The 71547-nt window shown below is 41.9% G+C and overlaps 3 protein-coding genes across 4 annotated transcripts; 1 reads left to right on the forward strand and 2 right to left on the reverse strand.

Annotated features, from left to right (window-relative positions):
* The first annotated feature begins 961 nt into the window (after positions 1 to 961).
* On the forward strand, positions 962 to 18776 carry CCND1 (cyclin D1). Its single transcript, XM_062607283.1, has 6 exons — positions 962 to 1108; positions 2024 to 2401; positions 3988 to 4203; positions 4810 to 4969; positions 9858 to 10006; positions 15321 to 18776. The coding sequence occupies exons 2-6, from the start codon at positions 2204 to 2206 to the stop codon at positions 15474 to 15476; spliced, it is 879 nt and encodes a 292-aa protein (XP_062463267.1). The 5' UTR covers positions 962 to 1108; positions 2024 to 2203; the 3' UTR covers positions 15477 to 18776.
* LTO1 (LTO1 maturation factor of ABCE1) lies at positions 11318 to 34794 on the reverse strand. Of its 2 annotated transcripts, none has more exons than XM_062607287.1 (5): positions 34652 to 34794; positions 33195 to 33300; positions 31289 to 31359; positions 30175 to 30292; positions 11318 to 11440 (listed from the first exon to the last, which is right to left on the reverse strand). In XM_062607287.1, the coding sequence occupies exons 1-5, from the start codon at positions 34708 to 34710 to the stop codon at positions 11411 to 11413; spliced, it is 384 nt and encodes a 127-aa protein (XP_062463271.1). In that variant the 5' UTR covers positions 34711 to 34794; the 3' UTR covers positions 11318 to 11410. The 2 variants fall into 2 exon arrangements, with proteins under 2 accessions (XP_062463271.1, XP_062463270.1); XM_062607286.1 differs by lacking the exon at positions 11318 to 11440 and adding an exon at positions 29288 to 29829.
* Positions 34795 to 39360: 4566 nt separating this feature from the next.
* FGF19 (fibroblast growth factor 19) lies at positions 39361 to 45467 on the reverse strand. The gene is made up of 3 exons (XM_062607265.1): positions 44548 to 45467; positions 44364 to 44467; positions 39361 to 41196 (listed from the first exon to the last, which is right to left on the reverse strand). Exons 1-3 carry the CDS (start codon positions 44768 to 44770, stop codon positions 40864 to 40866), a joined length of 660 nt encoding a protein of 219 aa, XP_062463249.1. The 5' UTR covers positions 44771 to 45467; the 3' UTR covers positions 39361 to 40863.
* Between the last annotated feature and the right edge of the window lie 26080 nt (positions 45468 to 71547).

The raw sequence follows: 71547 nt of genomic DNA on the forward strand, positions 1-71547 counted from the left end.
CGTCCGCCGGAGGCTCCCCGGGCCAGCGCCGCTCCCCGCCGCCGGCACCTCCCGCTGCTGCCCAACGCGACGCCGGCCTCCTGCTGGAAGGGACCCGCGGCGGAGCCCACCCCAACCGGGAGGACGAGGATACTCTGCGGGGCTGGGAGAGGGGATTCCGAGCTCCTGGTCTGCCCGGGCAGCTCGGCAATGTGGCCGGGAGACAAAACGCTGTTATGCAGTGGAGTGGGACTGGCACCCCCAAACCAGCTGCTCCCCAGAGAGGTGCTGGGGGTCAGTTTGGGGAAGTTCATTAAACAAGATACCTGGTCTGGCCAAATGCCAGGACTGCAGGGTTGTGGCATGTTTCTTCATTAAAAATTAAAACCTCCCTGGCCAGCTGACGCGAGGACAGCAGTGTGTGTCCTTGTGTGTCAAGCAGAAGGACACAAGCAGGGGATGGAGAAACCGTCCAGATTTGCATGAGGGCAGCCGAGATCCTCCAGCCTGTGATGTCCTCCTGACAGAGGAAGACAAAATGGAGACAAATGATCAAGTGAGCGGGTAAACTAGGAGAGATGAGCACATATCTCACACAAAGAAATTACGTAGACACACAACTGTGATCCCTTTGGCATTGCTTTCGCCACAGGTCATGCAGGAGAGATGCTGGAAGTGTTCAAGGCCAGGCTGGACGGGGCTTGGAGCAACCTGGTCTAGTGGAAGGTGTCCGTGCCCATGGCAGGGAGTTGGAACTGGATGAGCTTTAAGGTCCCTTCCAACCCAAACCATTCTGTGACTCTATGATGACTCCATGGTATGTCCACTATGGCATGTCACAGCCTCCCCGTCCAGGAGACATTTCCAATGCTTTGAGTGCCCACATGATGCTGAAGCAGGGAGGCCAAGGTGAAGCCAAGTGCTTGGGTCTGGAGGGGCAGGCTGGCAGTGCATATCCCAGGCTGTGGCCTTCTACCTCAGTGTAGGACAAGTTGTTTCTCCCATGCTTTGGTGCATTGACCTTAGCTCCAGTATCCCTCCGCAGACCCCTGTCAGACCCTTGGAAAGTAACGAGTTCAGAAGAGACTCATTGTTTCACTGGAAACAAGGCAAAGCAAAGTGTTTCCAGGTATGGGCAGCTCTGGTGGGGAACAGGAGTTATTTAAGGCGGGGTGCTGCTCTTGCATGTCACATGTGGACATGTTGTTGGATGAGGCCCCAGCAGGCTCTGGTGGCTACTTGGCACCTCCCTCCCTCCTTCCCTCCTTGGTTCATCTCCCTCCAGGGGCCAGAGGAAGCTCTGGCTACCGTTTTGCTGCTCTGATGGGGCCTTTTCTCTGAGCAGTGGTAGAGGTTGGGTGCTGTGTGTGGCCTGCTGGGATCAGCTGGTGCCCCATCCCCTGCCACCTCTGTGCGTACACCTTATGCAGGATAAAACCTTTAAAGTGAAAAAGACTTTAAAAAATAAGATAAGAAAAAGCATCATTTTAATGGGGAGGGGGAGACCCCAATAATTCCTTTACAATTCTGGCATGCAGCAAAACCATCCAGGCTGGGAAAAAATAGGGGCTGAGGAAACGGGAGCAAGCTTTTTCCCTTGAGATCAACTGCTAAGGCTGGGAGTTAAGGTTAGCGTGCAGGTATGTGTCAATGACAATAATATAATAATAATAGGCTATAAGGGACAGGGTGCTGCCCGGCTCCCCCTGCCTGGTACCCCCAGTAATATCCTAAGCAGGTCTCCTTGTATCCACATCCCTGCGTGCCTGTGTGTGGCCTGGCCCCATTCATCATCTGGCTCCCGCTGCAGAACCCGCTCCGTTTTTAAAGTTATGCATGATACACTGAAGAGACAATTTGGGTTTCCCCCACCTCTCCCTCGCCCTTGAAGCGAGCAAGCCCTCGCTTCATTTGCATCGAACCCTGCTCGCTATAAGCGAAGCAAAGGGGGAGGACTTGAAGCCCATGGGATGGCTTTAGGGCTCTGCCCCTTGCTTTTGGCTCTCTCATTCTCTCCCGTGCTTTGATCTCTGCTTAACAACAGTAACGTCACGGGGACCATACTAGAGTTTTGTTGGAAGTTAGAAAGTTTTGCAGCCTCCAGAGGGCTGTAGCGGCAGTAGCAGAAGCAGCATCCAAGGGAGCTCCTGGAAGGGAAGAGCGAGCGAGGAGCGCCTGCCTCAGCCCTGCTGCAGAGAGCTGATTCGGGACGACGGAGGCGGCCATGGAACATCAGCTGCTGTGCTGCGAGGTGGAGACCATCCGACGAGCCTACCACGATGCCAACCTCCTCAATGACAGGGTGCTGCAGACGATGCTGAAGGCGGAGGAGACCTGCTCGCCCTCCGTCTCCTACTTCAAGTGCGTGCAGAAAGAAATCTTGCCATATATGAGGAAAATAGTTGCCACTTGGATGTTAGAGGTTTGTATCTTGCGGGGATTTCCCTTTGCAAACTTCGGCACCCAGATGAATTAAACCGGAGAGCTGCTCCCCCATCTCCTTGCCTTCACCCCCATAACCATTAATCCCCCCCCCCCCCCCCCCCCGATTAGTTCCCCGGCTTCGGAGCGGCCGCTATTGCCGGTTCTTTATCCCTGCCGCGGAGGAGCGGCGGACGCCCCCCCTAACTCCACGCTACACCGGGCCGGGAGTCGGGGGTACCCCGGGACCTTTTCCAGCCGTCGGGGAGAGGCAGTCCCGGCGTGGGGGATCGCCGGGAACGGCCGGGCCTGCGGCACCCCTGGCCTTGGTGCCCCCGGGGGACCTTTTGCCAGCTCCTTTTTATTGGGGGGGGGGGATATATTTTATTTTAAATTAATATCCTTGTACACGTATGCAAGTGGCTGTCCGTGCCAGTATTATGCGCCATCTTTGTTCTTTTATTTGGAAAGCAAAAGTGTTTATTAATCGAAAAAGAAACCCAACCCTCACCCCGAAGAAAGTCTCGGGGGAGACCGAGCCAAGAGTGGGAGCTGCGGGGGACAGCGGGGACAGGGGACCCCGCTGGGGCTGCGGGCACCGGGAGCGGCCGAGGGGCTCCGGCGGTGCTTTGGGGGGAGCTGCAGGGTGAAAGTTTCTTTGTTCAGCACGAAGAGCGGCTGTGAAGCTGCAGTCACCCCTCAAAGACACGCTTGTGCCGCGGCGTCCGGGCTGCAGGGTCGCAGGGGAAAAGCGAGTTGGAAAAGACCCCGTCCTGTGGTGCGAGGCCCCCGAGGGGTGTCCCTTCGGGAGCCCTAGGAGCTGGGCTACATTTTCGTGCCTTTTCGGAAGCTCTGCGAGCCCGGGATCTATTTTTAATTAATTTTTGAAAGCGCAGCACCCTGCCTTTGAGCTGGGAAATGTCGCGCCCGGCTGTGCTGCAGGGCGAGGGAGGGAGGCGGTGGGTTTCACTTCGGCGGGGCTTCGTGGAGCCCCCCAGCAGCACCCCGTCCCCGGGGCTCGGTAAAGGAGCCCCGCCGCTTCATTTTCATCTTTTTTCGAGAGCTCGAATTATTTTTTAAATATTTTTAAATATTTTTTGAAAAGATGACGTCTGGGGAAATGAGGCTGGACGCCACCTTTGTGTCTCGACCCGAGAGGGGGGAAATCAGCAGCACAACGGCAAAGCAGATGACAAAAATAAAAGCGAAATAAGTCACTCCTGGGGAGCAGGGCCCGGCTCTGCACCCCATTCCCGCGTTTTCCGCTGCTTTTTCTTACTTTTTTCAAACTGGGTTGTAGGGGTTGGAAATATGGGGACAGACCTTCCCCTCTTCGACACCCCCCTCCCTTTCATAATACCACGAATCGCCTGCGGATTTCTAACGCCGCATTTCTCCCCAGTTTGTCACTCGTGACTTTTTCTTTGATGCCTCTGTTTCTCTCTTCTTTACCCGTTTCCCCCCAGCTGCATTCCCCCCTCTAATCTCCTTCAGCCTTGCCCTGTAAAGTCTGGGGGGTGAGGGGAGGGGAAGCCTGCTTCGCCTCTATTAAAATTATTCCTAAACGATTTCTCTCTCTCCTTCCAGGTTTGTGAGGAGCAGAAGTGCGAAGAGGAGGTTTTCCCCTTGGCTATGAATTATTTGGACAGATTTTTGTCGTTTGAACCCCTCAAGAAAAGTCGGTTGCAATTGCTCGGAGCTACCTGCATGTTTGTGGCTTCAAAAATGAAGGAAACTATTCCTCTGACTGCGGAAAAACTGTGCATTTATACAGATAATTCCATCAGGCCGGACGAATTACTGGTAATTTCACGTTTAATCATCTCAGGAAAGAAAAAAAAAGGGAAATAATAAAACAAAAACACGTAAAAAAAACCCAAATCGAAGTCGCCGATTGGGAACCCCCTGCCCCCGGAGAGGGTGGTCTCCCTGGAACGGGGCTGCCGGCAGTGGGCGGGAGCTGCTCCCCGCGCCCTCGGAAGCTGTAGCCCCTTAAAGGGCGCGGGGCCAGGCCCGGGATCGGGATGGAGATCGGAACGGGGATCGGGACGGACCCGGCGCTCCCCGGCCGCGGGCCCCGGCCGGCTGCGGCTGGGCGGAGCTCTGGCGCCCCCTGGCGGCCCCGCGGTGTTGCAGCGGCAGGAGCGTCCTGGTGCCCTCCCCCCAGCGCCTGCGCCCCCTGCCCGAGCAGGGGCTCCCCACAATGGGTTCCCCTCAGTCCCGCCGTAGTCCCGTCGTTCCCCCAACCATTCCGCTGTCTCCCAGCCGCCGGGAAAGCGGGCTCGGCCTAGAGCCGGGGCCCAGCCGCGAGTAATGCTCGGCCGGGTGCGTGTGAGCAGAGCTAACCACGTTTTCCCCTCTTCTCCTTCCTCTTCTTCCCCACCTCATCCCTCCTTCTTTTCTTTGCAGCAAATGGAGCTGCTTCTGGTGAATAAGCTGAAATGGAATCTGGCTGCAATGACCCCCCACGATTTCATTGAACATTTCCTTACTAAAATGCCTCTCGCAGAGGACACCAAGCAGATCATCCGTAAACATGCTCAGACTTTTGTGGCTCTGTGCGCTACAGGTATGAGCCCTGCAAGTTAAGCAAACCATGTTGCTTTCTCCAACATGCACCCTACCCCCTGGTTTGTACAGCTTCTTGTAGCTGTGACCTAAAAGTGAGCTGTGGGGAGGTAGTTTAAGCCCCGGTTATTGCCCTTTGCTTGTAGAACGTGGATTACTTTGCAGAGGTAAGTTTGCTTTCGAGAAGATACTTGGCTTCTGAGCACCGTGTATGTTGCTATTGAGGCGTCCCTCAAGGGAAGTCCCCCCCCCCCCCGTGGATTATCTGTGGAGTTCTGGCAGGATTCCTTTGCCTCTGTGTGTGGGAGCTGCACAGCGAATCACTCCCTGCATAGGTTTATTCTTAAGATGAAGTTTTAAAAGCAGAGGGAGATTTTATGCTTGTGAATAGCTCTACATGGAGGAGGGGAGGGTGGGGGGGTGGTGTAAAACTTCCCTCTTCAAGATGCCTCTTGGCCCTCCTGTCCTCCTCCTTGGTGGCTGGTCGGTTGGAGGAAGGCCATGCAGCACTAAGGCTTTGCTGGCACAGCACTGAGCCACTGCAGTCTGCACCCTGCTGACCACGTGCTGCACTGAAGCCATGTGCAGGCCTCCAGAGATGCTGAGTAGGGAGGTATCCACACTTGATAACCTCGGTGGGATGTGTGTAATGGCATGGCTTAATGTCGCGTAGTTTTATTTTCCAGAGGTAGATTTGGTATATAAAAAGATGGAAGAAAGATTGCAGGCACTCAGAAGAAAAGTTTTTATTGCACAGAATCAGCTCTACTGCAACGCCTAAAGATAGAACGATTGAGTTATAAACAAGAAATACATAAACACTGGCATTGCTCTTCATCTTGGGGCTAACACCAGCCCAGCAGGCAGTCTGTAAGTTAAGACTGCTTGGAATAACACTTGGTGTTGGGAGCACCACAGCCTTCAGAGAGCTTCACACTAACAGCAACGGCATTTTTGGAATATCAGACCTAACTCTCTGTGCCAGATCCCACTGAAGCTTCCTCTGCTGTTAGCTAAAAAGAGCAGCTACCCAGACTCCCCTTTGGCTGTGGGGATGTTTAACCTAGGTTGTTCTGCTGGCAATGACAGGGATGAAAACAAGAGTAGTTCAAAGGTTAGAGACTTGCTAAGAGTCCAGTACTTTGATCTACTGTCGGTGTTGTTATGTTTCTTTTAGGAAGCACATCCAGAGCCTTTATTTAACACTGCTACACACCACAGCTGGAGAATGGATCAGCAAATGAGAACCATGTTCTGGGATTTTTACATAGCTTCTTAAACAGCCCCACAGTGCTGAGCTCAACAGAACTGGGGCCCTCTTGAGTTCCCTACAGAAGCTCGGATATTGCCTGGGGAAAAAGCACTCAAGAAGGCTACCACTAGGCTCTGTGTTTTTATTGTCCTTTCTGGATGTCGGGATTTTCTTGCGCCTTTTGCTTTCCCCATGGCTTCATTGTTGGCTAGTGAAGATCACTTGTGGCTTAAGTAGCACCTGGACTTTGCTTTGCCATTACTGGGTTGTGTTGTATTTCCCCTTGCCAAAATGAACCTAGATGGACTGTAAACTGCCTGGATGCTGTGGGGCCCGATCCAAAGTCCACTAGAAACACACTCACTTAAGTGGCCTCAGGGGCAAGTACAGTATATACTTTGCATGAAGTTCAGCCTGTGTCCTCTGCTGTAAATGAGAGGGTCTCCTAAGAAGAGCTGGCAAAATAATGCTTGCTTAGAAAATGAAAGTTGGCTTCACAGGGTGAAGGTTATGGAAGTGTTGCTAGATGTGCGTATATGTGTTTGCTCCAGAAAGAGAAGGTTATGCTGAAAGGTGAAGTTAAAGAGGAATTCCTTCTAAGCTCCCTCTTCAGTTGTCTGGCTGGTAGAAGTATATTTGTTTAATTTGGTTTAGTTGTGAAAAAAAAAAAAAAGAAAAAACATTTTCACCAAAGGATGTCTTTGTGCTGTGGTAGGTTCGGGCAAAAAAGCAAAGGGAAGAAGAAGAAAAAAAATTACCAGGGGTTGTTTGAAGTTAACACATAATTGAGCTTAATGAATGGGGCTTTGGCATGGCGGAGGAAGGCAGGGAGAGCTCAAAAGGAAGCAGGCCTCTTTTGGCCCAAGTTAAGACCAGTGTTGAGGGAGAACTGCAGTTCTACACAAGCATAACAATGAATGGCAACAAATATTGGAGCTTCAGCATTTCATTATGTTCCTCTGGTTATCAAAACATACTAGGTTCCTTTTATACTACTATTATTGCTATTATTATTGTTGTTGCTTTCCTCCTCTGGGATGGAGAAAGAAAGATCCCTCCTTTGAAACGAAAGTGTTACAATTCCCCTGTTTGCTGGCCTTAATAAAATTGGAAGGCTCAAGGTATGTGACCAGTTGGAACCTGTTGCATCTTGCAGCAAGTGATTTATGTTCGCAGTTTTGATTTGCCTCAATGAAAAGATTTTCATTCATAGCCCCCAGCTCTCCAGACGGATGGAATTGCTGCTCCATTTAAAAAGGAAAAGGGGTGACTCGCCTTGTTAGGAATTTTTCTTAAAGCACTGCAGTGCCTATATGCTTGCTTTGTCCTCCCTTCAGGGTGGCTGGCATTCTTCTCTCTCCTCCCCCTCCTCTCTCTCTCCCTCTCTCTCTTTTTAACAACGCTGAAGTTGTTTATTCTTTTTGGATGAAGTCTCAGATAGGCTACTGGGGATGTGTGCTTCAATTGATGGGGCCCCCTACCCCATTGTGGCTGTGTCAGGTCTAATTCATCTCACCGAAGCCCCCTTGTTCCTGAGCGTTCAATAGCGCAAGATGAGGCGATGAAGGCTGACAATGATGCCACACTCTTCACTTGGGGGCATCCAATTACAGGCGAGAGGGGCCCCCTGATTAATATGCTGAAATTAGTGGCCTCTGCCACAAATAATTCCTTGTTGAGCTGCAACAAAAAGGCAGTCCATGCTGCTTGTCTGGAGTGGTTATAGGGACAGACACAAACTGGTCATTTAAACTTCATTATCACTTTTCCACCTTGGAAAGGATGAGGGTGTGACTATGAATTCATGTTCTTGTTTACTGCTCCATTTAAAAGAAGGATGCAAATATAAACAGGATCCTGTCAGGACAGACTGATTAAACCGACACATTTTGGTCACGTTCTGTTTGTGGAGCTCAGTAAATAAGTGTCATGAACACTCTGCAACCCTACTACCCACAGGAGCAGCCCAAGCTTAGTGGAATTCATGCTTGCCTACTGAAATCCCTTATGTCTGAGGCCTACCTGCAACTGTGTATTGTATTTCAGTGAGGGGACTGGCTTTGCAATGTGTGTAGTGTCAGTAAGTAGTCTGGACTTCCTTAGATTTTTGGGAGTGACGGAAGGTTGCTAGAAGATGGGTCTATTTAATATCCTCCTGGCAATGGACAGATTAGGAAAAGAGGATAAATTAAATTCATTTCAAGCACAAATGAGGCTATTTCAGATCAAGTTTCCCTTTCTGCTGGCAGGGCATCTCATAAGTTTGGTGACAGTTCATCATACCAGTTTAATTTTGAAAGTTTGCAGCATGCAGGGTAAAATGCCCCTTTGAAGGTAGGTGTTGGTCAGTGCTACAATGGAGTGTCAGAGGTATCTGAATAGTTTCAGAAAGGGGACTTTCACGGAGTCCCAAAATCTGTAGTTTCACTGTTAAAATATGTACACAAAAGTTATTTTATCATAATAAAGGAGATGCATGATTTAATGCTTAAACTGTTGAGCCCTCTAAGCTGTCTGTTCCTTTGATTTCATTCAAGGGTTTGACAGACGGTTTATATTTTTTCAACCCAGAGGAAGCTGTATCCTGATGAAAGCTGAAGGAATGTGTCTCAGGTTCTGGTGTACAATGTGGCATTTCCTTTTCATCCTCAAAATTAGACATTCACTTGTGCCACTTGCCTCCTTTGTTTCTGATTCTCCTCCAAGGTGTACACTGCCCCAGATGAAATGCACTCATGTTCGTCAGAAGGAGTCTTGGCATTAAAATGTGAATTATTCTTACTAAAAAAAAACAACCAACCAACACCAAACTAACAAAGCAAAGCAGAAACCCATATGAAAAACATGCTAAATGGCAGAGGTAGCCCCTTAAGGAATCATGGGAGTGGCTTTGTGGAGAGACCTACAGCAATGCAGTCTGGAAGGGGGCCCAGCCTCTTGTCAGCATGGTGTCACATCAGAATGTAACTGATTGTCTGCCAATTCTTGGGACCCCCATCACTTAGTTATGCCACATTTACATTAAATCCCTGTTGCCAGGATGGATGGCAGCCACTGACAAGAGACTAGCTTGAGACAAAGCATTTTGAAGATGAAACCTTAAATATGGATTATCTGCCTCCTGACAGGGTTAAGCGGTCTTTCTCTTCCTTTTTGTGGATGTTTTTCATTAAAGCTATATTCCTTTGACTGTCAGTGCAAAGTTTTCTGTTTTAAAAGGCCTGAGCACTTAACTAGAGTTCACCTAAGATCCCATCACGCACAAATGCAAACAGGTTTTCTTGGATGTCTAGTGCCACTGACCGTAGTGGCATTATTCACATGAGCAAAGTATTTTAACATTTGAAGAACAGGGGCCCTGCTTATGATAAAAGTCCCTTGGAGTGATGAATGGCCTCCCAGGCTCAGTGCTAGAAAGGGCTATTTGCTGAAGTACAGTTGCTCTTGTGGATAAGTGTTTACAGGTTTGGACCTGTAACAGTTTAGAGCGGGAGGCACTTTTCTGCTCCCACTTTTCCTTACCTTCTTGGATGCAATACTTGGCAGCTGAAGCCCTGCTGGTAGCAGGGTGTATGTGTATGGGCAGGCTTCTAAAGCAATCATTTCAGTCTTTTTTTTTTTTTTTTTCTCCATACAGATATTAAATTTATTTCAAACCCACCTTCCATGATTGCAGCTGGCAGTGTGGTAGCAGCAGTGCAAGGCCTGCATCTGGGGAACACTAACACTTTCCTCTCCTATCAATGCCTCACACACTTCCTATCACAAGTTATCAGATGTGATCCGGTAAGTAATTCTTCCTCTCAGTTGATCTCCTGCCTTAGAGTTTAAGAATGAATATAGTAGCATCTGACATAAATCTTGATCAAAGTCAAGATTGTTGAACATGTTCTCTTGTGTCCATCCTAGTTATTTAGCTGTCATTTATAGCCATTAATAATCTGGTTCACTGATAGGAATGTCATATCCAGTTCAGATGTTTGTAAGAGAGGTGTAAAGGACTAAGCAAAGAAAAAACTGTATGCATTTAGGACATTGCAGAGGCTGGGTTTGGTTGCAGGTAATTAAACCAGGAGTCTGTGTAAAACAAAACTTTGAAAGCAAGACCAGGAGAAATAGTGAGACCTCGAGGTATCTCTGACCTTATCTTTGACAATTCTTGAGGCCTTTTATTGTGCCAAGTGGTGTGAAAAAGCCCTTCTTGAAAGAGTTCTAATGATCTAATTTGGTTTATTATATGCTAGACCTGCACAGTAGCTGGCATTGAATTCTTTTTTCGAAACAAATGGCTTGTCCCACGACTTTCTGACAAGGTAGATGGTCCTCACAGGACTCGTTTTGCCCTGCAGCTTCCAGGAGATGCACATCAGTAACTAGTGAGCAATAAACCTTTCATGAGTGAATGGGCCAGGAAGGGAGCCTACAAGGAAGACCTAAAGTCAATGATCCATGTCATAATGGTGTGTGAAGTTGGGGCAGAGTTGAGCTTTGTTTTGTAACAATGCGGAAGACCAATAAATAGATGCTTTAAAAAGGTTCTTGTGAGGTCTCCCAAGCACTGGACAATGAGTCAAAATAAAGACAAATCTGTGGTTAGCAGCAGAATCTTTGAGATGCTCTTCAATTATTTTACAAGTTAATAATCTGAATGCATAGAGAACTGTACTAGTCCAGACACTGCAAAATGAGGTTTGTATAACTCTGTTGACAGGATTGAGTGATTTCTAGAAAGATCAATAATAATTAATGACTCACAAAAGAATATTTAACTTTTGATAGAAAGTATGAAACAGTTGCTGACAAACATGATTTCTCAGCATATTGAGATTGATCACCTTAACAGTGCCTCGGTATTGAGGGTGTTATTTTTGCCATTTATCTTACTGCAGCTAAAGTAATATGGATGCAGTGCTGAAATATTAAAATACTGTAAGAACTGCAAATGCTGCAATAAAACGTTGCTCTGTTTGGTATTATATGTGTAATGCATAATGCTTCTAGTCAGTCTGTAGATATTTCAATGTATGGTTGGCTACTGTCCAGCACCAGATATCTAAAGCAGGTACTGAGGAAAAATGCTAGGCTCACTATCTGTCCTGACAGTATCAATTCAAATAATTTTCTTTAATCATTCCTGATTCAGAGCATTGAAGTAGATTCTCTCACATCTTGGAGAAAAACAGCGTGTCCTTATGTGGCTTGACTTAGTTGACGACAGAGCTCTTTTAAAAGAAAACAAAGTATTTTTAGCAAGAAATGAGAATTTATTATTTTTTCTCTTCATTGTCCACTCATTGCAAGGCCACAATCTGTATAACCCGAACTTAAAGTTAACAGCATGAAAAGGAAGTAACTCACCTCCGTCTTCCATAGCCAAATGTGTAACAGCAGATGGAGTTAGAAGTGTTTTTATAGATTGCTACAGAAAATAAGCATCATTAAAAGATATGTATGTATCACTGTGCTTGTAACTGAATAAGGGAACAGCTTCTTTAACTACCATGGCTTTGAACAGAGAAATCTGCTTGGTTTCACACATAGCATGAGTTGCCTGAATAGAGAATTTTCCATAAGATGTGCCTGTGTAATCCATGGTATCAAATGCTATTCCCATTATTTTACTTCAGTAGCATGTAGATGAAGTTTGTTACTCTATTGTGATGGTTCTCCTTGTGCAAACTAAGAGGCTTTATATTGAACTGTCGTGAAATATTAAAGGCATGCATTATAAGATGGCTAACATTCTCTCTGATTATGTGTTAGCTAAGGCAGCTGGATTTCATGTTGTGAAATTACACTTTTTTTTACCTTTAGTTTCAAAGACAGCAGAATCTGAAGTAAAATGAGTATCACTTGATTGGAATTCCTTTATGGTTCATGTTTATGTTGGTAGGAGTCCAGTTTCCCATTTTGCCTTTGATCAGGGGTAATTAGAAGTCAGATAATCACAATTAGAAGTCTTGGGCTGTCTTCCATCATTCTGTTCTTGACCCCATCATCCAAAGAGATTAAATTTTACCTGACATTCATTTCCAGGCCAGAAATTTACTAAACTAGATTAGATTGGGTTTCCATGCTGTCTGTTAGTACGCTGGAATTCGTCTCCTGCCTGCCTCTACTCAGAGGCACCTTCAACCATGTGCTTGTTTCCAGAGCAGGTCAGGGAGTAACAAAGGATTACCAAGCAGCTCCTTTGTTGTTGTTGTTTGTTTCCTTTACTATCTGGCCCTGGAGTCTGATCATGGCTTCTGTGTGCGTTAAAGGTATTTGACCACATCAGTTAAGCTAGTAAGCCTCCTTATTTTTCACAGGGGAGTTTAATTAATCCAGGAAGGGTTTATGACTTTGAACAAACTGTGGGCATTGAGAATTTGGGTAGCGAAGTAGAAAAGTTGTTGGGAGAAGTTACCAGAGTAATTCACAAGGTTTGGATTTGCTTTCCAGTGTTCAGAAGTACTGAGAATGCAAAAAAGCTTTGGTGAGACTGTTCACAGGGAATTTATATTTTTCTGCTGTTTTTGCTAGCTCTAATACATTCCTATAGTCAAACTATTCATCATAGAATCATAGAATGGTTGGGGTTGGAACGGACTGTAAGATATCTAGTCATCTGAATAAGAAATGAACAGAAGTGCCTAAAACAAAATAATTGTAGAATTATGTTTTAAAATACTACATTTCCAACATGCTGTACTCTGAGAATCTCACAGGAAAAAAAAAAAAAGGAAGGTAAAAAAATACCTTTAAGTTACACAGTCTTGAGTAATTATCCACGACTGGAATCCAGAGGGAGAATAATTTCTAGAAATGCTTTTGAATGGTTTCAGTTTTCAGAGCTCAAACACACTATATACAAATGGTTAAGATTAAAAAAACCCATCCAAACACAAAACCCCCACCAAACAATACATGCCCCCTTCCCCTCCAAAAAAAAGCCTACAGGCGTAGGTGTTGCTCTGAATATATAAATTGGCTTTCAATTTGGAACGCTGAACATGCCACCTTGTTAAAACAGAATTACCCTTGAAAGTGCCTCGATCTGTAAACCCCAGAATACGTAAACCTCCTGTACTATTTAATACGTCTGATTCCAAGTGTGACTGAGGTGTGTGGTACAGGACATGCAAGGAGGAGCTTTACAGTCAGGATTGATCCGTCATACCTTGAGAAGGGGGGAAAGGACTTCATGGAGATCTTATTGTGAAGGCCAGAGGTATGTAGGAGCCAAAGGCATGATGGCTTTAGGATATGAGGCGTTTCTTTTTGTCATTTAAAACACTCTGTGTCTCTGTCAAGAGGAAATATTACACTAGGGTTTAAACCAGAAAAGGTCACAGGTTATGTGTTTTCAGTGAGCTGTAACGGATGGTCTGATCTGCTTAGAGGTAGGATTAACCTCCCTCTCTCAGAAAGGACTTGCAGAGAATTGTTCGCTTGGGTTTCTAATCTTATTTTACCCCAAATGCCATGTGCCCCTATTGGTGGCAGGGGAGATTTCTGTGGTAGTGGAATCAGTGAAAAGCTGGTAGATCACACAAGAAGCCTCTGAATGAAGGCAGAATTGAAACTGCGAAATAAAGAAAACAGCAGGCAGGTCACCCTCTCAGGAAAACAACATTCATTCTCAGTCATGCACATCCTAACACTTTTGACGGCAATTTATCATGGAAGACTGGGTTCACTGCAAGGGCTAACACAAGTCATAGGTTAAAGCAGAAAAGGCAATCCTGAAAGGAAACTTCGAAGTCCTTAATACACAGAGCTAAATTTGTTGGGAAAAAGCTCATGATGTTTGTTACAAAGACAGAAGTAAACAGCATGCTGAAGGCATTCTGGCAAAAGGTCTTGTGATTTGCCTATTTAAGGCACCATTTCCTTGTCATTGCAACGGATGTGCACGGCTCTGAAGAATGCAACCAGAACTTGCAGAAGGTTGCGATAGGTTGAGCTAACAGGCCTTCTCCAATTGTAACTGCTGTGGATTGTTAAGTAGAATTGGGTATAAATACTCATGGTATTACTTAATGCCTGGGGGAAGTTGCTTTTTCCCACCTTAGTGCTTGTCCTGATTCTGTATGCTTTTAATTCACACTGATGTCTGTGTGAGTGGCGAGGGTCTTGGACCCTCCCGAACACTCATTAAGACTGTGGGTACATTCTGTTCAGAGAAAATGCTTGTGAAGCAAGGGAAGGAGACCTCACCCTGGCTGAGATTTCAAGGTGAATGCAGTAGCAAACTGAAAGCTTGGCAGCACTTTGTAATGCATGGTTAGGAAGGTGTGTTTAGTGATGCTTCTGATAAATTTCCCCAGTCTGGGGTTGAACAGTCCAGGATGTTTTTGGGTTCAGACGCTTTCTGAGTTAGAAATCAGGTTGCTAGCTTGAGCTGCCCACTACTGGACACAGCAGCAGTTGGCAGGCAACTTTGGTGGGCATGTATATCTAAATACATGTATTTCTTAGAACCTCTAGGTAAGAACTTTGTATTTTCAGAACTCAGCCTGGAAAATTCACTGTTTATGACCATCACTTCTAATAGACTGTACTGCAGAAATGTTTCTGTGGCCCAGCTCAGTCTCATGTCTTTGCAGTGCTACTCATTTAATTTTGATTGATTCACACTGCTGTCCAGTCAGACTGTTCCCCTTTTTTCAAAAGGTATAAAAACCAGTGAGGTAAAAGATACTATGAATGGGCCTTTACAGGACTGCTGTGTTAGCAGTGCAGGCACGGTCCTGCCTGGGTTAGTTACTACATGTGTCACTAGTGGAGCATGCAAAACATTCAGCTGTAGACCAGTGGTTGAGACTAACAACAGAAGGGCAGAGGACCGTGTATGGAGATGCTTGCCTAGGCCATTAAATAAGAGAGGGCAAGAGTTAGTTGATGAAGATCCAGGCTAGCGTCCTGCAGAAAATGGGTGGCTTGCCCAGTCCTTTTGCTAATCTTGTTCTTCACAGACTCCTTTCAGTCTGCTGCCCTCCCAGATAACTTGGGATATGTTTCTCTTGCTTTTTCAAGAAACGGTATTTGTTCTGTGATCTTACTGTTTTTCTAAAGGACTCTGGATCTTTTTCTGCTTCCATTTAATCTTCTGTAGGATTGTTTACGAGCCTGCCAAGAACAGATTGAGTCCCTCCTTGAATCCAGTCTACGTCAGGCACAGCAGCACAACGTATCTTCAGAAACAAAGACTGTAGAGGATGAAGCAGACCTTTCCTGCACACCTACTGATGTGCGAGATGTGAACATTTAAGAGGACTTCTAAAGGGTTTGCTTGGCCAGAAAAAGCAGACAAAGAAAGGGCATCTGAGAAGGAATCAGCATCAGGATCTCCCCCCCCCAGAAACCCTTTTCTTCAGGACATTTTTATACCAGAAGGGAAAATCAGTCTTGTTATATTTTTTCTTGCTCTGTCTCCCTTCCATCTGTGACTTCAAACAAACAAATAAACAAAAAATACCCCCAAAACTGTCTTTAAAAAAAAAAAAAAAAGAAAAAAAATAGTATTCGCATTACCCACAGGGGTTTGTGCTACAAAAATAGAGGATTTTATACAATAATAATCAACTAGTTTTTATATTAAAGTGTTCTTGTCTGTATGTTGTAAAAATAGGCATTAACACACAAAATGTCTCCAGGGGAGGTATTAGATTTGATTTCTTACATATAAAACAAACCAGCCAACCATTTTTAAAGTAGAAGAGGGTTGTTTTTTTTTTTCTTCTCTGATAGTAAATGAAACACTTTTTTTTTTCTTTAAAAAACATAGCTTTAACGCAGTTCTAGGCTTTTCTGTATCTTGCTTGCTTATGCATTTAGTCACTTTATGATTCATTTGTAAATGTTTATTTCCTTAGGTTGTTTTTTTTTTTATCATCCTCTTCACCTTACAAATGGTTCACATAACCCATAAGTTAGTATATGGTAGTATGCAGCATTGTTTTATGTTAATCTTTTTTTTTTTTTAGTGCCTGTGGATTGCCTGTGCATAAGGCATTTATAGGGTTCCAGCTTAGCATTGTTGGAAAAGGCCAATGTACTACTCATACAGTACTCTAGAGAGTAAGAGAAACCGAAATAGTGACATAATATATTCTATTTTTGTAATTTCCTATTTTTGTAGTTACCTATGTAAAAATGCTGGTCTGACCCCACAGATACTCAGCCTATTGATGTTCAGGTTCAATCCACAGTTCAGTCTTTTATTTTGTTGTTTGTTTGTAATATTCTAAACCCATTCCATTCAAAGCACTTTCAGTCCATTAGATATAGGAAATTCTTTTATTGTGTGGGAAATATTTTTTTTCTTTTTTTAATGGAATGGTTTGGAAATATATAAGTGCTTGTTCGCAAACTTGGAATTGCAAAGCAAGTGCATTTAACTATGGTGTTAGAGGAGAGGTGATATTTTCTTTCTGAAGGTTGTGTTCCAGTAAGAGAAATTGCATTCACAAATTGCCAGGAGATATCTTCCTATCCTTTTCTATAGAAAAGTTGAAGTTTAGAATCCTTTGGTGCCAACTCATCTTTATAAAATTAGGGGGCCTTAAAGGTTCACATATAGGACACATAGTTTTAAGGACTGTCACTAGATGTTTTACAGCTGAAGGTTTTTAAACACTAAAATATATAATTTATAATTAACGCTAAAAAGAAGAATATTTATTGCAGAGGATGTTCATTAAGGCCAGTATGATTTGTAAATTAATGCAATCGCCCCTTTTTGTTTTTGAAAGAATCTTTCTCCCCTTGACTTTGCAGTTTTAACAGAGCTTATTAAAGAAGAAAGGACATGCTTCAAAGCGCAAACCCAAAACAAAGCAGTCTGCTCGGCCCCTTCCTATCCATGTTCAAAAGCAGTCTAACCACACAACAAAACGCCATAGTCAAGAGATATGAGAATTGGAGTACTTGAAAGAAGGTTTTTACTCCAGTATATATGCCCCTTTTTATTTAGCTACAAATAGAAAATTTGCACATCTTGGGCTATGTATCATTTTATTATTATTTTAGAAAGTAGCTGAAGGGACGTGGACATAGCTGTTGAAGTTGATGCTCGAGGAGAATGTGATGGTGAAATGTATGTGAGAAAACTGCCGCTAAGGTGTTGATTGTAAGAAAACAACCCAACAAAATGACAAAAAAAAGGAAAAAAAAAAAAAAAGGAAAAAAAAACCCCTTAAACATTAAAACAAACAAAAAAAAAAAGGAGTGGATGCTCCATTTTTATTGAGCTGCTATGGATAAATTCCCAGCATGGTTTGAAAAAAAAAAAATTAACATTGCTTTTCTGTATCATTGTCATTGTGTTTTGCTGCTATTCTGTGGATCAGTTTGGTTTTTTTTTGTTATACAATGTCATATACTGCCATGTTATAGGTTTTAATTTTCTCATAGAAAATTATATTATTGACATCACTTTTTTTTGGTAGGTTTTTTATGTGATCAATTTTTACTTAATGTGATTACTGCTCTATTCCAAAAAAGGTTCCTGTTTCACAATACCTCATACTTCAGTTAACCATGTCTAGACCAGGTTTTAATGTTTGTACACAGTGCCTCATAGTTCTACTGCAGACGGAAATGCATCGAATGGGTCTCGCAATTTGCAACTAGGTTGCGTTAACTTAAAACCAGCAGACATTTCAGAACATCAAGTAATGTCATGTTGTTTTAATGCATTTTATAAAGCTGGATTCTTTTTGTCTGACCTGGGTTTTATTATAGTAGTTTGAAGCTGTGTTATTAGCCACATTGATATATGAAAGGTGCATTATAATGTAACTCTTGGATGCCACCTGATGTGGTTTCCCAGCAGTTGGAACACATCATTTGGTATGACAGGTTATCTTCTGGAACTCTTAAGTATTGTGTTTAATCTGTTATGATATACTAGGGTTTTGTTTTTGTTGTTATTTTTTTTTTTAATTATAGTGTAATGCTAATTTAAAAGGCCTGTAAATCTCATAAATAAGCCAGCTAACAGAGTTGTATGCTGAAGAATAATCTAGCTGTTGCCTGTATGCTGCTAAACCAAAACAGAATTAGAACTCATTCTGAGGCAAATGCAGTTAAGATCCTACATAGTGCATAAATAAAGCATTGCAATGCTACTAGCAGTCGCAGGACCCAGGAGGACTGGATACATTCTGTCCAAATTTCAGGAACATTTCTAACTGCTTACCTCATGAAACACTTCTGTTTGTGGCATCTCTGTGTCTCTGAACCAAACATGATTATTGAGTTAGTGCTTGTTGGTTATAATTACATGTTACACTGAGTGGCAGTGTGTACTGCAAACTTCTTTAATAAAATATTGTATGTACTAAAAGGCCAAATCCAGATTAAGTGGGTTCATGCGCCAACAGAGATGCTTTATTTGTCACATTATTATAACAATCTGTAGTAAGCAAGCAATTCAGATTTGTACATTTTTATATTGTACTTATTGGCATCACTGGTCTGAAATGCACATTTTCACCAACAGACCTAAAACAGACAAGTTTCCAGTGGAAAAAACCTAAAATCTAGAAATAAAATTGGTAAAACCCAATGATGGCTTTTTATTTTTATTAATTTATTTTACTTTTACATTGCCTTCACGAATGCTGAAAGGCAGTAACCACCTGATGCAGTGAGTAAACCACGTGACATTCTTTGGTTTTGACTCTATGCTTTAATAGTTGCAATGCTGAAGACCTTTTGTTATTTTAGGAAACCACAGGGGTTTTTGGCCATGGGTAGCTGACTGCTTGTCACAGTGATGTTTTTGCTGAAGACTTTATTTTAAACATAAAGTAAAATAGCACTTGGTGGTTCTTGTCACTAAAAGGTAAAATAGAGTAGGTGTAGGATAATACAGAATACTTATTTGCATTTATTTAACAGCATAAGGTTTTGTGTCTTAGATACCTTTACAGAAGATTGCAGCAGTGAGGTTAACCTGCCTTTTCTATCCCTTCTCCTCATGCACAGCTTTTGTATCTTGCTGTTTTATGACTAAGATAACAGGGAATAAGCCTGAAAATGTAAAACCCTACTAAAAATACATAAAGAAGAAATGGACCTAGAAGGGCAGAAATTAATGTATAAAATCATAGAATCAACCAGGTTGGAAAGACCTTTAAGATCATCAAGTCCAACCATTCCCCCAGCACTGCCAAGTCCACCACTAAACCATGTCACTGAAAAATAACCCATCTCTATTCACATTCCAAAATATCTCTGAAAACTGGGGATTATCAATTATCAATTATTACCAAAGCAGGACACAGCAGAAACAGCTTATACTTAGTAGAGATGGTCAGGCTTATAACCTATGGATTTGACTATTTACCCTGTATTTCTGCCTTAAAAAACACCAAAAATCTATGCAAAGCATCAAATGTTGTGTGCCCTAAGAAAAATTAGTAATCTAGTATCTGCCTTCTGAGTTTCCCACTGACTAAACTTCACATTCTTTGCAGTAAGTACACAAAAGGAAATGAAACTCTTGAGCTAACACCTAATGTTAATCACAGCCCAGTGGAAAATAAGTCTCAGTGCAGTTACCAATAGATGAGAAACCACCTGCATCAGAAGAATCCTGGCTGAACTTTTATTAGACTGACAGTTCCCAGTCATTTCAGACAGAAACCTGAAAAATGCGGCCTGCTGTGAAATCACAGATTGGCTAAGTAAAGTAATACCAGTACGTAGTGGAAGCTGCTTTTTTTTCCATTCAAAAGGGGTAAAGTGCCTCAATACGGGCAAATTATACTGGTAGGCCACTGAGGAAGACCTGTATAGCACTGAAAGATGATCTGAACTATATTCGAAGTAATTTTAAATACAGATCACGCCAAAGCTTGAACTGGACCCTGTCAAAACCAACTAATTTTTTCCACACAGATCCTTTATCAGTTTTCTGCAAAATTTCAGCCTATTTCAAAGAAGACAAAAAAAAGGGCTCACTTCTGTATCACTGATGGCTAACTCTTCTGATTTTAAATGCTTGAAAATTGAGGGTTTTGTCCATTTAGGACAAAAAACATTTTGCTGATAAAAACCAGTATGATTCAGTGAGAAATTTAAACCTGCATTTTGTTGAACATACTAAATGGGTCTTGCCTTTCTTATCCATTTTATAAACTCCATTAAAGCAACTGAAGTGTTCTGTGAGTTCAGAAGGTTTAAGCCCACATAGTCACCTCCGTTATTTACATTTTCTGTGTCCCAAACATCATCTCTAAATGCAACTACTAAATTTGAATGTTGAGTGAACTATGCCAGTATTACATTGCAAAGGGCAGGAAGACAAGAATGCAGCAAAAAAAAAACCAATTTACTGTAGGCTGTAAAAAAATACGCATGTTCAGCTAGGCTATATTGTAGCTTATTAAAGGGAAAACTACCGTCTTTTCTTACATCAGATTGAGATGTGTGCACAGAAAAACCTCAGAAAGCCCTCCCCAAAACCTCCTCAATTCCATTGCTGAATTCCAACAAGCTTGGACCTTTCTGAACACTTCAATTCACATACTCTTTATTAAAATAAAAAGAATAAGATCTGTTAAATGCAAAAACTTGGAACCCACTTACAGTCAAGTGTATCTGGCATTTTAAGTGATAGAAAACTCTAGAAGATAGAGGAGAAAGTGAAGCTTTGAGCTATTATTTCAAAGAAGTTATAAGAATGACCCAGGCATGTGGGTTAGATACTCTGGTAAAGATTCCTGGCAACGTCACTGAAAAGCTACAATGGGACAAATGCAGTAAAGCTGCAAATGATGACATTTTAATGAATTCCTGCCAGCATCATTTTATGAGAAATGTATCTCTTTAGACAAACATGGTATTTTTACGATCCCACAAATGTAACTGATAATAGCAATTGTATTGGCATGGCAAACATGGATTCACATACGGCTTTTGACTGAGTTCCACCCAATATTCCAATCAGACAATAAGAAAGGGGCTGCAAATTAGTCACCTGGATTGCACTCATAATGTGAGACTTGGTAGACTTCTCATTTTGTTCTTTAAGGTCAAGAAGCACAAATTTAGGAGCAAGGCACAAGTTACCCTTTTGTTTCGTTAATGTGATAGCCATTTAAGAGGGAAAATGGAAATAGGTTCTTGATCCTATCAGCATCTGCAGAACCTCACTTAGATCTGTCATACTTTATGCCTGCATGAAGACCATATATTAAAATGTCTCATTTTTCAGGGAAGTCACTGAGGATTCACAGCTATCTTTTTCTTGAGGATTCTTACCTAAAGAGGGTATTACTAGCAGAAAAACTGTGCTTACAGCAAAGGAGGAATAAGGAACACGGGCAGCATATCTTTACTCTGCAGGGGCCCTGTTGATGCAGGACAACCATTCACAGTGTGTGGCAAACAGATCTGCTCCTGGGGTACATACCACCACTTCTACTAAACTCCTGAAGATGTTTTTAATGTGGTCTTCAGAGCATCCATTCCTTCACAGAACAGCCCCAAGCTTTTAGGAAACAGTCACTACCAAACACACACAGACAAAGGTTAAAGCAGCTTTTTACTTGTCTCGAATTGCGTTTCTGGACACAGGAGGCTGTGTTTAGTAGCTGTTAGATGTCTTCCCTCTAACACAGAATGAAAAAAAAAAAATTCGTGTGGTTTTCATCTCTCACTTTAATTACAGCTTATGTTACTTCTTTGTAATAATATCACTGAAGAACTACAACAATTAGTGTTTATTTCAATTAAAATAAAACCCCCATGTAGTGATCCATCTCAAAAGCAGAATACCAGTCTGTCCTCTCCCATGTTAGTGGCCAGTCACAATACAATCTTCCCTGCCAACATGTCTGTCAAGGGGTGAAGCCTATCTGAAAGTTAAAGACTGCCTGGTCAAGTAAGACCTTGACTACATCTGGTCAGCTCTGGCTAATGTGGCATGAACTGGGAAACAAAGAAGTAAAGAACCTCATTAGGCAACTGTTGCTAAATTCACACTCCATAACACATTTGGAGTGGGTGAACACAGGGCAATAGGAACCTCCTCCCCACCAGTAACTGGCCTTGGATATGTAAAAAAAGAGAACGGCCTGGGACTGCTTGTAAATATATAAAGCAGTAATTGGTTAAAAGGGTGCTACCCTCAGGGTTGGAGAGAGCTCCAGGTACAGGTATCTAATATAATCATAGAACCACAGAATCAACTGGGTCAGAAAAGACCTTTAAGATCATCAAATCCAACTGTTCCCCCCAGCACTGCCAAGGCCACCACTAAACGATGTCACTAATCAAAACAACACCACATGCACAGGACAGGACCTGACATGCTGACTAGTCGGATCAAGAGTCCTCCTGGGTTCATGGGACTAAGGTCTAGGGCTTTGACTTGTGCATTTAGTGTGTGGATTACAGAATGTAAATTGGTATCCACTCACCATTTCCAACCTGCTAAATTAATCAATTTTAGATTATATGTTGCCAAATGGTGTGGTTTTGTTACTCCATCCATCCCACCCGAGCATGCTGTGACACTTGTCTTAATCCACCATCAAGGTATATTCCATTAAAAGCCTGGTCTCCTATGACAGCTAACATGCAACCCACCATAAGGATGTTATCTGTAACTTAAGCACCAGTCTTCAAGGAACTGGGTTGAGATGGGCAAGTTATTTAACAAGGATGGCTAAACTACCACTAGAGCATTACAACAATGCACTTGAGCCAGCATAGAACAAGTGACCCAGTGTCCCAAGTCACTACTCTGATGGCAAACTGTCTGAAACGGACAATTGAGCTTTTTGATGTTTTAGTTCTCCTTTTATTAGATTTTATCACTATAGTTTGTTTGAATACAGGGTATTATTTTTTAAGAGCTTTTTGCTCTTCGAACACCTGCAGGCCATAGTTCTTTACATTTGGCTGCTTTAAATACGAAAACAACATCTTCAGGAAATGTATATTGTTATATATAGCCATGTTCTTTTTGTATGCACAGGAATAACACTGCCCAAGATTTCCAGAAGGCATCAGCAATTATTTACTCAAAAGTAAACATTATTTCTTGCAAACATAACGCATTTATTTCATAGTTTTGACTCAATAGCTATTTCTGTCATTCACTATGACCACTTCGTTCCTTTGAGACAACAAATCTACCAGCTACATATTAATTCAGGTTTCCCTTTTTATGGAGACCCTTGGACTGCAAAGGATCAGGAAGGTTCCTTTCTTATGGACAATACCTTTTCAATGTAAGTGAAAGACGTCACCTTTCTTCACTTGTGCATGATAGTACTCAACAGAGGTGCAGAGTCAAGTATATGCAAAGCCTCATGTTTGTGGAAAGACAAAGGTGCTCTCATCCTCAAAACAACCTTCTAATCTACCTAAATACAGCCCTCCTTGTAAACCTGCTTAAAGTGCCTTCAGGGATCTCCTTCCACTTCTCCTATGTTTCTGCTGAAGGAGAATTTCAAGCAAATCACAAGCCAAAGCTCCTTGAACAGTCTTCTCCACATTTTTCCCATAACACAATTTGTTTCTTTCTCAGGACTTTGAGAAATTAAGATGCTACTGGATTTTTGTGAACTTGACCTCATTTCACTGCGTAAAACTTAAAAGAAGAGCAAGACATACAACATCATGAGCCAGATCCTCATCTCAACATGTGGTTCTAACAAGCTACCTATGGTGAAGCAGGTTTATGAACTCCTAAACTATGCTCAAATCATTCTCCGTTTTATTCAGGTGTTCTGGATGTGACACATAAAATGGTGCCCAAAGTCCATGCAGTTTTAGGTTTACAGTGCACTTGACTAACTGCACCATGACCAAGGTTTCCTCAAGAAGCAAATACACTGAAGATGTAACCTCCAGCTCTGTTCCAAAGTGACATTCTATTCTATCAGTTCTTAGTTTCAAATAATAATTTGGGGTTTTACTTGGATTTCAGAAACCATTAAGTGCTTATTAACAATAACCTCTGTATGTGTGAAAGGCAAAAGGGTCTCAAAACTTCAATGTCTGCACATACATTGAAAAGAGAAAAAAAAAAACGAAGCCAGTTTAGAGAACAATGTAGGCATGTGTTTTTAAACTACTGTGCATGCAGTCTGGTCAGGACTGTGTGACACAGTATACAGTGTTTTGTCATCCAAGGAATGTCTTTGATCAAATGTTTATGCAAGAAGGAAAAAAAAGCCATGAAACCCTAATCCGTTCCCACAGTCCAGTAAACATGAGCTGGACAAACAGTGGACAATAGAAGTAAAGCTTGCTGCTGGAACAATAGCTGCAACTAAAAAAATTAAAGGACTGCTGACTCATAGTTCCTACTATCAAGAAAGATACCATGCAGTGTTGTTCAGAATACTGAAGATGCTAAATGTTAAGAATTGTAATTACTATTATGTCAAGATAAAGCAGCAAAATATGCTGCTAAACAATAAAATAAAAAAAAATGAAAGAAAGTAACAAATACTGATGTTGATTCCATCTAGTGCAGAGCTGGGATGAGAACTGAATAATCAACGTTTCTGCCTAAGCATTTTGCTAAAATAAACACTGATTTTATTATAAACAAGCATCAATTAAATCCATTCAGTCAGTGTGCCATTATTTCAGATGCCACCCATCCAAATTCGGCATGACTACAATCAATCCTTCTAACTTTTTTTAAGGCAAAGCTGTATCCTGTTTCTTATTCAGAAATCTGTAGGCAATTTTGCCATGCCAAAACCAGGTACACAGAGTACTGTATTACTGGTCAATTACATGTTGATACGGAATATAATAACTAAAAAGAACAATTAATAATACTAGAAAAATTAAAAAACTGCATAGCAAGTCCCTTGAGAATCAACTGGCACTTACTATAGCTGATTACCTTTGAAGGGGGACTTAATACTTTGTCTTAATAAAGACTTCCAAAGTCTCCTATGTTGGCTATGTTTTGGATAATCTTAGTGATTGCGATTCCTTCCACACAGTATTACATCATTTGGTAGAGCTATCTGTGTTTTCAGAAGTTGCACAGTACTTGAACTTCAGGATGAAAAATGCTGCAAGTATGTAATGATTACACTTGGGGAATAAATACTCTTGTGATTAATGTAAGAATATTCACAGTGTGATGCCAAAGAGAGATTCAAGTTCGCTACAAGTGAACTAACTGGATATTTAACAGCATTGTACATTACCTATATCCGTACTTTGGCTAATAGTATCCCTATTAACATAGGGATACTCTTTCTGCTGCATTAAGATAGGTTTAATTTTAGCACAGATATTACCCCACTGCATAGTGTAGTCTAGACAATCCCAAAGAATCCAAGAGCTCCAAGATCTCTTCTTGTCTCTGCTACAGAAACCATTACTTTTCAAGTCTGAGTGCATGGATTTATATACTTAGAAGACTGCTTTCAAAATGAAGCACAAAGCTTTGTTAATATTAACAGCAACAGGAAGTGAGCTGCTTCTACAACTCCAAACACTGGGACACACTGAAACACTTCAGTACCAGATTGCTCTACCTGGCCTTTATATGTTGTACTAGACACCAAAATACGCAACTGGGAAATTGCTGAACTCATTTCACATCTCCCAGACCTCCATTTTCTCTGGTGATATATACATTTGTGTGGTAATGTGTACTGTCATAACTTTAGCCATTTAAAAAAACCAACTCTGGCAGACTAAAATGAGAATCATGGTTACTTGCCAAAAGATGAAAGCTGATTTTTTTTAGGCTGTAATTAGATAGAACCCATTACCATAACAAGCTGCAAAGAGCAGTATTCAAAAGGCACTTTCATACTGAGTAGTACCAAAAATATAAACAACAGCAGAAATATTACAACTTTTGTTTCAAACCAAAGCCTTTCTCTGTAAGATGAAGATGAGATATAGCATCACACACACATTGCTCTGTCTGCCTGATCAAGCTTTGTTATAACCTTCTCTGGAGTGTCCTGCACAAAATCCCATCAGAAATCAACATTCTAATCCAGGACTTCAGATAATTCTAATATACCAGCAGATTTTGAACTGTATCCCTCAGATCATTAGGCACACCAACACCAGCACTTTGTCAATAAATACGTAGTGCTTCCCACTGCTATCACTGCAGAAACTGTTTAAGAAAGCAATTACCCAGAGGAGTCTTATCCTTACCTTGCCCACACCTTTAGCTCCAGAAAATGACATTCCTTAATATCATCAGCATTCCCTTTCCGCATGCAACACTGCTGAGTAACTACAGGACATTATAAAAAAACCCAAACACAAATGTTCAAACAAGCCACCCACTTTCATTTGAGAGCAAAACTAGAAAAGAATCTAAGATTACTAAATCAGATCTTGAAAAAGAAGGCTGTATCTAATAAAATACACAGCTTTGGCAGACTTCTGACAGATGGATCTCCCGCTGTTCCAATATAAGAAGTTGTATTTACAGTCAAAGCACAAATAAGCATTCATAGATACATCATAGGGCTTAAACTCTCTCTTCCATCTCCTGAAAAGCCAAAACCTACATAAATTTTAGAACAAATCTACTGAAAAATTGAACCTCCTAATTTTGTCTCAACAGAATCTGTTTAAAAATAATCAATAAAAATGTGCTACCTTTCTAGAACTTCTAAGTACACGGACCAAAACATGTACTATACTAGCCAAAAATAATCCTGCTTACCCAGAGTATTTAAACCAGTCTATATTTTTCTTTCTTTAAATGGCATTTATCCATAAAGCTAGCAATATGAGTTGGCACAGGTTCTATGTGCATACTAGAACACACATATTTCATACCTCAACAGCAATTCTTCGGGACTGCAATGACTTCAGTACCCCAGCAGTAATCAGTCTTGTACCCATCTTTTAATACAATTCTGTATTTCCCGCTTTCAGATGAGAGAATTACGATCATGAAGAAACAAAACAAGCCAGAACACAGCCCAGGCAAGAAATGTTCAACGTTTCAAACATTCCTCCCTACCTACTGAGCAGTATCTAGAGGTGGTAAACACAGTGACAGATATTTAAGTCTTAGCAACTTTCAGAACATTTTAACTGTTCTTAACAGATCAAGTACTTCTGCACAATTCCAAACTTGTTTGATGACTTAGCACAAAGCAACAATCCCTATGTCCTATTTTATTAATAACCAATATTATAATCTACAAGATTGCACTATTTCCCTTTTCCACCCAGTCTTTAAATCAATACTTAAGCTGCACAGCTGAGCATTCAAACCAGGAAAAGTCTGAATGACTGTGGTCCACAGCTTTATTCAGCCTCTCTGTGCACAGATCTTCTGATAGGGTCTTTAATTACTTAAAGTAATTAAAGATTAAAGATTCCAGCAGAGTCCCCAGCACTCAAGAGGATGGGTATGCAGGGCGTGGAACTACCAAAGCCATTTGTAAGAATCTGTTTCATTTGTTACAGATTTTAGGAAGATGTTGACAAAGAAGGACAGAAATGATATCATAAGCTTCTATCTCACAAAACTGAACACTGGGTTTTGAAATTTTGATGGAATTTTTTATTTCTCCATTAGCATTCTAGCTGGCTTAAGCACATCCCTTTCACAGGTGTTTGCTAACTACTGTTCCTCATTTTCTAGGTGAGTGGTCTGAGAAACACAGGCAAAAAATACCAACATGCAAAAAAGCTCAGTACTCGGCCACTCTTGATACTGGCGAGAAGCGCGTTCTGAAGTATTCAACTACTTAAAATGCAAAATTACTTGGAATGAGCCACAGTAGACACTTCACATTGGTTAAGGCAAATCAACAGTCTTGACATAACCTGGGCTTTACAGCTTTACAGCTGTAAATAAGGTATAAAAATACCCCTCCAGTATGCTATGAAAACTCCACTGCTACAGCCTGGACAGCACAGAAAACCCCAAAATTGGTTGCACCAATTGGTGTTTTAAAAATTGGCACCAAAGTACACAACTACATACCCAACATAAATTTTAACCATACCTCCTTAATAAACACCTTCAGGCCCATACAAGACATGAAACACAAGATACTCAGGAAATAGACTTGTGGAAGAAGAGACTCCATCAGTATGGACACACATACGGAGCCAAATTAAAGACATCATAGGCAACCCTAAACCTGGCTCATCCCAGTTTGAAATCCTGGTTGCTACAATCTTTATAGTTAAATATGTGTATCTAAATATATATTTAGATAATAATTTATTCTAATAATTTGCTATAAATAAAATTAAATGAGAGATTTTCCATCAAACCCATTTTCAAAGGAACTGTCATTGACTGCTTGGTTATTAAGAAAAGTCACTAAGGAAATGGCTTACTTACATAGGCAACAGACAAAAACCAACAGATTGTTTTGACATAAGTTGACACAAATGCACACAACTCCCTTCTTACATTCATCAGAATTATCTTCGAAGTCCAAAATCAAAAACTTTTAGCAGAATGGATGTGCTTTACATCCCAGATGTGACTACACAGTGACAATCTAAAAATTCAAGTTATTTTCTTGTATAATAAAGCTGTACAAGTAAACCAGAGCTGAAGTCTAGATGGCACACAGCAGTGCTGGTCAAGGATATAGCTATATTAAAACATTCCCTTCACCTGAGATACTTTACCCTGCATGCAGCTTCTGACAGCCATAGGACTCAAATCTGTCTTTATGAACCTACACTACACTGTGTGGACTTAGCCAGCATAAGTAACAACTGATGAAAGGTCTTCTAGAACTCATCATATCTTGCAAATGGTATGCAAAGACATCCAGCAACCTAAATTATCTTTTAAATAAAGATAAAGTAAGTGACTGTGCTGCTCTTCAACATAGCATCCTCTTTTTTTTTTTTTTTTAGTAAGACTAACAAGTACATATTCAAGACTGGAAAATAAGATTCTATTCCTTGATAAATGGTACTGATACATATAGAAAATCAGTATCAACTCTTCTATAGTCGTGTTTCTCTCACTGATCATTATATTGTTTGCTGTTTGAGTTTGGGGGGGTTTGGTAGGTTTTTTTCAGGTTCTGAGCTGCAGCTACTTTATGAGCAGGTATCTTAATCTTTCTCCTCCCCATTCTGACTTCCTTTGTCATTCTATCCTTTACTCACAATGATTCCTACTGCAAAGTTTACAGGCAACTAATTATATTTTACTTCACCTACAATACCTACACATTGTGTAAACTGCATGATCTGCATACACAGATTTTTAACTAACATACACTCTTTAAATAAGAAAACATTGCAAATGTGTACATTTTCCTTTTGAGGAATTAAATCTTTCAGTGCAAGGCTAGTTAAATCAAATATTTCTATTTAACAGTGTTTCAGTGCTCTCAAGTAAAACTTGGAGATAATAAATGTTAAGTGACATACAAGAAGTACTCTGGCAAGCTTAATGGTTTTCTCTTTCCCCTTTAATACTTAGCACTCCTTCACTACTGTGATTTTGTTTAAAGTAAGAATAGATAAATGCTTCTCCAGTTATCTGTTCTTTTAATGTTTCTTCTTTGGTCATCCATGTTTACCTTCATCTGTTATATTCAAAATGTTAGGGAAGAGCTTTCAGTACTGATTCTAAAATCAGACTGAACATTTAACATTGTACAAACCTAAAAAAGAATACACAAAAGTGTTTCAAAGAGTCTCTTTTCCAACAAAATTCCCAGTTTCTCCATTTCTCTTCTTCTGGTCCCACTTGCAATTCATTGTCAAATAACATTTACAACTTTTCCCTTTCAAACACATCTTTTTCTTTTATTTTGCATTTGCTATCAGTTTGGGAATTTTCAACTATCAAGTATGTTCATTTAATTCACTTAAAGTGTTTTACTATGACTGCAAAAGGAGAACAAGAACTGCTCTGTGCTAATACTGTGGCTTTGAGCAGGCTTAGAGACTAAAAATTTCCAGAAATTAATACCACTGTTCTAAAATAACAACTTAATCCTACAAACCTGTTTAAATTTTCCTCTGATTTTTTCCAGATCTTCTTGCAGCTTATCGTAAGTAGGATCTTCATATGGGGATTTCTGAATCATCCTTATTAAGGAATCCAGAGCCCTTATCTTTTTGCTATAAAACATCAAAACAGAAAATAAAATGAGCCTACTGCAGAAAATCTTCCAATCTATCAATATGAAAATTATACCAATACTTATATATAATTCAGTGTGTAGGACCCAGCCCTCCATCCTTCTTTACTTCAACTTCCATCCTTCCCTACTTCAGCTTCTCCCATTTAGCTCACTGAGAGTGTGTATTTGATAGATATTTAAGCCGTAATCAGAAATTCAGCTGTAGCACAACTGACAAAGTCAAAGTTTCCCTTTTAACTTAACTGCTAAAAGTTGAGAAATATTCAAGAATCTTCAGAAATACTGATTAGATGACAGAGCAAACTAAGGAAACCAATAAAAAAGCTCACCAGAACACATCAAAACAGCTGACATATGGTGGCAATTCTGTCAGATAAATTAATCAACAGTGGATAGGAAAAAATATACAAAGAAAAGAATGAAAGTAATACAAAAATGTAGGTTGAAAGGGACAGCTGAAGCCATCTCGTCCACCTCCTACAGAAGCTGGCCCAACTTCAAAGCTAGGTAAGGCTGCTCAGGGCAGATTCAGAATCCAAGCAGATTCTGAAAAGCTACAAAGATGAGGCTTCTAGAGTCTCTTTGGACAACTTGTCCCCGTGCTCAGCTGCTTGCATTGGAAAGGGACTTCTCCTTATGCCCCATGAGAACTTGTTTCAAATGGTAAAAGTTGCCTATGGTCCTTTTACTGTACAATTCCGCAAGGAACATGCCTCCACCTTACCTAGAATTTCCTCTTTTGTGGTACCACTAGGTATCTCCCTTACCTTCTTTTCTGCAGGCTGACGAAACCAAGGTCCCTTATCCTCTTTCCAGTATCACATGCTTCAGCATATTATACCACCCTAGGGCCCTCTGCTCACCTTTCTTCTAGTTTTTCAGTATTTCTTTTGTACTGAGCAAGAAGCAAAAGTGGACACCATAATTTGAAACAGTATTAAAGACCAGTAAATTTTTTTTTTTTTAACCTTACCTGTTCTTTTCATCTGTGCATTTCTGGAGCAGACACTGCCATGTCCGTGCAAACCCAAGGTAGTAGCCAATCTGAATGTCGGGGGGGAAATATACGTATGTGGTATAAACAGTGTATATATATATACAGTATATATAGTCAAACAGAAATAAAGCACTACATTGTAACCCTTTCTTCAGGAAACAAATCACTGGATACACTGGATTAGTGTTTCTATGCTAGGAAGTTCAATAAATTAGGGTGGAATAAATGAAGGCTACCTGTGTTACAGACACTGAAAACTTCTTGTAAGGATCTGCTCGGTAACAAAGGATAATAAATGATAAACTTGGTAGTGTTCAATAATCCCTGGCAGTGTTCAGGGCCAGGTTGGATAGAGCTTGGAGCAACCTGGTCTAGTGGAAGGTGTCCCTGCCTATCACAGTATCACAGTATGCTAGAGATTGGAAGGGACCTCGAAAGATCATCTAGTCCAATCCCCCTGCGGGAGCAGGAACACCTAGATAGTGTTACACAGGAATGTGTCCAGGCGGGTTTTGAATGTCTCCAGGGAAGGAGACTCCACAACCTCCCTGGGCAGCCTGTTCCAGTGTTCCGTCACCCTCACTGAGAAGAAGTTTCTTCTCAAGTTTAACTGGAACCTCTTGTGTTCCAGTTTGTACCCATTACCCCTTGTCCTATCATTGTTTGCCACTGAGTAGAGCCTGGCTCCATCCTCGTGACACTCCCCCTTTATATATTTATAGACACTTATAAGGTCACCCCTCAGTCTCCTCTTCTCCAAACTATAGAGACCCAGCTCCCTCAGTCTTTCCTCATAAGGGAGATGCTCCACTCCCTTAATCATCTTAGTTGCCCTGCGCTGGACTCTCTCCAGCAGCTCCCTGTCCTTCTTGAACTGAGGGGCCCAGAACTGGACACAATATTCCAGATGGGGTCTCACCAGGGCAGAGTAGAGGGGAAGGAGGACCTCTCTCGACCTACTAACCACCCCCCTTCTAATACACCCCAGGATGCCATTGGCCTTCTTAGCCACAAGGGCACAGTGTTGGCTCATGGTCATCCTGTCGTCCATTAGGACCCCCAGGTCCCTCTCCCCTACACTGCTCTCTAACAGGTCGTTTCCCAACCTATACTGGAACCTGGGGTTGTTCCTGCCCAGATGCAGGACTCTACACTTTCCCTTGTTATATTTCATCAAGTTATTATATAGCAGGGGGTTGGAACTGGATGAGCTTGAAGATCCCTTCCAACCCAAACCAGCCTGTGATTCTGTGAAACCTGAACATACAAGACAGGTTAAGGTTGTTCAACAGCACTCTCCAGTCCTTTCATTTCTAGGAAGGCTTACCGATTCAGTGTGTGTGCCAACACACAGGACTGACTCCCATGTTCTAAACAATAACAGTGCCTCAACTAATCAACTCTCCCACTATTAGAAATAACAAAAAGTGTAACAGAGACATCAGAACTGCCCCTTGATGGTTCTCCATCCAACATTCCATGTTTTTCTCTAATGCTGAGCCACAGGAGACAGTACAGGAGCACCTTCAGCCACAGTTTTGGGTTACAGAAATAATTGTATAGTCCATCCTAATTTTTTTCTGAGCAAGCTTGTTTGAATTGGTTTCTTCTTTATCCTCGCTCTCAAAACAAAACACAATCAAAATCCCATCTAGAAAATAAGTTCAGGAAACATAAACTCACCTATTTAACTGTTCAGATCAAAACACCACTTCAAACTAGCCTTATGGGGCCTCTTAGACACATACATAGCAATATGACATAGCAGGTGTCAGGCTACCAAAATATGGAACTTTATCTAACAGTTTCTGCAGTACAGTAATTTTCTAATGACAAAAACATTGTGATTCTCATTGTGATTCTGAAGTATTTTCCCATTTACCTCAGACCCAATCTTGGCACCATGGAGTGATCCATATCTCCTTCCCTCAAAAACTCCAACATAACTGCCTTCAGCATACCCCTCCTGATACCCTTCACCATGAAACCTGTGAAGACAGAAAGATAACTTTTTTGTCAGCCACTTTCATATCAGTCACACTGCATACAAGCAAGTTCCAGGAATAAAACCATGCAAAAAAAAAAAAAAAAAAACCACAAAAGAAAAAAACAAAAACCACCTCCAAAATGCAACTACCCATATTCAGATACATAATATTGGTTTAAATTAAGATTCAATTACACATTCTGTGTTCTTTCCAAACATGTTTATAACAATTTGCCAAGAACAATAAACTCCACAGTGCAATCAACACTTTCACCAAAATAACACTACAAACTACAAGCTCTCAACTCTGGTTCAGGTTTCCACATGGTGGAAGAGCCCAGATTGCACAGGTCGGTCACTCAGCAACAGCAAAGAGGAGAATTTTGGCCTAGGAATACAGGTAGTAGGGATGTGATGGCACTGAAATGCCACACACCTGTGGGGAGCTCAGCTTCTACCCCTTGATACTGAACAGGCTCCACATGCAAATGCAGAACCAGGGGGCTGGTTGAGCTTGATGATCATGAAGGTCTTTTCCAACCCAGCTGATTCTATGATTTTAATTTCCCCCACTCTTCTCCTTCCTCACCCCCTCCCTGGACTCATTATGGAATCACAGAATCAAACAGGTTGGAAAGGACCTTTAAGATCACCAAGTCCAACCGTTCCCCAGCACTACCAACGCCATCACTAAACTATGACACTGAGGGCTTCGTCTACACGGTCTGTGTACACTCCCAGGGATGGTGACTCCACTACTGCCCTGGGCAGCCTGTTCCAATGCCTGAACACCCTCTGGGGAAGAAACTATTCCTAATCTCCAGTCTAAACCTCTCCTGGCACAGCTAAAGGCCATTTCCTCTTGTCCTGTCACTTGTTCCTGGGAGAAGAGACCAGCCCCCTCCTGGCTCCATCCTCCTTTCAGCTAATTGTAGAGAGTGATAAGGCCCCCCCTGAGCCTTCTCTTCTCCAGACTAAACCCCCCAGTTCCCTCAGCGGTTCCTCATCACACTTGTGCTCCAGGCCCTTCACCAGCTCCGTTGCCCTTCTCTGGACCTGCTCCAGGACCTCAATGTCTCTCTTGCAGTGAGGAGCCCAGAACCAACAAAGGATTCGAGGTGCAGCCTCACCAGTGCCGAGCTAAAGCCCTGACCTCACTCCTTTTACCCCCCTTCACCCCTCATTTTTCTCTTCTCAACTCCTACCGCGGACTGCAGACGTCCAGGACTAGGCCCAAGGCTAAACCTGGGGGTCCCCTCCCTTTCTCCCGCTCCGCCGACCATCACCCACAGCAGCTCCGCCGGCCCCACAACGTCCCTGGGCTCCAGCCAGGGCACCCCGACCCACCGCACCTCTCTTCGGCCATCACGATCTCCTCAAACATGTCATGGCCCACCGTCACAGCCGCCATCACACCGCCACCAATCGCAGCCTCTGGGCATGCCGGGAAACGACGGCGAGCCGGAGGGGCGACGGCTGCTCCAGTGCGCCAGTGCGCAAGGGGGGGAGCTGCTGGTGCTGGAGGGGTTGCGCTTCCATCTACCCCTGCGGCTCCTGCACAAGCCGGTGTGGCGTTGTTTGGAAGTGGTTCTGAGCTTCAAGTCGTGTATTTTTGATGTATATACCCCAAAACGCATGATGTAAATACCTGACTCAAGCTTCATCGTGCTTTCTAGACGGCTTTGTTACACGTATTTGGTGTTATCGATCCACACTGGTAACAGGAAGAGTTTATACTCATTTATAAGCATATATTTTCATGTTAACTCACTGTTGTATTACATTCTTTAGTGAAAATGTGGCTTTAGGCACACAGAAGCCAATCCCAGTAGGGGTACAGCAGGTCTGTTACCCTCCAAACCAAGCACAGGAGAGAAGAGGATTTGAAAACACAGCTTTAAAATCCAGAGGAGGGTCTAAAGAGAAAAACTACATTAGAGTGAAAGTAAAGTCGTGCTGCTAAAGGCTTAGATAACTAGATACAACAATCACAGGATCCCAGACTGATTTGGATTGAAGTTCATCTAGTTCCAATCTCCTGCCACAGGCAGGGACACCTTCCACTGGACTGGGTTGCTCTAAGCCCCATCCAACCTGGCTTTGAGCACTGCCAGGGATGTGGAAGCCACAGCTGTTCTGGGCAACCTGTGCCAGCACCTCACCACCCTCACGGGAAAGAACTTCTTCCTTATATCTAACCTGAACTTCCCCTGTTTCAGTTTAAACCCATTACCCCTTGTCCTGTCAATCCCAGTCCATTAAAAATGCTCCACCACAGCAGGCTGTCCTGATTTATCTTGAGTGACTGTAGTGAGCTGGCCAGTGTGTTTTCTGCATTAATTTAAAGTGTAGATATCACTGTATCTCACATAAAAACACTGAAGATTTGTTAGGTGTGAATACCAATCTGCTTTACAACCACACAATCACAAAGATATACTGTTCAATGAGGTCAGTGGGAATATCAGGTGTCCCAAAGGTTTCCTCTAAGCTAATAGCTACAGCTTAAATCTTGCTTTGGATGTTAATGGAATGGTTCTTTGATCTCAGTAGACCATGGGATTGATGGAAAATCCTGAAAATATGCCTTATGCTTCCCAAAAGGAGGGTTGGTTTCCATAACATTTTTGGGAAAAGAAAGTGTAGTTCTTTCATTTGTTGTTCTCTGTCCATATACAAAGTACTCTGTCAGGGTAGAAAGAGTACTCCCAAATTTTCCATGAACATCATTTCAGTGCTTTCAGCAGAGGTAAAGTTGATATTATGGCTCTTGAATAAAGGATTTATAGCTTTTTACACTTCTTCAATGTGGAAATGAAGATGCCCAGAATCTCCTTTCCTACAGTCTTCCCGCTATTTTAACACCTTGTATTTGCACATCATAGCTTCTAACTGAGACTTCACAAGGGGACAGTTGACACCTGATCTTTAAAAACCTTTTCAGGCTGTAAAAATGTACTGTTGCAAATGAAAGCACTGCAATTGTCCTGCTGGCTTTGAGAAATGATGATCAGCTGGGAGGTATATGGTGAAAGGTGGAGGTGGTGTTTACATTCCCACAGAACCAAAGGCAGCGGTGTGTCGAGGTTTTGCACAGCAAGTGCCTGACCAAGTCAGGTGCCTGACGGTAGGGAAAGCATTTTCCAGTAATCCTTCCAACTCAAGCTGTGACCATTCCAGATTTTATAAACAAAGCAGCCAGGTTTAGTCAGAACTTGGATGAGAAATCTCCAAGGAAAATTAACGCGTTCCAGGAAGCGGTGTGGGTAATTTAGCTCCTGGCACCTTCCCTCTGTCTGAATAAATATTGAACCAACCTCTAACTATCCTGTTGCAGTAAGAAATGTATTTCTGCAAGAAGATGCAAATCCAGAGTTCTCAGCAGAGTCACTGGAGAGCTCAAGATGCTGTTTAAAAATGTAAGGTCACTCATCTTTGTGCTCTTGAGCAATATCCATGAACAACGATGTTACATCTACTGAAAAGATCTCTTTCTGGTTAAATTAAACAGTTTACCCTCTATTTGCTGTGTTTCACATTAAAACTGTTTGGTTTCTTTTTAGCAGAAAATTAAAAGTAAATCTTTGCTGACCAAACATTAAAAGCACATATTTATTTTGTTTTCTGATTTTTGCTTCTTAAAAAAAAAAAAAAGTCTTGAAAGGTATCTAATATTCAAAGACAATACAGTGCCTGATCAAAACTGGGAATGAAAACCAGAAACTAGAATGTTCCAGGCCTGAAAACTTCTGGAATTAACCAACTTGCATGTGGCTGGATGGCTGCATGCAAAGAGTTGTGGTCAATGACTCAATGTCCAGCTGGAGACCAGTAACGGGTGGTGTTCCTCTGGGATCGGTGCTGGGACCTGTTCAACATCTTTCTCGCTGACATGGACAGTGGGATTGAGTGTGCCCTCAGCCAGTTTGCTGATGATGCCAAACTGTGTGGTTTGATTGATACGCTGGAGGGAAGTAATGCTATCCAGAGGGACCTTGACACCCTTGTGAGATGGGCTGATGCCAACCTTATGGAGTTTAACCATGCCAAGTGCAAGGTCCTACTCCTGGGTTGGAGCAATCCCAGGCACAGCTACAGGTTGGGCAGAGAAGAGGTTCAGAGCAGCCCTGTGGAGAAGGACTTGGGGGTGTTGGTCGATGAGAAAATGAATGAGACAGCTTCAGTGTGCGCTCACAGCCCAGAAAGCCAACCGTATCCTGGGCTGCATCAAAAGGAGCGTGACCAGCAGGTCGAAGGAGGTGACCCTGCCCCTTTACTCTGCTCTTGTGAGACCTCACCTGCACTGCACTGGAGTGCAGTTCTGTCCTCAACATAAAAAGGACATGGAACTGTTGGAACAAGTCCAGAGGAGGGCCACGAGGATGATCAGGGGACTGGAGCACCTCCCGTATGAAGACAGGCTGAGAAAGTTGGGGCTGTTCAGCCTGGAGAAGAGAAGGCTGCGTGGAGACCTCATAGCAGCCTTCCAGTGTCTGAAAGGGGGCCTGTGGGGATGCTGGGGAGGGACTCTTCATTAGGGACTGTAGTGATAGGACAAGGGGTAACGGGTTAAACAGCGGAAGTTTAGATTGAATATAAGGTGGAAGTTCTTCCCTGTGAGGGTGGTGAGGCACTGGAATGGGTTGTCCCGGGAAGCTGTGAATGCTCCATCCGTGGCAGTGTTCAAGGCCAGGTTGGACAGAGCCTTGGGTGACATGGTTTAGTGTGAGGTGTCCCTGCCCATGGCAGAGGGGTTGGAACTTGATGATCTTAATCTCCTTTCCACCCCGAACTGTTCTATGATTCTATGATTCTAACTTGAAAATCAGGACTACATCTCCCAGTACACGAGGAGCAGGAACCCTCCAAATGTGTGGCAGTGGCTCAGCTGAAAGGAAACACCACAAGAGGTGTTTTCCAGCCAAGATATCTGCAATTCTGTGACTCACAGAATTTCCAAACAAAAAGCAACATCTTTTTCAGGCAAAAAAATAACCCCAGTTTTCTCCCTGACTGAGTGTGGTTCCCATTTGTAAAAGGAAGCAGCCTTCCATGTACAGGATTTTTTTTCATTTTGCAGGTAAACGTAGCACAGCTGAAGAGAAATCAGAGAAAACACGCCTGGTAGGGATTTTTTGCATCTCCCCAAGGAATAACCTCCTGTGGGCAGCTGGGGCTTAGTGCTATTTTCTGTGTCAGACACCTTGAAGGCTGTGTGAATGACATGGCAGGGTTTAATGACATAAATGGAATATGAAAGGGATATTTTATAGAATAGATGCAAATCCACAGTTGAGGATGTCTACAGGCAGCGTGCACCTGCCTCAATCTACAAGTACCTGAAAGGAGGTTGTAGTGAGGTTGGTGTTGGTGATGTCTCTGAAGTGACAAGTGATAGGATGAGAGGAAATAGCCTCAAGCTGTGCCAGGGGAGGTTTAGACTGGATATTAGGAAAAAATCCTTCACCAAAAGCATGGTCAAGCATTGGAACAGGCTACCTAGGGCAGTGGTGGAGTCAGAATCCCAGGAGGTATTTAAAAGACATGTAGATGTGGTGCTTAGGGACATGGGTTTTTTTTTTGTGGTGGACTTGCCAGTGTTAGGTTAACAGTTGGACTAATGATCTTAAGGGTCTTTTCCAACCTAGATGATTCTATGAATCTATTCTATGATTGAATTAGGAAGAATAGAAGGACACACACACTTAAAGCTGAACTCATTTGTTATATCAGGAGAATAATAGATTAGAACTAAATGGAGTGACCTTCACATATTGCAAGGTCAAAAATTAACAAGCTGTTTCCAAAACCCTCCTGTAACAGAGATACTTTTCTTAGACTTGCTGTATCACGTGGAGCTCATCAGTAACTGGCAGCAGACAGACAGGCTTGAATTCCAGCCTTGACATTCACTGACTAGCTTTGGGAAAACCCCTTTGTCTCTCCTGTTCTTGCCTGTTGTGGCTCAACTATGCCAGCTTCACAGGGACTCCACATGGAATGGAGCCAGATGTCACAGTTCTTCAAGACTCTAGACTAAAGGAGTGACAAGAGACTCAGCTAGGTTTCTGTGTTGAAGATGATTTTCTTTTTATTGCAAATGTTCACATGACACTACTGATGATGCACAGAAATTCAAAAGGCTATTGTTTGCTAAAATTGCATTACAAAACTCCACAAAATTTGTTACAACTAAAAAACCCACCTTCAGCAGTATATAAATAGAATTTTGAGCATAAATAATAGTAACAAAATAAACAGATGTATGTATTCAATAAATTAATTATAAATATTGCATTGGCAATGAAGTGCTAGGTCAGATGAACACCAGTATTTCCAGTCGAGCTTGGTTGTTTTTTTTTTATAGAAATCTCTATTATAAATGAACCTTTGGAAACAAGTAGAATCCCTGAACCCCTGTTTCACATTGCTTTTTGTTTCTTTTTTTCTTTGGTTATTCCTTTGTCAAGTCGTTTCAACAGAAGAACAGAACTGAAGACATTAGAAGTCCACGTTAGGTACCCCTAATTCCTTCTTACAAGAAGAGCGGCCTGGCTGATGCAGTTCTGTGGCACTGAAGTCACTAAACTTGTCTCACCACTGATTCCCAAGGATGCAGAATCAAGCCTGGAAGGGACTTGAAAGAATTACTAATGGATAAAGGTTAAACACGAAAACCTACTTTGCAATTGATTTGACCTATACATCATCCATTTTCAGTCTTTCTCTCCATTTGCTAATAACATACATGCTTATATACAACAGGACCTTAATTAAACATTCTAATTTGAATGGCTCACTCCCTATCTGATGAACATAAATGCTAGTTCTGTGCACACTATTCCAGACACACAATGAATCCTCACTAATGTTAATGAGAACTCTTTGCTGGATGATGCTGATGCCACAATGAACATAAATTAGCCTATAAAGGAAATCAAAGATCCAGTTTTCCAACATACCCTTTAGCAATAAGGGAAAGAAGAATCTATTTCCCTTTCCTCCCTTATTTCCTAAGGGAAGAAAAAGCACAATATACAAGCAAAATTGTTTTTTTCAGTGGTATGCTTTCAATAGAAAGTTTTCCCAGCATGTTGTCAGCAGCTTCTCAAGAAACAGCATTAAGTCTAGTTCAGGCAACTGCATTTGCTAGGTTTTCTTTAATCCTGTTTTGTTCCATATGTTTTTCTTTAAGGCCTCCAAAGATGAAAAGATTTTCTCCTATGAGCTACAGAAATAACAGGTGAACATATGTAGTAATGAAGTTGATGGAGAAAAACTCTAGCTATTTTGTCATCACCCCAGTAATGGAGGGACTTTGACAAAGCTGCTGAGCTTTTCTTATTTTATCCTTCTTTTCCAGATGAAACTATGGCTAGGCAATTCTTTAGACTATGGAATAGCCTCTGGGCACTCATCTCTTGCAGGTACCACATACTGCAAGAAAAAGGCTGTCTCCATACTGAAATACACAAAAAAGTTGGACATATCACTACAGGAAAAGCTAAAAACCCAGCAGTATTCTGTGTTATTTCTTTAAAAACACGTGTGTGTGTGATCAGAGTCATTTCTGAAAGCTGGGGCTCTTCACTGGTAACAGTTTGGAGGTGATACCAAAGGGGTCCATGCTGTCTGTTTCCAGAGGTGAAGAATACACTTCTGGTTCAAAGGCCTGACTGTAATCACCGTATTCACCAAAGTCTGTTGATTCCACAGGCACAGTGTTGATCATAGGTAAAAAGTGAGACAGTGGAAGAAAATCTTTCCCTTTGAACTGCTGTCTTTGCTTGGCACTACTCAAAGACACTGTTATTCCATATTTTTTTGATCTATATACATTGTAGCCGTCTGGACGAATCTCCTCTTCAAAGGAACAATCCTCTGTGGAATACCTGAGCTGAACAGCAAGGAGTAATGAGAGTTACAAATGCACCCACCACACTCATTGCATTCAACCACAACATAAACCTTTGATGCAACCAGCCCTTCTCCCTCTGCTTTCAGTGAGGGTGTCCTTCTGGCCTGTCATGGGTGCTCCAATTTGGGGCACCTTGCAGACCCCACTGCCAGATCCATGCTGGTGAGCTGCCTCTCTGCCTGCCTGCTGCAGGGATGCAGGTGGGACCTATTGTGCTGGTGACAGTGGTGGGCCACAGACACCAAGAGGAAGTGCCCTGAGGTGGTCAGGCAGTTGGACTAGATGACAGTTGTAGGCCCCTTCCAACTGAAATCATTCCATTCTACTCTACTCAAGCTCTCTACCTTGCATACAACATTCATTCTGAGTTACGAGGCCATTAAAAGACCTAATCCCACACTCCTGAAGTTAATACATGTCCATCACGCTAAATAATCTTTGAATCCTGGGTGTGGACTTCTTCACAGCTATGACACTTATCCTGCCCTGAGCACAGGGAAAAAGTCTCAGATGACAGCATTCATTTAGATAAAGTGTCCTTAGTGGCTGACAGTACTTAACTGCAGTCATGAGACCTAACCCAACAATCCTCAGGTATAAACCTCCAGGCTCTGTTAAGGCCTGTGTAAGGGCTTCAGGATCAGGTCTGTAGAAAGGCAGTGCTGTCAAAGACAGCACTTATACAAGCAAACATGTCCAATCAGTACAAATTTGAAGGGTAAGATTCAGATTTAGTGTGTAACTAAAAACATAATTGCCTTTCTTTCTATTCAGCATTTATTGAAATTACAAAAGACCAGTTAATGCAGTGTTATAGTCTCATTACACCTTAGAACTATCAAATAAATACAAGTTGTTAAGATTTTATATAGAAGAAGACATTTTCTTAGGTATGAATTTGTAGAATTACACTTGTGACGTTCTGTACAGATAGTACCTTAGGATTTTGTGTCAGAGCTTTCCAGATCCTTACACAAGCATTGTGTTTCTTACAACTCTGGTGCTATTCCAGGCTCAGCCACCACGGGTGACTGAACTTGTGGTCAGTCAATAAAAGTCAATTGCTGATTGTGTGTCAGTCTGCAGTGATAAAAGTGTCCTCACATGAATGCTCTGTCTGTCTGCATAGAGAACATACTTGTTGCTCTTCAGTCCTACTCAAACACCCTCAATAATATGTAGTGCAATTAAGTGCATGCATTTGGTAATCTTTTAAAAATAGTCTTCAAATGCATCAAATAATTTTAAAAAGGCATTTTCTCAAAATAAAATGATGAATACTTATCCTTCTACACACACTGTATCTCAGAAAAACGTGTGTATATGATACAAATTTATTAATTGCTGGTTGAATAATTAGCTGTCTTTATAAGAGCTCAGTCTCCCTAGCAAGGATGATGAAATAAAGAAGCTTCTTGAGCAAGTGCACTTTCCAAATAGCAGTTATTGATTGTGCTCCCCATGCCTCAACTGTATAATTCACTTTTCATATCACTGGAATTGACTCTAGCATTACTTTTTAAAACAACTACCAAATGCACTTTAACTATTTCCACATTTTGGTGTTTTGTTTGTTTTTTTTTCCACGGGAGGGGTTTACAGCATGTCAGTATCTCCAGATTTCCCTCTAAACTACTAGTTGCAGCACATCACACATTAAAAAAACAACTCTAGTCATAATTTTTCAAGTGTTATAAAAGTGGCATGTTGCAGGAGTGAATAAGGTTGACCAGTTTGGTCCCCAAATGCCATATTTGCCCTGGTAGCAGAGAGGTGACAGCGCATGTCCACAGCATCATATAAATGTGATGGCATGGTTACATGCCATTGTATTTTGAGGAAAAAAAAAACCACCAAAAACCAAAACCCCTGTGATTAATACTCTACACCAACAAACACAGTCTCAGTCAAGGCATGTATGTCTTCAAAGCAGTGTTAGACAAATGCTGGTTTTAAATTCTGGGACTCTTGAAGTCCAGCTGGCAGCTCCAATGGGAGCAGGTTCCAGGCTCAGCTTTGTTTTCATTGATCATTTTGCTTTGGATATACATTAAAACATTAAGCTAATAATTGACCTGACATATCATCGGAACCTCTGCACCTTATCACTGTATTGATTGATTCTAGCCCAGAAAAAGCAAGAAAATTCAGGAAGAAAGGCTTAGTTCTATGTTACATATGCATTCAAAACCATCACTATATCAGTACCACTTATTAAAGATGCTGGGAGTTTTGAGAATGGGCCAGAGAAATCAAAGCAGAATCAAACTGTATCTTTACTATGGCACAATAAGAAGCCATCGCTCTGTGAAAATCAGGCTTCCATAAAGCATTTAAACACAGACTGAACCTGAATCTTAGCCTTCACATCCTAGAGCTGGCAACTTCTCCTTGTGGCTTAAAAAACAGAAAACAAAAAAGTTTATATCGCTGGTGAGGGCTAGCTAATGTGTTGACATACCCAGGGGAAAAGAGTGACCTAACATCAGTGGATCGCTCAGCTCTTCAACCTCTCAGAGTCCCTCAGGTGTGTTGCTATCACAACGGAGGAGAGTCCTTTCCCTCGAAATCCCGTTTCTGCTTGGTATTACCTAAGAGATGGCAACTCCATCCTCTGGGATGTGTGAGCCTGCCAGCCAGTTGGCTGCATCTCATTTCCACATGAGTAGTCTGGGGTTTTTCCTTTTGGTTTTCGTTTTGCAGAATGACTGACCTGAACTATGAGAAGTTATTCAGATTCTGTGGTGTGACTTAGTCTACTCTTGCAACAGGAACGCAGCCACTTTTGGGGGGATATAAATGCAGTTTTGCCCTGGTCTGTATTTTCAGTCTATTTTGGCAGGAAGCATGCAGTACAGACTTTGCTTTCTAACTGATATTTCCTTGCTGCCTTCTAACAATCCTCACGGCGCTATCAGTGACAAGAACCACCTATAGTATAGAAAAAAGGGAAGCGGGGGGGACGACCTGTAAGCTTTGTTAACCCGTTTTACTAACTGCACAATAAGAAAACCACGGCAGCCCTTTGGTCACGCCTGCCTTTTCAAGCGCGGCGACCTGAATAGAAATCTCCCTCGGGGAAGGCGAGCCCGGGACAGAGCCGTCGGGAACCGGGGATCTGGTCCGGGGTGGGAATAGCAGCTCACCTGCCCGTGCAGCCGCCCCGCCTCGTCCATGCAAAGGTAACGGGAGCTTCGCACGCCCTTGATGGCCACGGTACGCACGGCCACTGCGCGGATCTCCAGCAGACCTGCGGGGCAGAGGGAAGAGAGGCATCAGCTCCGCGGCCCCGTCCCGTCCCGCTCCGGTGCCACCGCTACCGGTACTCACTCTGCGGACTCTGGCTACCGGCGGCATCTACCCGGCCGTCGCCTCCGATCCTCAGGAAGCAGCTGAAGAGCCCGTGCTTGCTGGCGGTGTAGAGGTGCCGCAGCCGGATCGGTTCCCCCCAGCCGTAGTTAACATGCGGGCCGGCGTCGGGCAGCGGTAGCGGCACCGCGGCGGCGGCGGCGGCGAGACCCAGCAGCGCCAGGGCTGCGGGGCGCGGCCCCATGCCGCTGCCGGGGAAAGCGAAGAAGCGCGAAGCGGCAGGGAGCGGAGCGGCAGGAAGCGTCGCTACCTTGCCCTGGCTGCGCCTCGGGGATGAAGCGTAGGTGAAGACAGCCCCCCGGCCTTTTATAGCTCTCCGTTATCAGCCCGATCGATTCGGCTGCATCCAGCTCCGATACAGAACTCATTTCACAGAGGGAATTGGTCGGATAGGTAGGTCACTCCCCCTGAAAACATTGATCGGATGACATCATTTCGCAGGGGACACCCTGAAGTCTATCCTTCCTCATCCGCACCTCCAAGATTTCCACCCACTTCGAGCCTCCGGCAGCGCCTCTCTGTACGGTCTCGGCTGCCACGAGGGGACGGGATGGGGTAGGACGGGACGGGATGGAATGGGACCGGGGACACTGTCTGTCCCGCAGCCCCAGGGAAGCGGAACGGGGATGTTCGTATGTAAATCCAAACCCGTGTGTAAATCTAGACCCTTGTGTAAATCCGAACCAGGGAGGGGGGGAGGCTGCTCTCGCCCTTCTCGCCTTAGCTCCTTGCCCTCCTTTGTTTCCCTTTTTAGAAATTCGCCTTCAGGAAGCGCGTTTTAAACCTCGGGTCACCTCCCAGGGCAGGGGCTGTGGATGCGCGGCACCACCGGTCCTCGTTACCGGCAGCCGGTGGGGCACCCAGCACGGCCTGATATGGTGCGGCCCCCTGCACGGCGCCTCTGGGCGGCCAGGCTCTGCTTCTTGGGGACCGGTCATCCCCGGCTGTGTCACTAGATGGAGCCTGGTACCTAGGCTGCTGGGCTGGCCTGGACCCGGAGGAGCTGCTGCCCAGGGCTCTGCACCTCCTCTTGGAAAGGTGGTGGAGTCACTGCCCCTGGAAGTGTTCACAAACCGTGTACGCGAGGCCCTTAGTGCCATGGGTTAGTGGTGGCCTTGGCAGTGCAGGGGAATGGTTGGACTCGGTGAGCTTAAAGGTCTTTTCCAACCTGGTTGATTCTGTGATTCCATGATTCTATGATTCCTGCTCCTGTACAGAAAGATTAGAGAGGGGGGGGAAGTGTGTAGGAAAGCTGCATTGCTGGCAGGCAGCATCAACTGATCTGATATTTTTTACTGGTCTGTGAGTGGACTTTTTCCATACAGGTTCCTCTCCAGAATGTCGCTCAACGATGGAAAAAAGCAGATACGCACATTTTGGCTTGTTCCATGCTTTTTGCATCTCAGGGGGATTGCTGCTGACTTTCCTGCTACCATCCAAACTGAGCATTAAAGAGATTTTCTTAGATCTCGATAAATAACAATTTCATAAAGAAAAAAGAAATCCCTCCTCCACAGTACATGTTAAATACCCCATTGCCCCCAGCAACATTTCTGAATCAGCAGTTTCAGTCAGTTTCCACAGACTGTTCTTATAATTTGCTACCTTTTACTTCCATCCTTTTATGGGTACAGATACATCTCCTTCCTGTAAACACTCACAGAAATAACTTTTCTTTCTGAGCAATCTTAGCTCAGTGAGGCTGTGACAAGGTCACCCCAAAATAAAGAGTCCTGGAGACTGATGGCCTGCACTTGTGTAAGTGCTTACATTTACCATGTGGAGCTTATGGTGCTGAAGTTAATGACATCAATCAAGCAGAGTTTGAATGATCAGGGTCTTGCATCACAAGATGCATCCTGGAGAGAAGCATTGTATGTCACCAACCATTTCAAAAGCAAATACTGATTTTTATTTCCTCTCTGGGGTTTTGATGGTCAGCTTGAGACACCCAAAAAGGAGCCTTCTCTGCATGATTGTGATTAATAAAGATCAGGAGCACTTCACTTTTGGGTGTCTCATGCTGCGACCTCCAAACCAGGCTCTGGTTGGGAAACTCTGGCCCTTCAAACATTGCAGAAGCTCACAATGTTATAAACCCAGTAAATAATACGAAGGCATCCAAGACCCTATTTTTTTTTCTCCTGCGCAGAATTCTGCAGTCTTATTACATGGCTGCTACAAAGGCAGTTCACTGCCCTGCAACCGTGGGCCCCACAGCAGTTGTGCATGTAACTCATCCTGACTACATATGCATTCTTCAAGATATTGAGCACCCACCACACGCAGAGGTTATGCTCTGAAATGAATCTGAAAGGTCTTTTTGGCTCATTTTGTGGTGCATCTCCGTGAATAGATGCTATTTTATGATTGATCTTTCTGCTATACTATACTGTGAATAATATTCACCATCATTTTTTCTATGATTGTATAATTTTCTTCCACAAGAAGACAAATATCTTTCCATCAGTAAGGAACTGATGCTAGCAACTTGTTTATTCATTTGGGCAGCATTATTATTCCTTTGTGAAGGTAAAATAGAGGCAGAAAAGGCAAATCATTTTCACAAAAGTGATATTTAAAATCAATGAGAAAGCTGGCTATAAGTGAGAATTTCCTGATGATGGAGAGATATTAAAAGTTGCATTCATTGTTGCTATTGCTGATATTACATGGACTGATGTTTAAAGGTTCATATCAAATCAAACCAAAATGAAAATTAAGCACTTACTTTACTAAATTTTTTGGAATGGCCTCTCTTGTTATAGGGAGCTTTCAACATAAATCACTTGTCCAATCTCCTTTGCAGTTAGTGACAGAGGTAAGTGCCTCCAAGTACTTATCTGGACTGGATAGTACCAATCCTATCTCAGAAGAGCTATTTAAGAGATATGGGTTAAATAATCTCTGGAAGTATATATTTCTTTAACTGGCTCTGGGAAAAAAGCCTAGATGATTAATTCAGATTAAGTACCTTTTCCTTATCTAGAGATAAATGAGCTAATGAATCTCACTGTTTTCAAGATGTAAGAGTTGTGACATATGATTTTCATTTTAGTTCCTTTCTGTGTCAGTGAACTTTCTCATTTATTTAATCTTTTTATCAAAGTTCAATAGAAAGACACATGTCTTGGCACGTTCCTACAAATGTATTTGCAGAACAAATGTATATAGGGTAAATCACACCATCATTTCCAGAGCTGGACCTGCTCCTTCTATAAACAGAGCCTGCAACAAAGAAACCTGGTAGTGTAGGACTTCTTGCTTTTGTGAGAATGGGAAAGGGGGGAGAAGGTTTATAGAACAAAAATACCTCCTGACTAAACAATACACAACTGCAAAAGCATTTTCACCTGTTGTAATGAATCATTTATTTTCACTGCACTTTTCAATGTCCCAGCATAATTTCTGCAGAACAGGAACATCAACTTTCTGTTACTGGATGTGTTTTGGATAAACATAACTACCTCTATTTAAAAGTCAAACATCCAGAGATCCTGGAACATGCCAAAAAGATAACAGAGGGCTTGTGCCTCACCGGGCAATAACAACCCTGGAACTAGCAGAAATGAAACTAAGGAAGTTGCTGCAAAAAAGGATCAGAAATAAGGCATGAAGCCGCCCATGAGTAGAAGATTGTCATGTTACCTTGTGGTGGAGATCAAAGACAAAATTACGTAGGTAAGTCACTCAAGGCTGAATGAGGGTCAAAATGTGATGAACTGGATGGGCTCAGAATGAAGCAACATCTGCTCAATAGTAGAATAACTTCAGAATATCATGGTGAAAACTTTCTACTATATAAGGCACTGCAGAAAGAGTAAAATAGTAAAGAAACTTTAAAGAACGTATAACATGAATGTGATCCAATAGTGCTTTTAAGGAGAGATTTGTGTTTCCTCCTCTTCTCTGAAGTCAGAAGTGACAGAATTACAGAGGCTGTAAATACCCTGAGGGAAGTAAGGTCCCAAGCAGAGCTGGAGATGGAGTCCTTTAGTTTCTGATTTCTGCTGTACTTCCTGCATGTCATCCCAGAAGTGACAGAAGAAAGCAAGCCTTTATTTTCCCTGTGGCAGAGGGCCAGCAGAACTGTCCAATCCTTTCTTTTGCTTCTGGTAAGGAAGAGTATGTCAGGCAAATGAGGGAAGGCAGAAGTGAAGACATAGTACACTGTGATATGCAGTTATTTGAGTACAAGGTTGTTCTATAAAGAGCCTTATCAGCACAGCACTAGTTAAAAAAGCCTGCCTAAGAAGGAGAGGTTACTCCACTATATGTCAAGGACTGGTCTGTTTTCCAGCTGCTTCTGCAATCCAAGAGGCATAAAGGTGACAATATTTCTCCCTGGGCTGTGAATGAGTGCAGAATTGAGATTCCACAGCTCCTGCTGAGTGCACCCACTGACAGGATGTCATACAACAGGACAAGCATTCACAGAGGCTCTCCACAGCTATCACAAGTGTAATAGTCCTCAGTGAATCTGTAGGATCCAAATACATTGGATACTTGAAGATTTTTCAAATGACCAACTTCCGGAGAGCTTGATCCTCTTCTCAGATTGCTCTGCTAAAGAAGGTCAACGTGCTGGAGAGAGTGTTGTTACTGTGATTTGTAGTTGCATGTGTAATTACTGGTTCTTTCCAATGAACAGACAACTAATTTCAAATATCTCTCACCATTCTGTTATCTAATGCTTTCTTAACTATTGCTATCAGTTAATGCATTCCCAAGAGCAATACTTAGCCTGGAATTGACTTGCAGCTTTCATGGTCAAATGATACCTTCTGATTAAGTCTACTCTAAAGCTCACAAAAGTCCTGTCAGTTTCAAAAGGCCTAAATGCTTATTTTCCTCACTGGAAGTTATTTCATTCTTCAGACATACTTGATCCACACCATCTTTTCTGTGTGCTAGGAAATCCTTTGTCATCCTGATACAGAAGAAGCTTATTGATTTTCTGGGAAGGTATTTGGTACAATAGCTCTCCAACACCTTGTTTATACTAAACCAACAGAAGCTGGTTTTTTTCCATTACTTTCTGAGCAAAACTGCATCCTGCAGCAGAAATTAATAATTGCAAGTTTCTTTGCCAGTAGCTTTCATTTTCATTTTGAGTTTGACCTAGGGAGTAATGCCCTGGACTTTGTTTCTTCAATGTGCTCGTGAAAACCATGAGGAAAGCTTTTTCAGGCAAGAGTAATTCTAGATCACCAGCTTCTTGGTCAAAAGTGGTATCCATGGAGCATTTACCACTACTCTTTTCTTGTCAGTAATTAAATAATGTTGCCCTTATGACAAGTTCCAACTCCACTAGAAATATTTTGGCTTTAAGAGACAGAGAATAGGCCAGTAGAAGAAGATGATATACCACAAGAAGAAGGAAATAGATATGCTATCGGAGTTTTGCTTCAGATGCACAAGAGTGCATACTCAGAGCTGTGGTCCTGTTCAAATACATCAAAAACACTGGAAAGCCGGAATTAATCAGGTGATTCAGTCTGATACAGTGACAATTCCCCAAAATCAGTCCTAAAGGGCACTTAGGAAGCTGGGATGCGCAAGAACTTCAGCAATGAGACCAATACAAGCACATTAAACCAAACCTGACCCTGGAGCAATTTCTCTGAGTTCTATCTGGGATGAATTTGTTCCATAAAGGTCTAACTTCACGTCATTGGAGGTGTAAAACTGTGTTCTTGGTTAGCAAGAACACTGAGCTAGGGGCTTACAAGTGGTGATTTTTTTGGAAGTCAGAAGGAGGGTAATGAAAGGGGTTTAGCTATGCCTGTCTATTTGGTGAGGCATTGAGTCCCCCATTCTCTTGAAGTCAGGCTTCCTATGTACCTGGGGACATGATTATAACTCTGCTTAAACGCAGATGTTCTCTCAAAAGCACCTATGATAATAAACCTCTTTTGTTTTATAATTTTTACCATAGAGTCTTGTAGTCATAAAGATGTTAATAAATTATATCACTCATAGTATCTGGTAGGCTTATGGCCATCTGAAAGGTATTTTAGCTAGAATCAGTCAGGCTTGGCTAAGAACTTATGGGAGAACTGCTGTGGCTTAAGTGATGTTGAGGATCAGACTACCCTATAGTTGTCCCTAATGGCCCATAAAGGTATGATGCCTTTGGGATGTTCATCTGAGGCTTTACAACACATAGAATTTACACACTGCAGCTCTGTCAGGAGGGTGATCCCATACAACTGAGTGATAGTGGAGCAAACATGTATATATGTATAAGCAGTTGTACTAACAAAGAGCTTGATTTTCTCATAGCTGCTGTCAGCTCAAACCTACTTATTGTGCTTGCCTTTGTGCTTTCTTGAGGAAGGTTCTGAACTGCCTCAGAGCAAGAAACCTCCATTCTTTGTTTGCTGTTAAACAAAGTGTGCTAAAAGGTGTGGGAGATTTCTAGTCCATATATGGTTTGATAAAGCTGGCACTGCTTTTTATCTATGAGAATCCTATGTTTGCCAATATATATGTAAGATCTGGAGATACTTGGCACAGCAAGGCCCTTGGAGGACCGAGGAGGAGAAGTGCCTGGCTTCAAAACGTCCCTATATGGGTTAGCTCCAGATTAATCAGTCCTGCTAAGACTGTAGGATGTGAAAGTTAATAATTATACAGGGTAGAAAGGGAGTTGAGGAAGCCAGCTAAGACTCACAGTTTTCTTTCTCCCTATTATTTCATACTACATTCTGCTGCTTATCATTACTAGGAACTGCAAGTCACCAGTAGATCTGTGTAAACAGTTAGAGAGAGGTAAATGGCTACTAAATGCAGGTGAACATTGTGTCAAAGTGTCAGTTGAGTCCACAAGTGCTTATTCACCTACTGTCATCACTTTTGATTATTATGATATTGCAGGAAGGACTCTTACTGAAATGATGAAGCCCTTTATGAAACACTTCAGAACAAACGTGAACTTGAAAAAGTGCAAAGTTTCGTCATGGCATCATTTAAGGCTGTTAAGAATATTTTGCTGACAGCCTCACGTATCCTAAGCTTCTGGAAAGCAAAATGATTCCGCTGCATCAGCAAAAGTCTACCTTCCACTCCAGCCCATATTCAGTGACTAAAACCATGGAGAAATATCTTAGAAGAAATGAAATTATTGTGCAACAATTCCAAAATCTGTTTAGTAGATGGAGTTACTTCACCTGGATTTTAGAAAGTGTCATGGTATCTTGCCTCCCTCTTCAAGACATCCAGACTCAATGCTTAATATAAGTGACAGTCATGTAGAAAGGTTTCACAGTGGCTTTGCTCAAGAGGCAAGAAATTAAGGTTATTAATAACTGCTCTTCCTCTTGGAGGTCATAGGAAATAATTTTCTGCTGAAAGAAGCCTATACCACAGCTGTGGAGTAGCTGCAGTTGGGAAACTCAGTAACTTACTCTGAAGTTCCATATTGAAGCTTTTTAACTAGTCACATCTGCTACCACAAAACATGGCTGCGAGACATTTGGGGTCAAGAACTGAAGGGCAAAGTTTACTGAAGCATCCTGCCACTGCAGCTAAAAGTGATCTTTACTTGACAAAGCAGAAGTAACATGGGATCTAAAAGAATGATATTCAGATAGCTAGTCCATCCAAAACATTTCATTTGGATTGATCCTAATCAGCCATAATTTCCTAGTTTAATGGCCAATTAAAAGGCCATTTGAAAGTAAGAGAAGCAGAGCAAATCAGCCTGGAAAGAGCCTGGATGGTCTTTAGAACATAATTCAAGTTTACTTAGGTAAACATCTGACTAGTGAGAAAATGAGTGAGTAATGGATGTCTTACTCCAAAAGTAATTCAGATTCATTAAATAACTGGTTTCAGCATAAGATAAAATCTGAAGCATCGCTGAAAAGTGAAATGAAACACCTGCAATTAAAACAAGGAATTTATCTATCTAAAGATGACAGCAAATATGAAATGGAATGTAAAATCCCCCACTATCTGGCTATTGACTATGTACATAGCTTGATGTAAGAAGCAGAATAAAACTCAGTATTTCCTTTATGTGTATTTACAACTGTAATTGGACATATAACGGTCAGAATTATTCTAATTTACTGCCTTTAAACCACAGATTTTATTATGTTAAATGCTTTTATGATTTTATGCTAAATGAAGATTTTGTGTTAAATCTTCAAATTCTTTGATTTTCCTAACATGAAATATTACATGAAATATTGCAGGCCAGAAATGAGAGCCACATTCCTGTCTCTCTTCCTGTAGCCTCACTCTGCAGAAGAGCTGCCATTGCTAGGCAAGAGACACCCGTTTTTCCTTTCTCTTAACTAAGAGGTCACATATTGCCATCAGTATGATTTGGATTCAGTTAGGCCGATGTGTCTGTCTGTAACATTGTAGAAGGAACTAGCCAATATAAATGAAATAAAAAGCTACAGAACTGTAAATGGACCCTATACAAATCCTTCCCATTTATTGCTCCAGAGGCAATAGCAGTATCCCATTCTCAAGAGACAGTAGTCCCCAGATTTACTCTATCCTCAAACACACACATAAACAGCAATGGCAACCTTTTGAACGATCATCACTGGCAAAGAGCAGTGATACAAAACCCCTCACACTAATTACCTGATTTACATTTTCCTTTAGTGCTGCATTTTAACTCTTTTTTTTCCTGAGAAAGGTAGTGACAGACATATCAACTGTAGCTTTTGCTGGTAATTTATAACCCTCGCTCCTTAAGTTCCTTCTGAACTGTCATTAGGAGATGGTCATATTTTCCAGTTATGATACCTAGTCAAGACTGTGCACTGAAACAGACCTTATTATTTGGTTCTTATGGTGGTTCATCATGGGTGGTTTGTATTTCAGGCTGACCATGCAGTACTGATTATTAATAAGAAGATATTGTTCAGAAAAATATTTTTAATAATTGGTTAAGGAAAGGAACTAGGGCCCAATTCTGCCTTCCATAGCAAAATTCATTTACCTCAGTGACAACAGTCAGACATTTGGCAACAATTCTTGTTAGTAAATGATTACAGTATCAGTTAATATTTATCATTTAGGCCTATTAAGTCCTCATAAGAATGAAGGCTCCATTTTGCCTCATATTATAAGTGTGTGCACAAATAAGCAACGGTGACACATTCTCCCTAGAGTAATGCTTCAGGATGGATGGATTTTGTAGTTTCCCATCCTGTACATTTATTCCTTGAGAGTTTCTCTCATGTTAGAGATAAGAACATGCATGGCTACAGTTTTTCCAATTTTAGATCAATGAGCCACACAGCAAAGAGCATTGAGTTGGCAGGTTCCCCGCATTAATGTGAATGAAATGAAAGGAAGCTCAGTTCTTGGCTCCAGTTTTCTGTCACTCCATTGTCATTCAACAAAACGGACCAAAGAGAAAAGCAATCAATCCAACTCCCGAAGCCTCGGTCTCCAGCTGCCATCAGCTTTGAGCTCCCTCCACTGATCTTATCTGCTGCAGAGTGATTGAAAGTAATTTGTTTTGGTTGAAAGTAATTTGTTTTGGAGAGTAATTAGATTATCTCTTGGGGGGCTTCCTACTTGGTGACCCAGTGTTTCTCCTTGCCTTGCTGCTCATTAACATCAATTACTATAGAGACACTCTTCAAAGGCAGGCTTGCAGTGCCCAGGCTAGGCAACCTATTAAGAAATATGCTTCTCATCCCTACTAGGAGATAATAAACCTTCTAATGTCAAACAATTATTTGTGGGTCAGACACATGTGATCCTCTTGGGGCTTAAGCCTTCCGGTTGCCATCCAGTGTGAAATGCTTAGTAATTATGAAATGAGCTAGAGCTTTTTATAACAGTGTATATTGATGTGAATATAACAGTCTCAAGCAAACAGCTACATAATATTTGCGAGCAATTGTCAACACTGGACACATATTCCACAGTTGCGCAGGTACTGTGACAGAAAAAAAAAATATATTTCTGCCAGAGGAAAGTGCAGAGGGATTCAGAAGTTTATGCTTTGACTCTTGCACCCCAAATGAACTCTTTTTAATTGAGACAATGAATATGGTTATGTATATGACACAGCACTGATAAGCATCATGATAACACCAGTATCTATTTTTTCCTGTAATCATGCGAGCTCTAAATGAGTCACTACCAGACTGTGATATTTAGTGTTGGTGATTGCATCATTACTACTATGCCATCCTACAGAACATCATGGAATAAACAAGAACCACAATGATCCACCTTTAGAACCACATCTCTTTTTTTCAGACATAGCAAATCTAAACAATAAATTGCCTCAGTTATCCATTACTTTTCCCTTGTTATAGCTCTTTGTGCTGCTCAGGCAGTAGAAAGGGGTTATAGAGGGAGTAGAAATTACCTGTAAAGGTAAGGTTTGTTTGGTGGGCCTTTCCTGGTTGTGTAGAGGTGGCAGTGTCATCGAAAGTTGCAGGCTGGCCCTGAGAATGCAAGATGAGTTGGGATTGACCACGAGGAAGCTGCAGGAGAAACATAGAATAATAGAATAGGTTGGGTTGGAAAGGACCTTAAGATCATCTAGTTCCAATCCCCTGCCACAGACTAGACCAAGTCACCCAAAGCTCTCTCCAGCCTGGCCTTGAACACTGCCAGGGATGGAGCATTCACCACTTCTCTGGGCTGCCTGTTCCAGTGCCTCACTGCCCTCACAAGGAAGAACTTCTTCCTTATATCTCACCTGAACTTCCTCTGTCTAAGTTTTAATCCATTACTCCTTGTCTTATCACTACAGCCTCTAATGAAGTGTTCTTCTCCAGCATCCTTATAGGCCCCCTTCAGATACTGGAGCATGGTAAAAATGTCCTTGTTCTACAGCTGTTCATAGCTACTTGGTCCATAAGGAGAGGAATATAAGTCAACACAGCCCAAGGAAGTCCTGATGGAAGGGAATCATCACCAATGTTTGCAGTCATCAGACCCCACCCTGTTAGGTGATAGTGGTTCTCAGGATTTGAACATATTCTACAAGTCCTTTAAACCCCTGTCATGAAGAGTTGCTAAATGCTGACATCTGAAGTAAGTAACTGCCTTTTTCTTTTTTTTTTTGTTTGTTTCATTTGTCTTGTGTAAGTAATTAGGTCATTACATCTGAAAGTGATTGTTTTATGCATGCCAAGAGTGAATAATGAAGACCTTTGATGAATTCAGCAACCAGCATGTAAATGTAGGGAAGGAATGCAGAGGCAAATGAATGACCTTTCTGAAACAGAATTTCTCCCTGCGCCACCATTTTTATCCACATTAAAGTCAGTTAAGGTGTTTATTTTTTCCTGTTGTGTATATTATAGTTGATTCTTCAATGCTTCCTTCTCCTAATAAAATCCACTGAAGTGTTTGCAATATTCTTCAAATAGGCTACTGTGGGCCTGTTTATGAGCCAGCCAGCAGCTGCTTTTATGGAGCTAAACATTTCTTCCCATAGTTTTCAAGGAGTGCTTAGAATATAAATATTTTACCAGGTTGTGTTTATATAATTTTTATATTAATGCAGAGTTATGGATGGTCTTTAGCCACCTCCCCAGCCTCTAAAACTGAAGTTAAATGAAAGTGAAAAAATAAACTATATCACTCATGATAGTGTTAGTTAAAAAAATAAGACAAGGCCATGCAGGGACAGGGCAAGGGGGAATGGCTTTAACCTGACAGAGAGGATATTGAGATGAGATCTTAGGAAGAAGTACTTCCCTGTGAGGGTGGTGAGGCACAGGGCGCCCAGAGAAGCTGTGGCTGCCCCATCCCTGGCAGTGTTCAAGGCCAAGTTGGACAGGGCTTGGAGCAACCTGGTCTAGTGGAAAGGGTCCCTGCCTGTGGCAGGAGAATGGAACTGGATGAGCTTTAGGGTCCCTTCCAACCCAAACCAGTCCGGGATTCTATGACTGAACAAGCAATGGAAAATAAATAACCTTTTGTTTCTCAGGACTGATTCTCAGAGGAAAGAGTGAATCAACTCCTTCCACTTAGCTGGTCATGTGAGTGAGTATGGAATGTTACTCCACAGCCTGATGAGAGCAGATAGACTGTGTCACTCACATTATAAATCAAACTGAGTAAAGCAAAGAAAGTGGAAATATTATAAAAAGGCTCGCAATGACTTTGCTTTGCAGGTCTTTTCTTTGAGCCCAGGGTGGGAGGAAAGGTGTTTATGACTATCAGCATCTTTGCCACCATGCACTGATGCCATTGCAAGGCTGCTTGGCAGAAGGAAGATGACCTGACCCTTGCATTGTAGCCAGGGACCCTGTAATCCTGTCTTAGGTCTGTTGGCTTCCACTGGGAAATAAAATTCAGTCCTTCAGCAGTATAGCTGCCTCCGTGGTAAGGGAGAGGAGAATTCTTATGTGACCTGTGTACTGCAGGTGTACTGCAAGTATCTTCTGTTAACTGGCTATAGTGATTTAAGAAAATGGGTTCAAACCACTGGTTTACTTGTTGTTTTGGTATGCAGTACAGCAGTGAAAAAAGGGCCTGTTTACGTCAGTGTTTTAGAAAAGTCAGAATCAATAGTTTTAAGGAAAACTGATTTCCCTTCTTGCTGAGCTTCAGTTTGCTTTTTGGAGGAAGTTGTATCAGAGCATGTGAACTGAATTCTGTCTGGATTAAACTAAACCTGTATATGTGCTCAGGGAAGCCTCCTGACATGCTGTTAACTGCTAATGGCTGTTCAATCTGTGGGACCAGATTACATCTTGCCTGAAAAAACCCTCTTGAACTGTGTCCAGTGTTAATGCTGGGTCCACAGCACCTAGGGATAATTATGGGACAATTCATGATATGCATACTATCTTTTGTTTCCTTGAATAAACACTTTTTTTTTTTCCCCTGTTCATGACAGACAACAGGTCCAGCAATTCCAAATCTTAACATCTTATAACCTCTACTGTCACAGAATCATAGAATGGTTTGAGTTGGAAGGGACCTTAAAGATCATCTGGTCCCAAGCCACTGACACATAATTCCAAATCTTGACATGACATCTAACAAACTCTGTTACTGATTTCAGTGTTTTATTTTACACTTAAATGCTTTGACTCTGACCTTCATATCCCAACTCACTGCTCTGCCAGCTTAGGCTAATGAGGTTATAAGTGTGAACCAAACTGGGGTGAATTCTTGCACCTGAGCTTTTGTATTAGTCAGTTGGCCTTCTATTGGTGTGGGCTCATCTCTGTTTACAAGGTGATTTCTAGCTCTTTGTTCTGAGGTTTCTGAAGTGTAGGTCTAAGGAAATATGGAGAATATTATCATCAACTTCTTATTTGCTTGTGGGAAAGCTACCAAGGTAGCTATGCAAAGCAGGCTTTTAGATTAAAAAAAAAAAAAACAATCAAAAGACAACCCAAAGGCCAAACAAACCATGAAAATGTGTTGGATCCGAAGGGATGAAGTCTGTGGTAAAATACTCTTGGGAAAATTGCAGTTTTCCCAGCCAGCAAACTGCAAATTGCACAGTCATAATTGGGAAATTAAGCAGGTCACATATCTCAGGAATATTGTGGGCAGATGCTCCTGCTTGAGCTGGCTTACAGTTTTGAGATTTCCTCTGGGACTATAGAAGACAGAATCAGAGTTTAAAGAATAAACCTTCCATCTGGAATGCAATACAGCAAGTAGGAGCTAATTCCGAGCTTCATTTCTCATCCCGGGGATCACAGGACAAGATACTTCCTTAATGGTTTTGTGAAACTTCATGTGGGTTTTGTTAAGACTCATGTGGGTCTTAAATCTCCTGTCTACAGAAAATGTCTGCCTCTTGATTCTCTGCTACAGTAATGTAAGAAAGGAAAAAATGGATAAAGTGGCAAAGAAGTAGCCATTTATATGATTTTATCTATGGAATTATAAACCGTTACAAATGTAATTACCAAATAATTTTCTGTAAACACAATGGAGAAAAAATATTGTTTATTTGGATGGTTGATGAGGAATGCTTTAGAAACAGAACTCTGAGTCTTTTTTAAATGCACAGGTTATTCACGCAAGGCACAGAAATGCCAGGGTATGAAGCAGGGAGCCACTTGCCCAGAAGGGTAGGAAATACCATGCATGTGCACACCCTCAACGCAGAAAGCTCAACAATTTTTCTCTTTGAAACAGGTACCAGCCACGGTTCTAGACTCATAGAATCATAGAATAGTTTGGGTTAGAAGGGACCTTGAAGACCATCTAGTTCAACCCCCCTGCAATGAGCAGGAACATCTTCAACTAGATCAGGTTGCCCAGAACCACATCCAGCCTAGCCTAGAATGGGATGTCCATCACCTCTCTGGGCAACCTGTGCTAGTATTTTACCACCATTACTGTAAAGAATTTCTTCTTCACATCCAACCTCAATTTTAGAAAGTGTCTGCTGGGAACTGTTTGTGTAAGCAATCACAAGTTATGTAATGAATAAAAGTAATCGGCTCTTTGTAGGCAATTTAACAAAGTCCCACTTGTCACTGTCATGGCACATTCAACCATCCTGAGCAAAGAGGTGAAAGTTCTTAAGATCCAGAAAGCAAAGTAACCAAATTAAAAAATACCAAATGCAGTTGTGAAGGCTTTATCATCTCATGTTTCCCCTTATCTTGAGATCTGAACACTGGCCTTTGTCCAGCATTTCCAGTTTATGACTACGGATTTTGTCTATTGTATCCCTTGATAGCTTCACTGGGTCTGCCTTTTCCCACTTGCTGCTGCTGTATAATCCTACTCAATCCCCCATATGAACAACAGGGCTGTGAGGGATTCTAGGGACATGAGCAACTCCTGGTAGAAGAAAATTAACTACCAGCACCCTCTTTCTTGGACTGACACAATAATCCTGTACTAGCTGGTTCATTAAAGGGATGTTGCAAGATAGTGATTACAGGGAGAGTTCAGCTGGTTTCCCTTTGAAATACATAGAGGTGGTGGTCAGGTAATGGTTTTGAATGTTATTCCTTTTGATGTCTGCAGGCTTTATGCTTGCACATCTGGAAGCCTGCACACCTAGCTATAAACAGGCATCACAGCTATGTTTCACAGCTGGCTTTACGAAAGATCAGCAGGATGCACATCACTTACAAATGCCACTCTTTTCCTTTAGTTTGCTTGAAATTGTATGTTGTTAAGTAGTTACTTGCTTTGGTGATTGTTTTATTCATTTTCTTTTTACTCACCTTCAAAGAATTAGAAATGTGGCCCCACAGGCTTTGCTGTGTTGCCATAGGAATTAGCTGGGTCCAGGGACCAGCATTTGTTCTTGGAAGCTGATTCAAGACCTGCTGCAGAGTATGTGAAAGCTTTGCTATAGTGCCAAGTGCTCCTAGCCCACCATGAAAGAGCTGAGGATATCATGTCAATCAAAGGAGATGTGGTGGGGTCAGTCTGGACATAAGTCTTAATGTCAGTCTCTCTAGCTTCATATTTAATTATCTGTTACTTCCAGATTCAGAGTCGGTCTGTTTAAGGAACGACAATATTCCATTATCATTCAAAAACTGTTTTATGGAAGCAATGTCTATGGAAAACTTCTCAGTGTCAGAGCTCATAAGCATGTTCTTATTTAGACATAGGAGTAACCATCATTACTTTTTTAAAGACTCTGCCAAAAAATGTCACTGCATTTGAGATACTGTTTGCTTTAGACAGTTGGCCATGTCTTCCCAGGGTAGTGCTGTGTGGGGCATGCTGCCTGCTGTCAGCTACTTAATTAATGATTAAGCAGGTCTGGAGCTTTAGGATTGCTCTTTTAATAGTAAGAGGTTGCTAATTAGGGCGTAAGACGGAGACTTTCCAAATGCACAGTTTTTCTGCTTTCCAGTTTGGTCTCATGTTGAGCTATTTGAGTTAGGGGTTGGATAAATCCAGAACCATGGTGTTTAACATCCTTTAATTATTTTGTTAACTGGAAGAGTATGTCTGGACAGATTTGCAAGGATATGAGCAAATGTTCTCATGGATGAAATGAGTCAGATTGAAGATGAATTTATTCTAAGACAATGCCAGTTTGTAGTGGTTGCCTACAGATATCTACAGTACAGCAAGATAAAAAGGACCATATAGAGTCATTCTTCCATCTCTGGCAATAATTCATTAGAGAGACTTTACAAAATGAAGTTTAAAATCTGGATCATTGTGCTTAACACCTTGTAATGGCAGTAACATTTGATTTGATGACTCTATTTTTAGGGAATAGGACCTCCAAAATTCTTACCCCACGGCAACCAGGGCAAGGAGACTTGTCCAAACTCACACAGTTGAGGTGTGACTTTCTTTGGTAGAATCTTTATGGTACCCTGCCCACTCTTTTGTCTCTGTCTTTGGGACTGCTAGTAATTTTTCATTACGATTTTAAACAAGGGGCCCAGTGTTAATATTTTCCTGATTTCTAGTTTTATTGGTCTTCCCTTGAGGCCTTTTGAAAGCAGGCATCATGTTTTTTATCTTTCCATCTTCTGAGGCTAAGGCTGGTACAAGCAGTAAGTTTCATATCCCAGTTAGCAGTTCAATGAGTCCATATCTGAGCTCATTGAAACTCTAATACCCTTTGGTCAAGAGCACTGTGGTTCATTACCCTGTTGTGTTTGCCCCAGGAGTGAAATAGAAAAAAAATACAAGGGGTGGACATTTATACAATTAAAACAGTATTTATAAAGAACTTTTAGACCAAACTGAGAAAATGTGTAGCAGAAATTCATCAGCTAATTTCTCTGCGGTACTCAGTTTGGTCTAAACCCTCCATCTAAATAATGATTTCACTACATCAATGACCACCCATTGCATTTTTTAATTTAAAGAAACCCAGAAAGGAAGGAATTTAAGGTTGGAATTTTCCATGTTATTCTCTAATTTCTAAAAGTGAAGAAAAAGAAAGTGCTGTCTCTTCGACAAGACAGATTTTCAACCAGACAGTTCCTATCAAAGTCCATTGGTCCTCCCTACCCTTCTCCTCCCCATGAACACTTTCCTGCAAAGCTTTAGTTGAAATGGCTTTGTTATTTTCAGCGTGCTCTGCCAGATTGCAGCCCATGCCATGACACAGCATTCCTCCTGCTTTGTTTGGGCTGCAACATTTTGGAGCTGACATTTAGCAAAACTCCATTAATACCTTCCTAAGACAAGAGTCCTTGTTGAATGCAGTTAGTTAGCTGAAATTGCAAGTCTGAGGCACAGGCATGAGTAGGGCATGCAGCCATAAATCTCTAAAAGGAGTCCCCACTTCCTTAGAATCATAGAACCAGCTGGGTTGGAAAAGACCTTTAAGATCACCAAGTTCAACTGTTCCCAGCACTGCCAAGGACACCATTAAACCATGGCACTGAGGGCCTCATCCACATGGTTTGTGAATACTTCCAGGGACGGTGACTCCACCACTGCCCTGGGCAGCCTGTTCCAATGCCTGAACACCCTCTTGAGGAAGAAACTGTTCCTAATATCCAGTCTAAACCTCCCCTGGCACAGCTTGAGGCCATTTCCTCTTGTCCTGTCACTTGTTCCTTGGGAGCAGAGACCAGCCCCCTCCTGGCTCCATCCTCCTTTCAGGTAGTCTAGAGAGCAATAAGGTCCCCCCTGAGCCTTCTCTTCTCCAGACTAAACCTTTCCAGGTCTCTCAGGCGTTCCCCATCACACTTGTGCTCCAGACCCTTCACCAGCTCTGTTGCCTTTCTCTGGACCTGCTCCAGCACCTCAATGTCTCTCTTGTAGTGAGGGGCCCAGAACTGAACACAGCTGTGGAGGTTGCCTTGGGCTTGGGTTGCACCTCTGAGACAGTCAAATAGAGGAAGATCACTTCTCCTTGGAGAACAGGAACCACAATTTACTTTGGCATTTCAGGGGCAGGCATGTGGGGAAGACTTTTCCAAACCCTATAAAGACACTCCTCATGTATTCATGAGAGGCTGAGCACAGATTTTTTGGACTGAAAGAGATATATATCTCTGGGGGGATGTGCTGAGTGTATTTCCCTTCCAGCATCTGATTTAGGACTTGACTTCACTGAAGTCAATATAAGTCTTCCTACTCACTTCAGTAGACCTGAACCAGGGATGCAATACAAAGTACACTGCAACTTATAAAGTATAAAACTGTAAGTGTATATTTGCTACTTAGTCAGTGCTGATACGACTTTACATCAGCAGCAAATGCTTTTTTAAAGCAATCACAGTAAAAGTTTTCCACAGCAAACCCTTTCGCTCTGCCAAAGGAGGCAGCTTTTGCTAATAGAGGCTTACAGGTGTTAGCTGGATAAGTGAACTAAATAGTAACTGTTCTTTTTCTGCTTAGCCAATATCTGTCATAGCCCTGCTAAGTAGCCAGAAACAAATCATGTGTGAAACTCAGCATCCCTCTCCCTCTCTCTCTTTCTTTCCTGTGATTGGTATTTCCTTACACAGCCCAAGTCCTTAATTTAATTATATTAATATGCTTATTTTACAAGTTACAACCTTGTAATCTCATTAACAGAGTAAAAAAAAAGGAACATTTATACCACAAGCTATTATTTTTTGCACATCATTTTCTTACTGACATTGTTGTGGCTCTCTATTTTTTAAAAACTATATTAGACCTTCTACTTATTTCCATGAACTTAGAAGTAGATTTTATTTACAGAAAGTAGATGGGAAAGACACAAAAATATCCTGAAGCTGTGTGTCCTTAAGCAGACTTCTAAAGTAGCTTGATTTTTTTAAGTGCTTGTGTCAAATATACAAAGAATTAACATCGACCTTAGGGGAATAATTGAGTGGATTCTCCCCTAGTGTCACTGTTTTGAAATATACATTGCAGTGAAATTTCAGAATTACTCACAAAAGGTGAAAAATGATTAGGTGTTAATAGCTAGCAGAGGTTATGTTTTTAAGTATGTATATATACGTTTATGCTTATAGACACATTCATAGGGCTGTGGCTTTTGTATTTTTTTGTGACCCTTCAGGGCAGTGTATAAAGAACCTGCGCTGGTTCTGCCTTAATAGGCATTGATGATTGTCAGTTCATGCCCTCTTTCCTTTTACCAGGAATATAGCCTTCAGTGCATTCCCACTACCAACATAAAGAAATATTTGTATTAATGGTTACATATAAAGCAATTCTGTTGATACAGCAGCTTGTCCAGATGAGGGCCCAACTGTGTCCCTGGAAATCAGCAGATATCTGTAAAGCTAGTGGAGCTTTTCACAGAATCAAGAGGACAGAATGTTTGGTGCTCCCATGGATAGAATCAGAACAAATTGGCCAAGAGATGCGTATTTGCTTTCCTGCTTTTCTAAATTAACTACTGGAAAGTATAAAAAATGAACATATGCAAGTTTACACTGCATCATGCCAAGGCATGAAATAAAATGGTGTTTTATGGCTAGAATACCTGTTCTAAAATTTACTTTTTGCATCTATGTCTCTCTATATATTTAAATGAGAAGTATAAATAACAATAATTAATTCATTAATTGAAAACAAGTGACCGTCTTGGATGTGACTAGTGTTACTAGAATAAGGGTTTGTGGAAGACCCTGTATTTCTGAACTCTGAGGTCAAAGACCTTCAGTTTATCTTACCATGTAATTTTTTAGGTTTCCAATTTCAGATCTGATTTCAGTCATGTTTCTGCATTCAAATAATTTAAAATACCATCACTCTTCAACACAAAGCTATGTGTAGATAAGGCCATCTATAGAGATCTATTTCTGCGCAAAATACGCTTTGGTTATTCCATCAAGGCATACCTTCTTTGCATGGCATAAGACTATTATTATATTTATAACTTACATGGTTCTATAAATACCTAAGTGCTTTTTCTTGACTATCCTAAGCAGGCTAAAAAAATGCCTGCTGAAATGCCTACACTATGATTGCCAAAACAGATACTATCCAGTGAATCATACCTGATAAGATACGAGGGAGCATAAAGGACCTGGGTTTTATGTTTTTGTGGCTGGCAAACAGACACCTGATAGTGTAAGTCTGCTTCCATTATGGTTGGTGGCTAATACACCTTGCTCTTCAGCGAGGTGCCCGTGTTGAACTCTTCACCACTGTAGTTAGGCCATTGCTCGTGGAAGCCGGCTTGATACCTCTGCAACCCTCAGATGTTGGGGGAGAAACTACAAAGGACTGAGGGAAAGGAAATACGTGAGTCAAAGTAAAATACAGGCAAGCAAGAAGCTCTGTGTTAACCTGAAGGAGAGCTTGAAATTAATGCAGAAGATGAAAAGAAAGGGTAGATACTGACCGGAGCAATAAGAAAGAATTTTAAACTAAAAGAGGGTAGATGCAGACTAGATATAAGGAAGCATGTGTTTTTATGATGAGGGTGGTAAAACTCTGGAACAGGTTGCCCAGAGATGTGATAGATGCCCCATCCCTAGAAACATTAAAGGTGAGGTTGGATGGGGCTCTGAGCAACCTACTCCGGTTGAAGACATACCTGCTCATTGCACGGGGTTTGGACAAGATGACCTCTAAAGGTCATTTCCAACCCAAACCATTCTATGATTCTGTGAAAATAAACTCACCATGACAAGAGTGTAGCAGATAGGCCATGCATGTTAACATCTCTGAGTCACGAGGTTGGATATGGGTACAAGTTGCTTCCATGTTGGTAGAGTTTGCATCACCGCTGTTCTGACACACCAGCCAGAGCGGGCAGGTTCAGATACTTGCTTAGTTAAAGGCTGATTGTCTTTGGCTTTAACGTGGTTCATAAGGTCTCCAGAATAAAATCCAACAAAAGATCTCAAGCGAAGTGTTCAAGGCCCTGGAAGTGATCCACGTCAGGTTGGATGGGGCTTTGAGCAATCTGCTCTAGTAGAAGGTGCCCCTGCCTGTGGCAGGGGGTTGGAACTGCGTGAGATTTAAGATCTCTTCCAACCCAAACCATTCTATGATTCTATGAAAGAGAAAGCCTACAAAAGGTAGGAGAGAAAGGGGGGGCAATTGGAGGTAATGCAACTAAGCAACGTAAGAAAAACTGAGTAAGAAAAACTGAAAATCATTGCAGGAGTATGAGGGAAAAAGACATATCGAAACAAGAAGAAAAGGTGTCAAAATGGGACAGCATGGAAGCAGGAAGAGTGCTGGGTTGAATGGAGGATGTTTCTGGGCAGAAGCAGCCTGCTGCATGTGAGGAGGGAGCTGGGCATGGGCAGGGCTGCTGTGGAAAGGCAGTGCCAGACACCCAGCCCAGAAAAGGAAGGTCAAAACTGAGGAAGAAAGCAGCCAAGTAATTTTCCTTAGGGGCTGTGGGGAAGCTGTACTAAATTGCAGGCAGGGTTATGACTGTTGGCAGGTTGGACCTGTCTAGCTGCACAGGCATGGCTGCTCCTGGAGGAAGCCTCGCAGGAGGCCCGAGGTCATCGCACTGCAGTAACATCCTGACTGCAAAGCTAGTGCCCGGGGAAATCATTCTGCTTATCTCCAACCTCATTTAAAGAAAAGACATAGACAAAAAGACACTCTGGCTCCAGAGCGAGACCACATGAGTGAGATAGCAACCGAACTTCCTGGGTTAATGTGTAACTGCTCATGGATGAGGTCCTGCTCACAGTAGCATCAGGGTTTCTTGAAATGGGATTCAGCATGGAAGGTGAATGATGGGGAGCTGTAACCCAGCCTTTTCCCACCAGATAATACAGAGCCACTCTGCTGGTTAACGTTACCCAGGAAGGAGAGGAGAGGGATTCCAAGGCCTGGCACAGTGGTGGCCCTCATCCTGGATGGTGCCAGTGGAGGTCCCAAGGCTCTCGCTAGTGTTTCTTGGATGGCAACAGGGCTGGGAAGGGTCTTGCAGATGGGAAACGGCTGTGCTGTGTTTCAGTGTTGATGGTGGGCATGGGGGGGGGGGCACTGGAGCAGCCTTGGCTTGGCAATGAATGAGCATTTTGAAGGTGATCCATCCCACCACACAGTTCAGCCATAAGATGCTGTGAGCCAGCCTAGGGCAATGTCTACCACAGATATGGATCAGAGCAGGGACCCAGTTACCATCCGTTCAAGTGAAAGACCTTATAAAAGAGGTTTCTCTAACAAAAGATCCAAAATATTCCTCATGGCTGAGCTCCCAAGCTTGCTGAGCAGTCAGAAGTGCAAGGCTGGACATTTCTTCTAAACCTCCCTAACAAAACCCCCACAAGGTTGAGGTCTCTCTCATCTCAAATGGATGCACATCCCGCGGGTGGTACTCTCTTTCTTCTCACAAGCACCCTTAAGCTCAATGACATTAAACAGCTGGATTGGCCCCAGCTAGCATTACAAACACTTCTCTTGCAGGCACTTGGAAGCAAACAGATGTAGCTGTGGAGATAATGAAAAAGTATGTAAATGGTCGTTTCCCAGAAACCCCAGAGTTTTACCAAGTGGCTTTGACACTTGCCAAATACCTTTAAGCTGATAAAGATCTGATTTGTACTTCAGAGGTAACCTGATTAGCAACCAATTTGAACCTGAAATATGGTAATTGGTACAAACATCACTAAATCACTTTCTTTAACCTATATGAAGTAGTGTGAATGAACGATAGTGAAGGTCAACACAGCCTGGGGAGTCATAGAGAAAGAGTACTTCTGTATCTGCCTACAATAAAATAATATGATTTGTAATAAAATGTAATTGCACGTACACACACAGAATGACACTAGAAGGTACCCAAGGTCAATCCAGCACTGAGAATTTAAGAAAAACTAAATTAATCCTGCCCATGCAACTAAAGTCTGGTCATGCAGCACCTTTTTTCTCAAGAGTCCTGACCCTTTCAGAGCCCAGGATGGATGGTGTTCACTGAGTGATCACCCATTCCTTGTTTTATTTTCTCACCCACAAGCCGTATGGCCTACTGATCCCCCTATTAATATATTAATATATTAATGGATATATTCTGGGTACTGTTTAATGCAGCTTGGAAACAGGGAGGTAGAGCACAGAGTTATTAATGTCACAAAGGCGCAGTAATGTGAACTGCCCAAGTTGAAACCTTCCCAGCATGGCATTTCATAGTGCTTGTCTTTACCCATCATTTATAGCCACAACACAACTGCAGCTGAGCTGAGTTTCAGGTGCTCACCAGCTTCTCCACACTTCAGGGTGTCATGTCAGGCATTCAGAAGAGGAGGGCTGGACCACTTGTTGCATGACATTACAGATTTCCTAGTGACAGAGGTGACACTGACATCTGATTCTCCAGCATGGCACTGAACTGTTCTCTCCTCAAAAGCCTTTCATTCACTATACAGTTCCTGCCTCTGTAACAAAGCATACAGGGACTCTATTAGCAACTGTCATCTTCATTTCACTCACTTGTTTCACTTCCAGCACAGAACCATTCAGGTTGCAGGCCCATTGGCAGCAGGAGACTTCACTAAGGAATGGCTCTTAAAATTCAGTTTGTCTTCAGCATGGGCAAGATACATCTTCTAATATTATTCTCAAAAGAGGTTGCATCATATTTGGACATGCTACAAGAAGGAAAAGAAAAGCACCCTTGGTTTTCAGAAATATTTGTTTTGATTTTAGAAATTCTAAAGTAAAAATAGTCTTGAAAATAAAAACCACCCCAATCAATCAGTTCTATATGCAGCACTGACCAGCTTCTTTTCAATGTATCGTGACACAATACAAGAAATTGTAATTGTTTTATATTAGATAATTGTCTGCCTTAAGTGACTGGGCATAGACATTTCTTGGCATGATATTAAGCTATTATTTTTTAAGTAATTGATTTTAAAAACAAACAGTTCAAATATTTCTTATTTGAAGACTATAAATCACAGCTAGTGTGCACTAAACTGAGATTGTTCTGTGCCTCCTTTTTGTGTGTTGTATTTCCTGAAAGCAGCTTGATATTGAAATTTTGCACCATCCCGTCTATGTTTTGATTATTGAGTAGAAGAACTGAGGCAATTTTGTTCAGGGTTTTGGTGGTGTTTTTTTAACTTCAGACTGGGTTTTCTACGTTAAAAATCTGTTCCTGTCTGTGCTTGGCCAGCAATACTTTGTGCCATATAAAGGGAGCTGCAGTGTTTCAGGGAATTCCTTTTAGCTTTCTTGCTGAAGTGCCTGGTAGTCTTTATCAAAAGACTCCTCTCCGCTTAACAGACCCTCTTTAATTGGCCACTTGCATGGTCAGTTAACATACTGGATGGAAACCAAGTGGTAAAGTGTGAACAACTGTATCTGGCACTATAAACACAGTGACTGCTCTGAAACCTGGGGCTATTTATATACAAGGCAGTGTTTTGTCATGCTGATTTTTATTAGCATGGATTAGACACAGACAACTTGGTAGATGTCACAGATGAGTCAGAAAATGTTAAGCACAGACCATTTCAAACCTGCGAGTCTGTAAAGGAGTGTTGGGGCTTGGAGCCTTCATCTCTCCTTCCCCTGGCAAGCAGGGGCCTGGTGCGGGGGGCATACTGGCACTACTTCTCTTCCATTTGTCCTACAGGACAGGCTGGACCATCACAGAATGGGGAGAAATGTGCCTGGTTTACAGAAGGGGTTAATCCATCCAACAAGGTTTTTGGCTGTTCTGTGCAGAAAAATGTTTGGTAGAGGCTGGCAGAAGCACTGGGCATACCTGGAGCATGACAATGCTCTCAGGAATGTTGCAACAAGTGACGTATCAGGGTCTTTCTTGTGGGGTTAAAATTAATTTTCACCCTGAATGCATTTTTTTTACTACTTCCAAAGGCAAGGTAAGGAAAGTTGGCTGAGCAATGAAACAAAAAATGGGTGATGCTAGAGGACGAATGTTTCTGTACCACATGTGCAGCACCAGTGCTCTGGGTGCTAGGAACCTGCCAAGCTACTACTCTGAAATCCCACCTTTCTAAGAGCCAAGTCTTAGGATTTGTCTTCAATCTCATAATTATAATCGGATATCTCTTAAAGGCTGAAATATGTTTTTATCCCTGGCCATAATTTTTTGTTACTATTATGGAAGACCTAGCAGTAATAAATTTACCTTTGCTCTTTTTTACAAGCATTCTAAACAATAAAAATTAATTATGAAAAATATTATATATGTCTGCATGCCTATTTATTCTGCCTCTATTCTTAGAAGCATTAAACATACTGCAGCTATACTTGTCCAGTCAAAAAAAACCTACCTGTGCTACATATTTATAGAATTCAGAGAGAAATTGCTCTTATTGAGGGCACTGGGCATTCTCAGCTCATCTGCTGCATCCCCCTTTCTAGGAACAGGAAAAAGAATATCACTCAGTGGAATATGGAGAAGTGTGTGTTTTGGGGTGTGGCTTTCTGTTTTGCATGGCTCTTACTTAGCTGAAGAAACTCCCTTTGCCATCAAGGTGTGACAGATCAAACTTCAATATTGTAATTCCCAGTACGTATCCTTCCCTAATCCTTGGAAGGGGGTTAAAACTGCAAATACAGAGATTCAACATAGTGTGCATGTATGTCTACAAGTGCATATGCATGAGTATTTGTAAATAAGAATTGTGCAAAAGAGTCTTGGCATAAATTGTGCTATACAGCACTTCATCTTTCTATACACATGTATGAGTATAATCACTAACTGTAAAAAGAGACAGTATCTCAAATCAAAGAGGTAATTCTACAAATTCTTCGTCAGTGTAGTACTTCACGGGGCAAGAAAGAAACACTCATACAAACCAAGAAAAAGGCAATCAGGTTTCATTTGTAATGTTTACATCCAAAAAACTCCAAAGCCGGTTTGTGCTTTGGATCCTTAACACTATGTGCTGCACCAAAAGCTGCCCTTGTTAATAACCACACAGATAATACATGTAAGAATACTAGTGTGGGGCAGATGCAGGTGTGCATATCTGTTCCTGAGCTCGGGAAGCTGGGTTTTCCTGGACTATTTCCAACTTTGGCAGGGGGAACTTTAGCTGAGTAAGAAATCCAGGCTGTCATTCGTGAAGCAGCTGGCATAGGCGCAAAGACTCCCCGCTCTTTGGGAAAGTAAAACAGCAACTTTCTGTCTTCACTGCAGGATGCATTCTCTTCTAAAGAGTTAAAATCAATGCCAGGGTGCCATACCTTGTAAACGTTTGCCATTTATTATGCATTTAAATGTGCACAGCACATACATCACAGTCTTGAGCAGCACCTGTATAAAACTACAGACACATTCTGGTAAATGGTGAAAGCTCATCCCGTGTAACATTGTTATCAAGTTTTCATCACAATACTTCAAAGTTACAACAACTACCTCTGAATGTATTTTGTGTGAGGCCGTCAGTTGGGGATTTAATGTAGTGAAAAGTGACAAAGAACCATTCCCAGAGAAAAATCTTAGTGATCTGGTTTTGCTACCTGAAATCTGGAACAACATCATTGGTTGTTAGAGGTAGTGGTGATAATTACACAATGATTACTCACATACAGAAAACATAGGATGTACAGAAATCCCCCCCAAATTACAGGGAAAAAATATAACAAATCCTTAGGCATGACATTTCCTATGCACTTTCTCTTAACTTGGTTTCCAATTATTCTTTTTGCTTTGACAGCAGCTGCCTTAAGATCTGGTCCTGGTCTGGTCTGGTCTTACTGAACTTTGATGAGTCGATTTTGTCTTCAAGGTCATGTATAAGTAGGGGATACAGGCAAGTTTATACCATTACAAAGGAACGAAGGCTTTTGTGTAGGAATGTAAAGAGAAAACAAAAAAAGCTGAACTCAGATTTTCAGGTAGTCAGAAATAACTAGCTCAGATTGGAAGATCATCTGTAAACATCCTCTAAGTCATCATACATGGTTAGTTCTGGTTTCCACTTAACTGATTCCCCAAGGATGAAGCATCTTTTAAAAAAAAAGGAAGGAAGAAAGAAAGAAAAAAGGACAAATGGATCCTTTTAGTGATTCCCCCAATCAAACCTTTCTTTTCCTTCATCACATTAGCGACATGAGTTACACTTGCAAAATATATAAAGAAAAATATAAGGTTACTTGATGACGATATAGTACTGCAGCCTGACAGCTGTCTACAAATATTTTCACCAT

Source organism: Pezoporus occidentalis, unplaced genomic scaffold (genome assembly GCF_034315485.1).
Source record: "Pezoporus occidentalis ecotype Australia unplaced genomic scaffold, CSIRO_AGI_Poc_V1 ctg121, whole genome shotgun sequence".
NCBI lineage: Eukaryota > Metazoa > Chordata > Aves > Psittaciformes > Psittacidae > Pezoporus > Pezoporus occidentalis.

Coding starts and splice junctions, on each gene's coding strand:
- CCND1 (XM_062607283.1), top strand. CDS start 2,204: ATGGAACATCAGCTGCTGTGCTGCGAGGTGGAGACCATCCGACGAGCC. Junction 2,402..3,987: donor TTGCCACTTGGATGTTAGAG/GTTTGTATCTTG, acceptor CTCTCCTTCCAG/GTTTGTGAGGAGCAGAAGTG. Junction 4,204..4,809: donor TCAGGCCGGACGAATTACTG/GTAATTTCACGT, acceptor TTTTCTTTGCAG/CAAATGGAGCTGCTTCTGGT.
- LTO1 (XM_062607286.1), bottom strand. CDS start 34,710: ATGGCGGCTGTGACGGTGGGCCATGACATGTTTGAGGAGATCGTGATG. Junction 31,360..33,194: donor GTGCCAAGATTGGGTCTGAG/GTAAATGGGAAA, acceptor CCCGACATTCAG/ATTGGCTACTACCTTGGGTT. Junction 30,293..31,288: donor TGCACAGATGAAAAGAACAG/GTAAGGTTAAAA, acceptor GATGTTTTATAG/CAAAAAGATAAGGGCTCTGG.
- FGF19 (XM_062607265.1), bottom strand. CDS start 44,770: ATGGGGCCGCGCCCCGCAGCCCTGGCGCTGCTGGGTCTCGCCGCCGCC. Junction 44,468..44,547: donor CGGTAGCCAGAGTCCGCAGA/GTGAGTACCGGT, acceptor TCTGCCCCGCAG/GTCTGCTGGAGATCCGCGCA. Junction 41,197..44,363: donor CGGGGCGGCTGCACGGGCAG/GTGAGCTGCTAT, acceptor CTTGCTGTTCAG/CTCAGGTATTCCACAGAGGA.